Source organism: Arachis stenosperma, chromosome 8 (assembly GCF_014773155.1).
Source record: "Arachis stenosperma cultivar V10309 chromosome 8, arast.V10309.gnm1.PFL2, whole genome shotgun sequence".
NCBI classification, from domain to species: Eukaryota; Viridiplantae; Streptophyta; class Magnoliopsida; order Fabales; family Fabaceae; genus Arachis; species Arachis stenosperma.
In genome coordinates this window covers 44,178,282-44,250,370 of record NC_080384.1, presented here as the reverse complement: position 1 = coordinate 44,250,370, position 72,089 = coordinate 44,178,282, and the positions used below count along the sequence as shown (strand labels likewise).

The 72,089-nt window shown below is 32.4% G+C and overlaps 3 protein-coding genes across 10 annotated transcripts; 2 read left to right on the top strand and 1 right to left on the bottom strand.

Annotated features, from left to right (window-relative positions):
* Positions 1-34,093: 34,093 nt before the first annotated feature.
* LOC130944886 (lysine-specific histone demethylase 1 homolog 2) lies at positions 34,094-38,187 on the top strand. Of its 2 annotated transcripts, XM_057873467.1 has the most exons (3): positions 34,094-34,176; positions 34,406-36,097; positions 36,781-38,187. In XM_057873467.1, exons 2-3 carry the CDS (start codon positions 34,567-34,569, stop codon positions 37,488-37,490), a joined length of 2,241 nt encoding a protein of 746 aa, XP_057729450.1. In that variant the 5' UTR covers positions 34,094-34,176; positions 34,406-34,566; the 3' UTR covers positions 37,491-38,187. The 2 variants fall into 2 exon arrangements, with proteins under 2 accessions (XP_057729450.1, XP_057729449.1); XM_057873466.1 differs by having other exon boundaries at positions 34,131-36,097.
* A 5,202-nt stretch (positions 38,188-43,389) lies between these two features.
* Positions 43,390-47,943, top strand: LOC130945130 (uncharacterized). Of its 4 annotated transcripts, none has more exons than XM_057873821.1 (6): positions 43,390-43,559; positions 44,586-44,674; positions 45,268-45,444; positions 46,081-46,179; positions 46,279-46,524; positions 47,295-47,943. In XM_057873821.1, the coding sequence occupies exons 2-6, from the start codon at positions 44,612-44,614 to the stop codon at positions 47,598-47,600; spliced, it is 891 nt and encodes a 296-aa protein (XP_057729804.1). In that variant the 5' UTR covers positions 43,390-43,559; positions 44,586-44,611; the 3' UTR covers positions 47,601-47,943. The 4 variants fall into 4 exon arrangements, with proteins under 4 accessions (XP_057729804.1, XP_057729805.1, XP_057729806.1 ...); XM_057873822.1 differs by having other exon boundaries at positions 43,397-43,559; positions 44,548-44,674; XM_057873823.1 differs by lacking the exon at positions 43,390-43,559 and adding an exon at positions 43,632-43,800.
* A 3,296-nt stretch (positions 47,944-51,239) lies between these two features.
* On the bottom strand, positions 51,240-62,864 carry LOC130943477 (uncharacterized). 4 transcript variants are annotated; one of them, XR_009071827.1, is made up of 15 exons: positions 62,086-62,864; positions 60,429-60,608; positions 60,205-60,262; positions 58,638-58,795; positions 57,488-57,575; positions 56,541-56,582; positions 56,375-56,449; positions 56,221-56,289; positions 56,029-56,144; positions 55,778-55,890; positions 55,352-55,431; positions 55,119-55,239; positions 54,263-54,329; positions 53,852-54,052; positions 51,240-51,277 (listed from the first exon to the last, which is right to left on the bottom strand). XR_009071827.1 is itself a non-coding variant. In XM_057871368.1 (15 exons), the coding sequence occupies exons 1-15, from the start codon at positions 62,571-62,573 to the stop codon at positions 53,920-53,922; spliced, it is 1,764 nt and encodes a 587-aa protein (XP_057727351.1). In that variant the 5' UTR covers positions 62,574-62,862; the 3' UTR covers positions 53,311-53,919. The 4 variants fall into 4 exon arrangements, 2 of the variants coding, with proteins under 2 accessions (XP_057727350.1, XP_057727351.1); XR_009071826.1 differs by lacking the exon at positions 51,240-51,277 and adding an exon at positions 52,957-53,276; XM_057871368.1 differs by lacking the exon at positions 51,240-51,277 and adding an exon at positions 58,450-58,532 and having other exon boundaries at positions 53,311-54,052; positions 58,745-58,795; positions 62,086-62,862.
* Between the last annotated feature and the right edge of the window lie 9,225 nt (positions 62,865-72,089).

The window sequence follows — 72,089 nt, the reverse complement described above, 5'->3', positions numbered from 1 at the left end:
ACCTTTGTTTCAGGGCTTCCCTAGGTTGGCTCCTATGTAAGTGTTTTTTCCTTCCTCCTCGCCGACTTGTATCTCCTCGGTTTTTCCACCCGGCTGGGGTCGTAGCTCTTCTCTGGTTCTTGCTCCACCCAACTCTATGGTGTGGACTTCTTTGCCCTTTCCTCTCAGATTCAGGCTTTCGTTGTAGCACTTCCTTGCCAATTTTTGGTCTCCCCTCACCGTTGCTATTCCTCCTGGAGTCGGGAATTTCATGCAGAGGTGAGGGGTTGACACTACTGCTCCAAGTCGATTAAGGGTAGTTCTGCCAATTAAGGCATTGTAGGCTGACCCTTCATCGATGACTATAAAGTCTATACTCAGAGTCCTTGATTTTTCCCCTTTTCCGAAGGTGGTGTGAAGGGGTAAAAATCCCAGTGGCTTTATTGGCGTATCCCCTAACCCATATAGAGTGTCGGGGTAAGCTCTCAACTCTTTTTCATCTAACCCTAGTTTGTCGAAGGCGGGCTTGAAAAGGATGTCCGCCGAGCTTCCCTGGTCTACTAGGGTTCTGTGGAGATGGGCGTTAGCTAGGATCATGGTTATTACCACGGGATCATCATGCCCGGGGATTATTCCTTGCCCATCTTCTTTGGTGAATGAGATAGTGGGGAGGTCGGGCGTCTCATCCCCGACCTGATAGACTCTTTTGAGATGTCTTTTGCGAGAAGATTTGGTGATTCCACCTCCCGCAAAACCTCCTGAGATCATGTGAATGTGTCTCTCAGGGTCTGTGGTGGAGGATCTTTCCTGTCCATATCATCTCGCTTCCTCTTTCCATGTGTGTCCGACCTCTCCATGAGATATCTGTTAAGCCGACCTTCTCTAGCCAGCTTTTCTATCACATTTTTGAGGTCGTAACAGTCGTTGGTGGAGTGACCATATATTTTATGGTACTCGCAATACTCGCTGCGACTTCCCCCTTTTTTATTTTTAATGGGTCTTGGGGGCGGCAGTCTTTCAGTGCAGATTTCTCTGTATACGTCCACTATAGAAGTCCTTAGAGGAGTAAGAGTGATACTTTCTGGGCCTTTCGAGACCGGGTTCTTCCTTCTTCCTGACTTCCCTTTCCCTTTCCCTAGAGGAGGAAGTAGGTCGTGAACTCAGGTCTCTTAATTTGGCATTCTCTTCCATGTTGATGTACTTTTCGGCCTTTCTTGTACATCACTTAGAGAAACGGGGTGCCTTTTAGATATGGACTGTGAGAAGGGGCCTTCTCTAAGTCCGTTGACTAACCCCATTACTGCCTCTGTGGGCAGGTCTTGGATCTCTAAACATGCCTTATTGAACCTTTCCATGTAGGCTCGTAGAGACTCTCCGACCTCCTGTTTTACTCCCAGGAGGCTCGGTGCATGTTTTACTTTATCCTTCTGAATTGAGAACCTCATCAAGAATTTCCTGGAGAGGTCTTCAAAACTAGTAATGGATCTCGGGGGAGGCTATCGAACCACTTCATCGCTGCTTTCGATAAGTGGTCGGGAAAGCCTTGCATCTCGTAGCGTCGGAGGCATCAGCTAGATACATCCGGCTTTTGAAGTTGCTAAGATGATGCTTTGGATCCGTAGTTCCATCATAGAGGTCCATATCAGGGCTTTTGAAGTTCGTTGGAACTTTTGCCCTCATTATGTCCTCGCTGAAAGGATCTTCTCCGCCTGGGAGTTGATCTTCTCCTTCGTCGCGGGAGTTCTTGAGAGAGGATTCTAGCTGCAAGAGTTTTCTTTCTAAATTTCACCGTTCCATCTCTTCCTTAAGGTACCTTTCGGTTTCCTTTTGCCTCTCCCGCTCTTGTTCCAATTGCTCCAGGCGGCTATGGTAGTCCCATCAATTCAGTTACGTGGGATGGTCCACCCTTTTCTGATTCACGACCATCTGAGGAGTTTACCTTTGGATTCTTCATTCCAGAGGTACCCTCTCTGTTTGGTCGTTATCTTGATGTTGGGCTGTGTCTTCATTGTCATTGCCCATGCCTAGATTCTCTTGCTCAGAATCTGTTTCGACATGGCCTTCTTCATGGGATCTTTCTGCCATCGAGGGATGATCTCTCGGTCCCCGGCAACGCGCCAATGTTACGGTGGGTAACCGGAGATTAGTCCAATGGATGGCGTTCGGCCAAGTGAGTGATGGAGGAGGACTCCAGGTAGGTCCGCAACTCGGGAGGCTCCGTCCGACTTGTGCTCGCGTGTGAATGGGGGGTGGTACCTGCAAAGACCTCCGATGCCTAAGTTAGCAAGGGTGTAAGCAGGTCTTAGAGAGTATTGGACTTAGGAATACCTGAGGTGTGTCAGTGTACTTATAGTGGTGAGCCAATAACCACCGTTGGAGTAGTGCCGTATCTTTAGGATAATAACCGTCCCATTATCTTAGGGAGGTTAAGATATGGCTTTATGAAGTGGTTAGAGAGATTTCAGGGGCGGTTACCCATTTGAATGAGTATTTATCTGCCAGCTAATCTCACAACCGACTTCTTCGTACCTAGTCGGGGTTGACACCGACCTCTAGAATGGAGGTGGGTGCTTTGCTAGGCTTAATCTATTGGATCAGGCCTTTCGATTGGACCTGGGCCCTTAACATTGGGCCGGGGTATGAACACTAATATTACTGCATTTACTGAAAAAAATAATAATCTGTAATGACATCATTTCATATTTATATAGCCGACTTTATCTAACAAGATAAAATTTTGTTGTTATTATTGCTGTTGGAACTTGGAAGTCATATAGCTGCATATCTTTCTTCCCTTGATTTCCGCCTCCTTTCAAATGTTATTGGTCGATCCATTCGGTACATCCTTTTTCGTAGCAATTTTTTCTTTTCTGTATTAGATAGGTTTGATCTCTTTTGGAAAATATATATTTGTCTTCTAAACTTTATGTAATAGTATATTCAATACATTAATATTTTTTATAAAATATGACCCTAAATAATATTTTGTAGCCTATACATTAAGAGGAATTAAGATATATTATACGCAGTATTATAAGACTAATATAAATTGTTTTTTTAATCGGTATTTAATTGTGTATATTTTTATAAGCTCATTTTAAAAAAATATATATCCAAATAGTGTATGTTAACTGAAATTTTTTGTCAATATAAATAAAAATTATCATCTTTGATTTTTTGTTATTATTATATTTTATTAGTTGTGTTTAGATTTTATTTCTAAGACAAAAATAAATTTATTATATATTACTAATTTTACAACTATATAAAATATGTTATATATTACTCTTTTATTACAATTGAAATTAATTTTTTTTAAATTAATGAGTTATTTCTTCCTCTTTCTTCTTTTTTCTATTTTATTTCTTCATTTATTCTACTTCTCTTATATATTATTGTCAATAATTAATTATAAATTTAACAATTAAAATGTACAACATGATATTCTCTGATTACAATTAAAATTAAAATTGAAATATTGAAATTAAAGTTGAAATATAACTATATTATATTACTAATTTAACAACCAAAATATATTACATAACACTCTCTCACTAAAATTGAGATAAAATATTTTTTTCTAAAAATAATAAATTTGTTTTCTCCATCCTCTTATCTACATCTCTCCCCTTCTCTATTTTCCTCTACCATTTCCATTCTATATATAACTTATAATTTACATTTTATATTACTAATTTGACAAACCAAAATATGTCACGAGATATTCTTTCATTACAATTAAAATAAAATATCTTTCTCTCTCTTTTTTTCTTATTTATTTTCTATCTCTCTTTACATTTATGTTATACCAAAAATAAAATTAATAAAATAATATAATTTAAATAAATTCATAAAATTATAAAAAAAATACATTAAATTTATAATTAAATATAATTAAAAAATATTTCATAATATTATTCACATAAAAATATATTATTATTATATACATATTTTTAAATTTTTTATTTAATTGTATATTTTTACTACTTATCTTTTTAATTTATATTTTCTCTTCTTTCTGATATTTATTATATATAATTTAAAAAAATATTAATAATTAGATTAAGATTCAATTTTTTTTTAAAAAATAAATTTGATTTAATTTTATAACTATCAATATAAATTTTTTATACTAATATTTAATTATATATTTATATATAGAGAGAAATTTTTTTAAATAATAAACATAAAAATTAATTATTTTTATTTATGCAATAGACTTTACACTTAATCAAATATAAATATAAACATTAAATTTTTTTAAATTTTAGATAATAAATGTTAAAATTAATGTTTAGTAAAAAGTTAAACTCTTTCGTATAAAAATAATGACTAAAAAATTTATTATTTAATTTTTTATTTGCGAAAACTTTAGTTTTTTTTACTGACAAAAACTTTTGTTCTCTACGACTTTTTCATAAAAATAGTTTGATTATATAAATATTTTCTGTCATAATCTATAATATCAAGATAAAATTAATATAATTTTAAAAAATTTATATTTCTGTAATATTATTATGAATAAAAATATTAATAGATATTAAATACAAAAATTTTATTTTATTAATTATGCAATGATAAAGACACAATTTTTATGTCTAATCGATAAAAGTTTCTACTTATTTGATGATGTACTCCTTAAATGAACAAAAGGTGACTAATAAATTAGTTTCTACCAGGAAATAATTGACGACATAATTATTTGTCGGTTTCTTTTATTTTCTTTCTCCTTTTTTGTTTTTTCTGATTTTTTTTTAATTTTTTATTATTATTGATCTTGAGTTCTTGACTGTCAAGCAACAAATGATAAAGTAACTACATATAAGGAGACACAATCGAAGTCATTGATGAGCAGAACAAGACAATTAAATTAAAATAAAAAATAAAAAAATAATTGAATTTAAATATAAAGAGAATCATTTTACTTTTTATTTAATTTATCGCGCTCATCCTAACTTATTCATACCATCATTTGAGAATTGAATCGAAAATTTTTTTTATTTTTTTACTCAATTTTTGAATATAATAAGAAAGAGACTCACTCAACCTCAATTGTCCACGTATGATTTTATTACTAACTTAAAAGGAAAATTTTTACACTTTTAATATCTGAATTACGACGTAGGGGTGAGCAAGGTCCGGTCCGGCCCGAGACCCAGCCCGAACCCAATGAAATTTGGGTCATGAAGACCCGGATCTGAAGATACCCGGGATTGACCCGGGAGAAAAAAATGAAACCTTGGAACTTAGTGAAATCGGGACCGGGCCATGGCTCGGGTCACCCGGACCCGGCCCGGCGGCTCGGTAACTCATTTATGCGCTCATACAATTTGAATCAAGGGGAAAAGGGGTTAGGGCATTAACGCATTCAGATCTGAGAAATTCAACCTCACTCCCTCAACCATTCAACCTCACTTGCCCAGTCCTCAGTCCCCACTCCCCACTCCCCAGTTCGGCAGTCTCCACTCCGCCACTTTCCATCGCCGACGCCGATCCAGTGACCCCTGACCTCATCTTCTCTCCCCACGGCCCACTCTCAATCTCCCAGCAAGCAGCCATGGACAACGGACTCCCAGCAGCAGCAAGCACGCATCACGCAGTCGCCCGCTACTCCGTCCTCGTCTTCCCAGCAAGCACGCACCAGGCAGTCTCACCCCACTACCCCAGTCTTGAGTCTCTGGCAAAGCCGTTCGTTCGAGGGACGATGGTGCTGCCCTACTTCTCGTGACGTGTCGCATCTATGCTTGGCCCGGTCGTCTTCTTTTCTGCTTCTCTGCTAGTCCTTCTCCTTCTGCTCCGCTCTCTTCTCCGGTCTTCTTCTCAGATAAACAGTTAATTTTGTTATTTAATTAATATTCTGATTAGGGATTAGGGGTTTTGATAATTTGATTATAAAAATTTGCGAATTTAGGGATGTGGTTGTTATTTTGATTATTAGAATTCTGATTAAGGTTGTGGGATAAAGTTGTAAACGACAAAGGATAGAATGTCAAGGGTGTTGTAATTTTGTGATGTGCTAGTGAGAAGCAATTTTTTATTCATTTTTTGCGTTGCAGACTTGCAGTCCTTATTGATTTTTTTCCTTTTTTTTTGTGAGGTCAATAGCATTTCCTTTGAGATCAATCCCTCATGCATTCATGAAACTTGTGGGTGTTGATTCTTTATTATTGTGAACTTTAATTATTGTGAATTTAGAGATGTTAAATTATTTATGCATTTGGTGTTTATTGATTATTGTTTAGTTGATTATTGTTTACTAATTATTGATTAATGTTTTGTTCTTCATGCATTAGTTGATTATTTAGTTGATTATTGTTTTGTTCTTCATGCATTATTATAAGGTTTCTATCTTTATGATTGAGCAGAATACAAGAATGAAAATTGAAGCTCAAAATCCTGTTGCTTCTGCTAAAAATCCTGCTGCTTCTGCTTTGATGCCGCCACAACTCCTGCTGAACCACAAGTTAACGAAGAAGATAAGGATACAAAAATGTGAGACTATTGCATAATATTGTATTGTTTGTATTGACTTAAATATTTAGTACTATTAGATAATATTAGTATTGATTGTGGTTATATTTTAATTTTAGAAAAGGTAAGGTAATGTGAATGGCCCGGTTTTCACCCGGTATAATCGTGGCCCGAAAGGGTATAGGTTTCATCGGGTCAAGGATCGAGTTCGGATATCATAAATAGGCCCGGTACATATTTCGGGTCGGGTTTGGATCACGTCAAACCCGGTTTCACCCGGTCCATGCACACCCCTATTACGACTACAATAACTTATGACATATTTATAACCTCTTATTATGTTAAAATAAAAAAATCCTAAATTTATAATATAAGACCCAATTTAATAACTAAATAAACAAAATTAAAATATATCAAACTAAATTGAATATTCTCAAAAATATAAACCAATCACTTTTAAATAATAATTGATTCATATCACAAATATTTGATGTACGTATAATTCTTCTCTTTTTTTTTTAAATTTATTATTGAATCTTGTAGGTAAAAAAAAGTACATAAAAAGAATAAATACAAAAAAGATTATTATTTTTTTGTTATATATATATATATATATATATATTTTGCAGGTTATGCTTTTTTATTTTATTTTTTTTTATAAATAATGAGATAAAAAAAACGATAAAATAATAATGAGACACAACACAAAAAATAAGGACGATAAAAGTATAAAAAAAGATGTGAGAGAAATTAGAATTCTTGTTGGATAAAATCTAAACGCTACTGGAAACAATAAAAAACAATAAGAAATAATAACAATAAGAAAAATGCGAACGAAGGTGAGATCGACACAAACAAAAAAGAAAAAAAAAAGATTAAACAACAAATTAACCACAATGAGTGCAAGAGACAAAGCAGAACACACAGCAACAGAGACCGAACCAAGATTTTTTTTTTTATGAAATAAGAAAAATAAATATAGATTAATAAAAATTAATCTCACATCTAAACTCTAATACCAAACAATAAAAAATAAAAGGAAAAAGAAAAAAAAATTGAAATAAAAAAATTAAAATTAAAAAAATAAAAAATAAAAAAATAAGTTGAAATTAAATACAAAAATAATTATTTTATTTTTTATCTAACTTTTTAATACAATAAGAAAGAGACTCTTCAATTTAATTGGTCAACATCATAGTCTAAAAAATTGAATGAAAGGAACTTCTCAACTTTCTACCTAATTTTCCATGCAACAAAAAAAAGACTCACTCAACTTCATTTGTTTGCACTATAGTTTTATCACGAAACTAAAAAAGTACTTTGATACTCTTCTAATAACTAAATATGACGACTATAATAGTTTATGAGATATTTATAACCTCTTATTAGGTTAAAACTAAAAAAAATCCTAAGCCCACAAATATGAAACCCAATTTAGTAACTAAATAAATAAAATCAAAATATATCAAATTAAATTGAACATTTTAAAATAATAAATTAATAACTTTTAAATAATACATAAACTCTTCCTATCACAAATACTTGAATATTTGAAGCACGTACTCTCCTTCAAAAAAGATTCATCTTTGAGCTGAAAAATATGTATAAAAAGAACAAATAAAAGAAAGATAATTTCTGTTTTTTTTTTCAAATTGAATAAAAAGATACAATAAAATTTAAAAGGTAAACAAAAGGATACATTGAAATTGAATACAAAGATAATCACTCTATTTTCTACCCACTTTTTTGATGGAATAAGAAAAAGACTTCTCAACCTGACTTGTCTACATCATAGTTTGGGAATTGAATCGAAAGGACCCACCGATCAACCTTCTACCCAATTCTCCGATGCAACAAGAGATGAACTCACACAATTTCAATTGTCCACATTATGGTTTTATTACCAAATCAAAAGGGGAATTTTCATGGTATTTATAATCTCTTATTATGTTAAAAGTACTGCTACACATACAAGTCTTTTTGGCATACAAGTTATACAAGTCACTTACATAACGCGCATGCGTTCCTTCTCCTCCTCCTCCTCCTATTCCTTCTTCTTCTCCTTCTTTACATTTCTCTTACCTTTTTCTTCACGTGTTTCATTTTCATCGTCATTTTCTTTATTACTGTTGTTGTTGCTGCATTTTTTCTCCTTTTTTTTCTATTGAATTTACAACATTATGTATTTTTTTCTTCCTTGTTTGATTTTTTTCTCCCAAGAAAAATATTGAGAATATTAAATAAGAAAATGAAGAAGAAGAAGTAGCAGAAGATGAGGAGGAAAAAGATGAAGAATTTTGAATTATGCAAAACTTATCAGCACACATACACCGAAAATTCTTAAACAATACACTTGAATATCTTCGTGTTACACCCAAATATCTTTGTATTACCCAAATTTGCTGCAAATACAAAAAAATATTTTCTCTAATGCTGCATTTTTTTCTTCTCCTTTTTTTTTATTTTTTTTTTAGTTGAATGAATGTAAGTTCATCATCTTTCACGTAATTTTGTAGCATTATGTGTTGTTTCTTCTTCTTTGATTGATTTTGTTATTTTTATTCTTGTTAAAAGAGTAAAACAAAAAGAAACTTGAGAAAATAAAAAAAAAAAAAAAGATGAATAAGAAAAGAAGAAGAAGATTGTGATGATCGATGATGAAAAAAAAGAAGAAGCAGCTAAAGATAAAAAAGAGGAAGAGGAAGAGTTTTAAATTATGCAAAACTTATCAGCACACATAAACAAAAAATTCTTAAATAATACACTCGAATATCTTCGTGTTACACCGAAACATCTTCGTGTTACACCCAAATTTGCTGCAAATACAGAAAAATATTTCCTCTAATGCTGCATTATTTTTTTCTTCTTCTTTTCTTCCTTATTTCTTTCTTTTTTTTAGTTAAATGAATGTAAGTTCATCATCTTCTAAATAATTTTGTAGCATTATGTACTTCTTCTTTGTTTGATTTTTTTATTTTTATTCTTGTTAAAAGAGTAAAAACAAGAAGAAACTTGAGAAGATAAAACAAGAAAAAAAAGGATGAATAAGAAAAAAAGAAGAAGAAGAAGAAGATGATGATGATGATGAAAAAGAAGAAGAAGAAGCAGTAGAAGATGAGGAAGAGGGAGAAGAAGAGTTTTAAATTATGCAGAATTTATCAGCACACATATATCGAAAATTCTTAAACAATACACTCAAATATCTTTGTGTTATACTCAAATTTGCTGCAAACATAGAAAAATATTTTTTTAATATAGAAGTTTTACATTATATTCAATTCAAACTATCAACGATGAAATATTATTCACCTACAGAATCATAAACTACTAACGAAAAAATTAACTAGAATTGAACCACATCTCAGCCACTTGATTGAATTCAAAACAATAATAATTTTTGTTCTAGTTTAATTGATAATCTGAACTTGAATTATTCATTATTTTCAACAACGAGATAACTGATAATAGATGAGAAGGAGGAAAAGGAAGGAGGAGAAGAGATTCCAATAAAAAAAGAAAGAGGAAGAATAGGAGGAAGACGTGGTGTTGGTGACGATGATAATAAAAGAAAGAAGAAAAACGTGCAGCAATGACACGAAAAAGAACATACATACGTAAATATAAATAATCTGTAAAAACTTGTATAAAAAAATGACTTATATATAGAGAATAACTTTTATTTGAACCTCAATTTTTCCAATACCTTTCTGTCAATTAATTTGGTCTAGAGTAGGAAGTTATTTTATCATGTATTATACTTAGTGAATGGCATCTATGATAAAAAATGGCTTGACTAAATTTCTCATCTTCCAACCTTTCGAACTCTCTAAATCGTTCTCTACTTTCACTCCTTTGCAGGGTGAAATGGTTGCAAGGATCAAGTCATGGTATGTACCAGTATTTTGTAAAAGTTGGTATTATTTCAGCATATTTTCATGATATTGATAATGATAAATTTTACTTATGTTTTATCTTTTATTTAATTACTTATTATCTTTTTACATTTATATAATGTTGTGGATTATGTTCCTGATCATTTCTTGTTAGCTGTATTATCTAAATGCAACTATTGTTTTTGTAGCCACTAGCAACAACTAACTAATCTCATTTCTATCATAAGTTCATTACAAGAAGTTAATGATAAAACCTTTTCCTACATCAAATGATTTTATTGTGTGATCTATCATAATTCATAAAATCATTTTTATAAGCAAGTTGTTAGATTTAAGTCTTTTTTGTTTTTATCAATTTCATTTTTTTGTCTCTGTTTACCTCTAAATTATTGTATTATGTTCTATTTAATCTATTTTTTTTAGTGAGACATTTGCTAGTCTTCTTGGGACATGATCAAACCAAATAAACTGTTGACGCACTTGATACTTGTTTGATAATTGATGTGTGCATACTGCAGGTGGTCTCTACTATATAGAGAGACATTAGAGACTATGTTACCTATTCTAATAAGGTATTATCAAATATGAGAAATTTACCATATTTACGTTGTTTCTTAGATAATGCCTAAATTGCACAAAAAATAAAGCTATCATCAATTGATGAAGGCTTAATTTGAGAGGAAGTGTGAAATGAAGTTTATGTTAGTTATTACAAGAAGGTTAGAACGTTAAGTAGTTTTATTATTATTCTACTATTACCGCTACTGCTGTCATCTTCAATCTTTTCGGATGAGGACTATGATAACGATGGAGATGAAGATGACATTAAGGACTATAGCTGATAAATTTAGTATAGTTGAAAAATACACTGAGGATTATAGTTGATGTATCAATACATTTTATTTATGTTTTGAATTATATTGACTTGCTTGTTATAGTATTTTCCTTTTAGTTTGATAATACCATGAACTTGTTTAAATTTATATTTATTTTGTATGAAAATAGGTTTATTTTGCAATAAAAAATCTTAAAAAAATACTGTTTTACCTTACTGATAGATTTATAGACAAATTTTCTGTTTGTATTTAAAGTTAAAAATAGCTAGCTTTCCCAGGCTCCATCTAATGCTAGTTACTGACGAAAAATCTGTCAAAAATTGGACGCTTTAAGCAAAATTAAAGTGACGATTACCGAGAAAAAATTTGTCGGTAACGGAAAAATCTGTCGGTAAATTACCGACAGAAAATTTGTCGAAAAATCTAACGATTTTTTAGCGAAAGGGAGGGAGAACCATTACCGAGGAAAATTCTGCCGGTAACGAGGAAAAACTGTCAGTAAGTAATTTTCGACGAGGCTTTTACAGAGAGATAAAATTCATTTGTAATTTCATCAGTAACAAAAAATTCATCTGTAATAAAGACTAAATTTGTTTTTAAATCTATCTGTAATAAGCAAGGTTGCAAAAACCGGACCGGTCAATAAACCGGTGAGATTACTGGTTCACTAATTTGACCGGGGTTCAACTGATTTAATTAAATATTAAATAAAATTATCAAAAATTTAATATATAATTTTAAATATTTAAATTTCAATAAAATTTAACCTAACAAAAAAAAATTAAAAATTAAAATTTTAATTTATAACCTAAAAATCAAAACTAACAAACAACTCAGTAATAACCACTAACACCATTGAATTTGCAAACATAATCATAATTTAAATTTGGAACAAACATAATCATAATCTGAAACAAACAAACTATGAAATCAACTTACAGTAACCAATTAAAAATAAAACAAAAACATAATTTAAAATTTACAAAAATAGAATCACAAAAACCTGATTAATTCATTTAATTAACAAAAAAAAGGCTAAAAAGCAGAAGACAGCAATCAACAGAAATTAGCTGCAGAAGACAACAATAAAAATATAACAATTAACCCAGACAAACAAGCAACAATCAACATAATCAAATCCCAAAAAATAGCAATTAATTCCCAAAAATAAAAACTGAAGCAGGGTAGGGATCTGCTTACAAACTCAGACATTCATAAACTCAAGCTAAGCAAAAATTAGCAAACTCAGAATAAGAAATCAGAAACCAAATAAAAGTACAAATACAAGCAAAATTAAATTGAAGACTGGCAGCGGCGAAGGAGGAATCCAAGTGACGGTGATGGAAGAGGGGAAGTGAGCTCGGGCTCAGAGGGGATTGAAGACAGGCTTGACATGTGAGAGAGAACCTGGAGAAAGTGACCTCATCAAGAAACTTAGCAGAAAAAGAGAGAACCTGGAGAAATAAGGGAAGAAGCTCGACTGCTCGAGCGTTCCACAGAGTTGGAAAGAAAGGTCCCGGTGAGAGGAGGTGAGGGCTGAGCAGTGGAACAGAGGTGACGATGGAGAGACGTTCGCGGTGAGAGTGAGACGAGACGCGACGGCGGGGAGAAGAGCTCCGCAACGGCCGAGCAATGGAACAGAGGTGACGACGGAGAGACGTTCGTGGTGAGAGTGAGACGAGACGCAACGGCGAGGAGAAGAGCTCTGCGACGGCGAGGAGAAGAGCTCTGCTGGCGATAACGCTGCCGCTGGTTGTTGCTGCTGAAGTGTTGAAGATTGAATTTGGGGCTGGGCTTCATTGCTTCTGATTTAGGGTTAAATGGGTTAAATAGGGTTGAGATTGAGAGAGAGGGAATTTGTTTCCTTTATATTAAAAAAAAAAACTAAATGGGTAAAACGGCGTCGTTTGGGAGGAGTAGTAAGATAAGAAAAACCGCAAAAAAACCGACCAGTCCAAACGGTTCATCGGTAATCGTCAGTTCAACCGATTTTTTGTCAGCCAGTTTTTGAGCTTAACCGGACCGGCCTAGTGACCGGTTCTCGGTTAATCCGATTGAACCGGCCAATCCGATTCGATTTTTAGAACAATGGTAATAAGCAATTTTCTAGTTATGTTAAAGGATATATTAGGAAAAAGTAATTTAAATATTAATTTTTTTAAAAAAATACAATTTAATCAATAGAAAAATATTTTGTTAAAGAATATTTTAGTAAACAAACACAAAAAAAATTTTGTTAAAGGATATTTTTGTCAAAAACAATTTATTTTTTCTTAAAAAGTGGATAAAGTTCATGTTAATTAACACAAAAATTTGTTAATGAATTAAAGATAATATTTTTTAAAATTTATAAGAAAAAAATTTATATTTTATAAATAAAAAAGAGTAAAGTGTTATTTTAACATCTCTAAAAAAAAAGTGAAATATTTTCTTAAAAAAAAATTGTGATTGATAGCCTCATAAATCATAGTTGTCAGAACCGAACCGGTAATCAAATCGGTTAAGTTACTGGGTCACTGGGTCATTGGTTCAACCGGTGGGTCACTGGTTGAACCGGTTGACTCGGTACTATACAAATAAAAAATAAAAATAGTCAAAAATCTAAAATTAAATTTTGAAAAATACATATTTTTACTAACATTTTAAGAACAATTAAGTCGAATTCTATAAATAACTAATATAAAAATAGACATATAATTAGTTCATACTACTATATAGTATCTTAATTAGACACAATAAAAATAACAATTTATGAATTATATCTAAAGAATAATTTCAAGGTCTAAATATTTTTATATAATTAAATAATTATATAAATTAATTTTTTTTTCAGAATAAATAATTTTTATTTTATTTTTATATTCATTATTATTTTTTATTTTAAAATTAATTAATTTGTATTTCAATTAAAAAATAATTAATTTAAAAAATATTGAGTTAAGTATTTTCATGTATATATATTAGTTATAAAAAATTGAAATATATATTAAAAAAAGTACTAGCAATACTAAAGCAATGGATTAGTGCAGTGGCTATAAACTTAGTCTTCAATTAAGAAGACCCAAGTTCGATTCCCCGCTGCATTGTATTTTACCAGATTTTCCAACCCGCATGCTGACGTCAGCGTGGCGTCATCGGCACGGGTTGACCGTTGACTGGACCGGTTCGGTTCTGATCCGTGTCGATTTTGACCAGTTTGATCGGTTCATATCGGTTTTGACCGGTTCATTTCCTTAAACGGTCAATATACCAAACCGGACCGGTACAAGGTCCGGTTCATCGGTTTTTCGGTCGAACCGGCCGGTCCGGTTCGGTTTTTACAACTATGTCATAAATACTCTTTTGAAGTGAAAATGCACGGCGTCATAATTCTTGACAAATTGAACTAAATAATTTATCACTCGTATAAAATTTTTATTAGTTATTTTTTATCTTTGCCTTTTTATTTTTCCTATTTATTTTATAAATGTTAGCTTTTTCATTTTTTATATCTATTTTCATTTTAATATATCAAATCAAGCACATAAATTATATATTTGTGATATATTTTACTATTTATTTATAATGCACATTTTAACATATAATAATTAATTTTAACAAAATACTTGAATAAAAGTTGTGCCATTATTTTTTCATTTGAATTAAATTTCACATCTGAATTGTTAAATTAATTTAATCAACTTTAATGGTGAATAAAAAAATTAAGATAAACTTCATATTGATCTTTTTTATATTTACTAAATAATTTTACTTATAATACTACGCAACCCATAGGAGTTAATTAGTCTAGTTCTTAGACTATAAAACCATAAGCATGTAGTGTAATGTAACATAGGTATGTAAAAGAACAAGTGAAGACATGCCCCAAAATTTACTACCTTTAATAAAACCTCTCATACTTTCAACCCCAAACAATATTGAAGCAGAACAAAATCCACAAGCTCTCACAAAAAAAAAAAAAAAGCTTAGAAAGGATCAATGAAGTGCTAGACCGCGGATCAGAAGTCAGAACTATAAAAATTCATTTGTTTGTCAGAAATAATACTACTTTTAAAAAGATCTAACGTCACCATATTATAAAAGATTTTTATATTTGCAAAGTATAAAATATGATACAAGCTACAATTTAGTTATTTATATATAGGATAAACAAATTAAAATATTAAATACATAATTGGATTATTCTCTACATACAAGTGCTTTTTCATACAAGTCATACAAGTTATTTATATCACGCCGTTTTCACGTTTTTTTGTGCCCTCTTCTTCTTCTTTTTCGTAATTTTTTCTCTCTCGTTATCGTCGTCATCAACACCACCTCTTCCTCCTTTTTTTTATTGAAATTTATTCTCCTCTTTTCATTTTCTCTTTCTCCTTCATCAAAATCACCAGAAAAAACGAAAAAACATTATTCAAGGTACTATTTTACTGTTTTTCTAGATTTTTTTTTAAATTGTCTCTACCATGTGCCTCATCCTTAACCAGCAAAATATTAAAAGATTTCAAGAAGAAATATATTGTCTCCCCCTATATTTGGTGTATTTCTTAAATCCTTTGAGTGTATTTCTGTAATCCTTTGGGTGTATTTTTGTAATCGTTTGGTTTATTTCTGTAATTGTTTGGGTGTATTTTTATAATCCTTTAGATGTATTTCTGTAATCGTTTGGGTGTATTTTTGTAATCGTTCAGGTGTATTTCTGAAGTTTCATCATCTTCAAAACAATTTCAAAGCTTGATTTCAGAAACCATGAAAATCGAAAAAAACAGAAGGAGATCGAAGGCAAAGAGAGAACGCATGAAGGAGATCGAACAAATTTGACAAAAAATTCGAAAAAGAAAACAAAGATAAAACGCGCGAAGATGGTTCAGTGACGCGCGTGTTAGATTTGGCCCAACTTGTAAGACTTGTAAGCCAAAATAACTTATATGTGTAGCAATTCTCTTACATAATATTCTATTCTTAATAAGAATATCAAACTAATTAAAATAAAAATATTTTAATACATTCTAACAGAAATAATTTCTAGTATCATATGAAAAATACGGTGGTCATCACGTTGTGAGTAAAACTACTAAATGGAAGTATTAGAAAATAAAGAAAAGAATGTACCTAAAAATATTGGATATAAAAAATAAGAAATATGATCACTCATTTCTTAATTTTTTTTACATTAAATAAATATTTTTGTATTTGTTGGATCTGTATAGTTCAATTTCAATGTTAACGGATTACAATAAAGATTTAATTATCCTATTAATTCTTATAGTTTCGTAAAATTTTTAATTAAGTTCTTATATTTTTTTTTTTAATTGGGTCTTTATACCAATTTTTTTTAATTAGATCCCTCTTAATAGTAATTAGCTTAATTGTATAGGGACTTAACTAAAAAAAAAAAATTGGTGCAAAGACTCAAATAAAAGAAAAAAAGTGTAGAGACTCAATTAAAAAAAATTTTGTGCAAAAACTCAATTAAAAGAAAAAAAAGTATAGAGATCTAATTAAAAATTTTATGAAACTATAGAAATCAACAGAATAATTAAACCTATAATAAAATTCAAAACTAAGATAAATATATAAGTATACTTTTGAAATATTTAATTTCTTATACTGTTAGTGACTACTTTAAGTACCACAACTTATTTTAAGTTTCTCATAAATAGTGTAATAATCTATGCCGTATGTGAATAACTTAAATACTATTTTTAATTATTTATTGATCTCTCAACACTCATAAATGAGTGAAGAAATTATCATATCACATCATATTCATGTAAAATAATATAAACTCAAGGAGTTCCTTCAAAAAGATTTACAACAACTTATGTATATGTTTGGCATTGCTTTACCTGACGTAATTAGCATAAAGGTGTTCAACGCATTGTTTAAGCTTAATCAGATCTTTCCAATGGATTCTCCTGCATTCATCAAAAACACATGTTTTAATGCACCCGTTCCTCTCATTTATATCATATGCATTCTTCTTGCAAAATCCAACACAGTCTTCTACTTTAAATGCAATATAATAAGATGTAGTAATAACCCAAAGATCTTTATAAATAGTTTTATGAAATTCAGCAATTGAAGAATAAATAATTATTGCTCCAATTATAAAAAATGCAACCAAATGTGGTGCACCATTTTTAGCCATGATGAGCCTCTTTTCTTTTCTATCTCTTGCAATCACATGTTAACATAGGCTTAATTAATATGGCTTACCATCTCTAGCGGAATTGTATGATTAAAGAATTAAAATATTTCATGCCTAGTTTGTGTCCCCTCTTTGTACCAAGAGTTGCAAATTACCTATAAAAAACAAAACAAAAACTTCTCATTGTAATGAATTGTTTTCTTTTTTTAAATATTTTTTATACTTTGGCTAAACTGTATTTTTTTAAAAAATAATTTGACAAACTTTGTAAAATGGTCATTATTATATAATAGCGCTATTTGATTTCATATGCTTATTTATGATAAGTTAAAAAGATGATGTCTATGAAATATCTTAAAAATATAATTAGAATGTGGAGTTCATGCATAATTGATGAGAAAGCTAAGAAAGAAAGGATGCTGTAATTACTCTTTAAAATTACTCGAGAGACAACAAATTGCAACATACTTTTTTTTTATAGAAGTTAAATATTTCAAAAATATGACCACTTTTCTTCTATGGTATATATTATATTTTTTTTTATCTCATTAACAATTTTACCTCAAATATTAATTTGGTTATAGGGAAATAGTTTAATTTTACATTTATTGTATGTATATTTATATACAATTAGAATCCACTAACACTAGTATAATTTCATGCCAGTGTATGTTATAGATTATTATGTCTATAAAATTTTATGCAGATCAAATTTCTTCTCCAACTTCATAAATAGAAACACCCGGATCCTCCATTACCACAACGACTTAAAAGCAATGGTGTCCAGATTATCAGAATCTGATATCATGGATGTTAGCCTCTATGAAATCATAATTCACCCCCAAAATGATATCTTGTGTATTTGCTCATGAGATCTAGACCCAGATTATTCAGGATTATTTTGCCAAATCTACAAATTTCAGATTAAACAATTCAAGAATCAACTAAAAATAATAAAAAAACACGGTCTCACAGCTTCTGACTACATCAACAAGATTCGACACATCACAGATTCCATTGCTGCACTTGGAAGCCATTAACAACAGAGGAGCATATCGATATTCTTTTGGAAGGCTTAAATGATGATTTTCAAACAATGGTAAGCATCGTTAATGTCAAAGTAAAGCATTATTCCTTGCTTGAAGTTGAGAATCTCATCATGACCCATGAGGATATGATGGAAAAATACCGAAAATCTCAGCAATTGATGCCTCAAGCTCAATTTACACAAGCCTCCTTTCCTTCAATCCCTAATGGAAAAGGAATTGGAGGGAGAAGAAGCTCAGGCGGTGGCCGATTTTAAAGAGGCGGTCGATCCTTCTATCAATTACTAAAGAGTGAAGTATACGTGATAGTACGTGTCAAACTTAAATTCATTTCTAAATTTATTTCAAGAGTATATGTTTTAGATACATTAACTCGTGATGATATTTAGGTGTGTTAGAAGCGTATTTAAAAAAAAATATTTTTTATTAAGTTTGACACATACTATCACAGTATATTTCAATTTTTTAAATTTAAACTTTTCATTTCTTAAAATAGTATGTTTGTTTAACTTAATTAATTAAAATTACTTATAATATTTATTCTGCAACTTTAATTTCCAATACTTTTAAAATTAAATAAAATATAAAATTTAAAATTATTTATTCTCAAATATTTAATAATTTCAAATTCTAAAATTTAAAATAAAAAAATTGAAATTTAAAATGATCTATTTTGTATTTTCAGATCTTTCATGATTTCAAATTCTAAATTATTTTGCTATGTTTGTTTATTTGATTTTTATAATTTTCTACTAATAATACTCAATAAATAACCCTTAAATTTTAGGAGTATATTTTTTTAATTAAAATTACTTATTTTAAAATTTACTCTACAACATTAATTATTAATACTTTTAAATTTAAAAAATTACAAATTTTAAATTTTTTTATTTTTAAATAGAAAACTAACTTTAACTAACAATAGAGTTATATTAAAGTAACATTTATAACATTTTATCAATTTCTTATGCTAATTTTAATTCACTAAATAAATATTAATTTTTATTATAAACTTGATTGATTCAAATAACTATTTAAATTCATATTTTTAATATTTTTTATCTAAAAATAATTTTAAATAATATAATCTAAATGACTTCTTAGTTTATTATAATCTTTTTTAATATAAAAATTTGACAAACATAAACTATGCTAATCTTAGCTCATTTTTAATCAAAATTAATTTTTTGCAACTTTTCATTTATAAACTTTAATCTAAACACATATTTAGTAGTAATATTTTTTTTACAATTTTAGTTTTCTTTTGTCATAACAATTCCAATAACTAAATTAACAATTACCATTTTCCTGAATAAAAAAATAACTGCATACTATGTCAAATTAACCAAAAATAATTTAGCCCAATAAAAAACTTTAAAAAATATGTTTAAAAAAAATTCTTTATAACTCCATCCCCAATACAACCCATCCTATATTTTAATCAAATCATCTTTGTTCAATAATACAACCAAAACACCCAAACTTTAGTGTAAGCCCAGTTATTTACTAAATTGTTGTCGGACCATAAGAAAAAAATCCAATCATAATCATCTTCATTAACGCATGAGTTGAGATTATCTAATTAATTATCTCATATAATACTCTCTGGCACAATGCAGAATTGTCTAGAACTTTACCAACAACATAAACACGTGTTATTCTTTTTCTTATGACACATATTTTCAACACCAAGTGAAAAATTTTCCTTTCAGCATCATAATATTACCCTTCATGATATGTTTGCATAAAAATTATGCATGTATCTATTGATGTTTATGATAGTTATGTCTATCTTTATCTAAGATGCTATGGATGAATCTATTTCAAGCCTCGAAGTGTAAAATATCAGCGAAGAGAACTTTCAACGGTTTGAAGTGTGGCTCCCAATCTATAAATGAAAGTGACGAAGATGGCCAGTTATCAACTAACAAATTTAGTAGGAAGAGATGGAAGCGACAAAAAGTTTAGATGGGGGCGTGAAGAACATTGATTGTTTGAGAGTATTTGCTGGAAGCATTTTATACTTTGGTTATTTTAAATGACTAATTTGATTGGTAGAGAGCTTTGAACTTATGGTATGTATTTAGATTTCATTAGTTAGCTACTAAGGCTAGAAAGCTTTGCATATTGTCTATGTTTTGGATCTGTTTTGGTATTAAACGTGTTGCTTTCGAATATTATCGCTACTGATTATTATACGAACAACTAATTATACGATTGTGATATTTTGATAATGAACTTGTGTTATTCACGAACATAGAAGAGGTAAAATAATTTTGAAAGGAATAAATTCAATTTGCATTGGATTAAAATATATTTTATACACTTCTTTCAATGTTATGGACTCAGGGTGATATACAATTGTATAGGATCAGCTAAGGATTAAAATCAATGTGCATTTATATAAAAGAAAAAAAAAAGTTTAAATATGAGTGGAAGAAAGTATGTCTTGAGTCGTTTTGGAGCTCTAACTTCTTTTAAGCCAGTCCTAACAATTCCGATGATATGCATTGACAAATTATATTGGATATGTTAAAAAGTTAAAAAAAATTAAATATTATCCTAAAAAAATCTTATGAGACCTCAAGAAAAATAATCAAACATTGACACATCAGATACTCATATCATGCAATTCAAAGCAACAAAAATAAATGTAATTAAAAAACTATAAAACAAAGAAAAGATGGCCATACCATATCTATGATTATGAAGGATGCTTTTAATCGGTATTAATAATAAATAGTGTAGCATAAAGTAAGCATCGTGGGTCTTATAACCATAAATTTTTTTTTTTCTAGATGGACACAATGTAATATATTCGAAGCACTATCATCAGGTAGCTTTATTGTCTTCAAAACACCACAAAAAATTGACTTCTCTGTAGCAGTCATAGAAAAACATGCCTTTGCCAATTTTTTTCTTTTGCCATTATTCACCTTCTTTGGTTGAAGATTTTTCTAGATTCCCAAATCTTTTAAGTCATATCGAGCATTCAAATGATCATTTGTCTTGTCTGATGTAACACCCTACCACACTAAGCTTTACGCTTAAGTCGTAAAACGAAGGTGGTGAGGTATTACGACCTCTAAAATAAAAATGAGTACATATAATAGCAGAAGAATTATAGTATGCTAGGAGCCTTGAAGAAAAAGGGGAAATAAAAATCGCACAATAAAGGCGCTACGCTCAAGGAACGAGTTAGCTTACGTGCTAAGAAAACCATAACTATTTAACACAAGATAACAGAAGTGGGAGTAGAGTGTCAAAGATACATAATATCAAGCTCCTAACTCAGCCCGCGAAGTCAAGGCTGGCCGGAGAATATTTACACATATATACATATATATCCAAAACCCAAAAGTACATATATACAATCCTGCCTCTCCATAAACCTCTCTAAGAGGATCAAAAAGAATAAGTCATGCGGAGAGAAAGCTAAGTACATATATATACATCATATCATAACAAAATATCCCAGTAACCACTCCGCCTCAAGAGTCCAGACTCCTAACGAGATGCCTCTCGACCTGCATCTAAAAAACAACAACATAGTATGGAATGAGAACCGGAGGTTCTCAGTATGGTAAAGGTGCCCGCATAGTTAATATAAAAGGTCTCGGGAAAGCCAGAGACATTCCTAAAACTTCGACACTCAGAATCATTCTTAAGGAAAATAAACTAAACCAAAAGTTAGGTAAGCTATCTAAGGTATTCTAATTCTGAATCTAACTTTAACCTAATAATTCACGTTCTGTCTCCTCTAATCCTCCAAATCATTGGTGGAACAATCCTCTCTCCTCACACCTTCGTCAGGAGGAATTTCCCAAAAACATACACATACAATTCAAGCAAAGAAAACACAGATAGAGAAGCATTTATAGCAAGTAGAACAAGTAGCAGATAAGTAGAATTTAACAGTTAAACAAACTAAAGCAATGCACACTCAGACAAAGCAAACAAATGCATATGATGTATGCCTGTCCTATGGCTGATGAGTCTCATCTGTCGGTTATACAGCCAACCCGACAAGTCCTGGTAGTTAACCATTGGACAGTCCCTCTGTGCGCGCATCCCCAAGCTCAATAATATTCCATGGAGTCAAACTCCAAGCTCAATAATATAGTATTCCATGGAGTCGAACTCCAAGCTTAACAATATAGTATTCCATGGAGTTAAACTCCAAGCTCAATAATATTCAATATTCATATTTATATGCATGCCCATGGGGGAATCCGGGGAGTTAAAGTGCCCGGTCACATCTTGCGACAGAGGGTCAACAAATAGTCTCAAATATACAAGCCACATAATAATCTCTTTCCCTTTTAAAATATCACCTCAAATCATTTCCAGTAACAAATTATTTCATAATTAAACAAATACCAATATTAAATCTTTTTCCAAACCGACCAACTTCAACAGCAAATTATTGACAACAGCTAAACCTTACATTTTATACCATATACACAAACCATCAATTATTCATTCATTTCATTCCTATCTTATGGTCTTCTAGCCTAAGTTTTCACGTGACATTAAACATTAACTACGAGAAACCAAAACCATACCTTCGTACGGAATCAAAATATTCAAAGTTTCGGAGAAGCTTTCTGACTGAGCTATCGAAGAAGAAAATGTCCAGAATCGTCTATACCTCCTAAAATTTCCGTTGGCCAAACCCAAAGAAAAGATGAGCTATGTCACTGTCAATTTCCACTAATCAAAAATGGTGCCAACGTGTAGAAGAAGAGGTTACGAATACTCTTACCGGATTAGATTTTTGATTGGAGTTACGGATTGTAAGAAATCGAAACCGAACGTTTAACGGGACTTACGTTCTTTCGCTCCTCTCCTCTTGGTTACTCTTCTCTCTCGCCTCTCATTCTTATATATGCATACATATATATATGGCGGCTCAGTATAATAATAATGAAGTAAATATTATTTAATTTCTTCAGTTGATACTATTATATATAGCTAATGATATAATAAAACTATAATAATACTCATACCTAGATATTATATATATGTGTATCCATATGAAATGGCTTTCCATTGAGTAAATGGTTGCCGCCTTACATATATATATGCGTCCATGCATAATAGTAATAATAATTAGAATAATATACATATATATACAATCGTAATGCATAATCAACACCGCCTTTTATTTTTTGTGCTTTATGATTAATAATAATAATAATAACAATAATAATAATAATAATAATAATACAGGAACGAACTTTAGTGAATAATAATAAGGTATATTATATATATATATATATATATATATATATATATATATATAAACGAACGCATAGGTAATCAAATATTAATAATAATAATAATAATAATAGTAATAATAATAATAATAATAATAACAATAATAATAATAATATGAATTTGATTAAATTAAAATTATTAGTTCGATTTTTGATAATTGAATAATTTTTTTTTTAAAATAAGGAGATTTTAATTTTATAAAATAAATTATAACTTATTTATATTTATATTTTTAAAACTGAGGGTTGCTACATCTGAGATATCCAAAAGAGTTCTGATTACATTGTCAGGTATGTTCTTCTCTATATGCATGACATCTAAATTGTGACGTAGTGAGTTCTTATGCCAGTAAGGCAATTCAAAGAAAATTAATCTTTTCTTTCAATTCTATGAGAAACTATTTGATGTACTTTGATTTTTCGCAAAAATATTTTCAATATTTTGTAACATCTCAAAAATTTTCATTCCTTCTCTAACATGTGGAAGTGCTTTAATTTCATGTTCCCATTGAAAGACCTTGTATTAGTTCTCCATAGATGATCCATGGATAAAAAAATACGATGATCCATATAAACCATCTTACGACTATGTTTTAGTTGTAGAAAAGAAATATTCTTGTTATAACAAAGGCAAGCCAATTTTTTTTTTTTTTGTACTCTACCCCGACAACATAGCATATGCAAAAAAATCATTGATTGTCCACAAAAGAGATGAAAGGTCTCATTCTTCAACGCATAATAAGTTTTGCATTCCTATATCTCATAACAACTTCAAGTCTTCTATCAATGGTTGTAGATAGACATCAATATCTTTACCAGGTGATTGTAGGCCAAGAATAAACAAAGAAAGCATACAATATTCGGATTTTATGCACATCCACGAAGACAAGTTGTATACCATTAACATCACAGGTCACATGCTCTATCAGAGGGTTGAACTATCAATTGACAAGTCTAGTCTAATATTGCGTGATTCTCTTATAAAGTCTTCATCAATTTTATCAAAATTTTCAGGTCATCAGCAGGAAGCTTTAACGTCCCATCTTTAACAAGCTCCTCATCATGCCATCAAACTAGCTGCCATCTTTAAGCATATAAATAATCTTGGAATTATAAAAAAAGTATTTGAGAATCTTTGCAAGAATAGAAAAAACTTTCTTAGGAGGTTGGATCTCGCTATTATCACTAGAATTTTCAATATATCAAGAAGTTCGACATACACGACATTGTTTTTCATCCTTTAGTTCTTTCTTATACAGGAGGCAGTCATTAGAACAAGCATCAATTTTTTTATAACCAAGATCTAAATCTCTTATCATAGCCTTCATCTTATTGAAGATGAAGGTATGTTAATGTCAAGCATTGCCTCTTTAAATAGCTCAAGAAGGGAAGTGAATGAGGCATTACTCCACCCGTACAAACACTTTAATAAGTACAGATGGATGATAAATAATGTAAAAAAAAATTTGTAACCTGGGTGTAACTCTTGACTTGTCCCATCTATTAATTGTAAAATTTTTTAGCCTCTTCATTTTGACCTATAATAATACCCTTAACATGAGGCACATCTCCAAATGCATCATTAAGCAACCCTTCGATGTTATCATGTGCACCTTCTTCATCATTTGTCTCATCATCAATAGGGATAGCAATTTTTTTCGGCGGTCGATATCCATGGGAGTTTATCCGTTGGAGAGCAGGTTTGGGGAGTATTTTTTTTCCGTGGGTGTGGTACGGGTACCCGTGTAATAAATGGGATGGGGGCGGGGAGATAGGTACCCTCCCCGTGGGTACCCGTAAGTTTAAAATTACAAAAAAATTCTTATATATATATATTGAAACCCTACCCCAACCCTAAATCACAGTCTCTGCGCCGCTTTTCTCACTTTCCTTTCTATCCGCCTCTCCCTCACTCAATATTCTCCAGCACCTTGCCACCTCCTCCTTTATCCTTCTTCCAATCTTCCTTCTCACTTCGTCGTCGGCCTCCTTCCTCTGAGCCCCTCACGTCATCGTCCCTAACCTTCCTCCACCGCAGCCGCTGCTCACTTTCTTCTTCTCATTGCGTCGTTCACTGCTTGTTGCTCATAGCTTTGTGCCGCCTATTCCTCCGCTTCGTGACGCCTCTGCATTTGCTTCGCGACGAAGCCTCAGATCTGCGTCGTCGTCGACGACAACTCTACTTCAGCAATGCCTCTGCTCCACGAGTAGGGGTGGAAACAGGTCAGGCCAAGCCAGGCTTTGCTCTTAACAGGCCTGGCCTGTCATACAGTTGATTGGCTTGAGCCTGGCCTGCAGCCTGTTATAGGCTCTTTATAAAGTACTAGGCCTGGCCTGTTATTCAGCCTAACCTGACCTGAAGCCTGTTAAAAGGCCTGATTATTTTTTTTTTACAAAAATAAAAATATTATTTAAAAAAATTATTTTTTAATAAAAATAGTTATATGTAATATGTCATGTATTTAATATTTATAAAAAATTTTAAACTTTTAACATATTTAAAATATACAAAAATATTTATAATAAAATATAATAAATTTAAAATATCTCATAATTTTATTAATAATAAATAATTATTTATATATTTAATTATATTTTAACAGGCCCAGGCAGGCCTGACAGGCCTATAAGGCTAATTAGTAAGCCTAGGCCTGGCCTATTAACGTATTAAGGCTTTTAAAAGAGACTGAGCCTGTACCTATTTTATAACAGGCCAGGCCAGGCCAGGCCAAACACAGGTCAGGCTGCAGGCCCCTGGCAGGCCGCCTGACCTTTTTCCACCCCTATCCACGAGGACTCTACATCGCCTCTACTTAGCAAAGCCGATGACGACTCTGCTCCATAGCCAGCCACCTTGCAATAAGTTAGATATTTATGACTTTCTATTAATTGAGATTTGAGAATATATATGTTTTTATTTTTATTTGATGAAATTGCTATGAAATTGAGATTAAGTTTTGAATTCTGTTGATGTGAAATTGCGTTTAGGTTTAGGATTTGGATTCTCTTAATGTGAAATTGGATTTAGATTTAGGGTTTATGTTAATTGATAAATTTGGATGCAGGGTTAGATTTTGTTGCTGTGAAACCAAATTTAGGGTTTGGATTCTTACTGTAAAATTGGAACATTAGATTATAATACTGAGTTTATTGGGATGTCATTGTTCACTGGATTTTTGTTCCTTTTTTTTCTTTTCCTCCAAACCCATGGGTATTCGTGAATATCTGAATATCCGGCGGGTACGGGGTCCCCGTCACCCGTCACATGGATAGGGCGGCAACAGGGCAACAGGGACGGGGAGGATTTTTGGAGGCGGGGGTGGGGCATGTCCCCGCCCCCATAGAGATCCGTTGTCATCCCTAATTATCAACCACCATTGGAATTATCCATTTTCCGTGATTAATTCATATTCTATATCCTTTAACAAATTCATTGGCTATTAAATGGTCAAAGACAAACACCTCTTCTATACCAATTAATGTTACAACACCTCTTACAAGGACATTGAATTTGTTGTCCTTCCGGTTCTCCTTTAGAGTATACAAAATTTAAAAAACTGTTAACACTATTGATATACTCTTCGCTATATTTCGGTAGATCCATCCAATCCTTCGGCATATCACAAAACCTAATCGATAATTGTTACATTTTTTTAGAAGAATAATCTATCAGGGTCGCCAAGTGAAAATCACGAGAATAGAAGAGGAATGGTGTTATGGAATAGAGAGAAATGAGTATTGAAAAAGACTTTTATAACCTCATAGTTAGGCTCAGAAATGGAGAAACTCTTAGAAGTAATTCTCTAAACATTTTACAAAAAACTCATTGAAGTGAAACAAATAAAGGCAAACAAAGAATTTATAGTACTTATATAAAAAGTTAAATTACAATTTAAAAAATAACGAAACAATCAAAGTGGAGCTACACATAAATTAATAGCATAATCACAAAGTAAAAAGAATGAAAAGTATACTTTGTACCTTGTCATGACATAATTAATTGTTGACAAAATCTAATCTATTTGGAAGCTTCAACCAAAAACTTCAATCTATTTATTACCAAAAAAAATTTTAAGAAATTAGACCAAATGCACCAATATTCTATCTATCTATAATGATAATTGTAGTTAAGATGGTATATCTTACTCTTGTGATATATAAGATTATGGATAGCTAATCTTTATTATATTTCTTTCAATATTTGAATGTTTTTGTTTAATTTTATATTTTACAATATCAAATCTAGGTAGCCTAAGAATGAAGAAAAATTTTAACTAATGTGCAAGAATCAAATATAATAAGATCCAATTATGTTTTCTGAACCATAATAAAAGAGAAGATCATCTAATAATTAAAAAAAAAATGTGGTTGAATAGGTTATTTTTTTGTAGTGTTTTCTTTTTTTAGGTCTATCTTGTATATTTTTTTTTTGTAACAAATTCAATCTTGTTATTATTGATGAAGAATGAGATGATGGTGGGGCTGCATAGTAAGGGTAGATAATCTTTGAGAGGTGGCAATGATTGGGGTAAGGAGAGGTTGGTAGTAGTGATAGTTGCGGGTGGTGGAGAAGTTGGCATTAGGATTTGTAGCTAAGCTGCTAAGGATAAATTGAAGTTTGGTTTCAGTAAAGGTTTTTGAAGAGGTGTTTGTACTATCTAAAAGCTCAAATTTTTTATTTTGTATTTGGTAAATTAAAAATTATGTGTTTGTTCTTGTAGCTTTTAAAAGATCAGGGTACTTTTGAAAATACCTAAAATAGAGCTTTTTAAAGTTGAATTATGCTTTTTAAAATTTAAAAATCTAATATAACTTCATATGTTAACTAATTTTTAAATTTAATGCTTGTATTTATGTCTATTATAGTATTTTTAAATTTTAAAAGTTATTTTACTAAATACAATTATTGTTGCTTATGTTTATTGAAAACTATTTTTAATTTGATTTACCAAACATAAATGGTACAACTTTTAAAAAGTCATCTTTTAAAAGTTAGCTTTTATAAACTACTTTTAAAAACAAAAAATTTTACCAAACTAAGCCTAACAATGTCACTAAATATGTTAGCCAATTTAACGTTTTTCATCAATGACAAATTTAAAATGAAGTCAAATGATGAATGGCTACTTTTTTTTCAAATTTAACTATTTTTTAAGAAGTTTATTTATTGTTTGTAATTTTTAGGATTAATTTTGTCAATGACAAAAATTTTTGGGTATCATTATTTCAATGATTTACTTTTTAGGAATAATAAGAATCGAATTATAAATTTTTCGGTCATAAAAATATTGATACTATATTATAAAATTACTTCTTTAAAAAATTTAAATTGATAAAAAAATATATAAATAGTTTTATTTCTAATAAAATATAAATGCAAGCAATTACAAAATTAAAAAAATTCAAGAAGATAATCAACCAATGCTTACCATATATTATGACGCTTGGTATACTTTTGAAAAAGTTTGTGAATGCATTCTTTCTTCTTTTTCGGATCATCTTGATGATGACGATCTTGGCATTCAAGGACAACACAATTCATAATGCAATCTCTCATCTTTGTTGGATCATCCGCGTACTCCTCCTTGCAATACCTAACACACTTTTCCATCTCAGATGATGCAATACCAAAAGATATTGTAGTCCAAGAAGACTCTAGTAATAGTTTTATGCAATTCAACAATGGCAAAACAAATAATCATTCCAATAATCAACAATCTGATTGCATGCGTCACACTGTTCCTAGCCATAAGTATTTTCTGTCTTGCAATCACATTTTTATGGTAGACTAGGCTTTTTATAAGCTTAAAACCATCGTTAGTATTATTATATGCAATATAATTATTATAGAATTAAGATATCCCCACATAGTTTATCTGTCCCTTCATTATACCAAAAGCTGCAAATTACCAATATAAACAAGATCAAAATTTGTTATCATGATAATGTGGTGTTTTAAAATAATTTATTAATATAGCTAAACTTGATTATGTAGCATCGTTTTTAATATAATTTTACGCTGAGACGATCCATTAATAATAATGAAAGTGTCGCTTCCTTTAACTATTCTTACTACTTATATATAGTAATTATCCAAATCATTTTTTAAAAATTTTAAAAGCAAATATTTTAGTTTTTAAAAAAAATTAATACATAAAATCATCTTTAAAGTTTTACTTTAGTAGATAAATTAGTCTCTAGTTTATTTTTTGACAAAATAATTATTTACATCAGTTCTAAAAAATTTTAAAAGTAAATATTTAGTCTATAAAAAAAATTAATACACAGATCAATCGCCAACGTATAAGTCTATGAGTTAACTCGCGAGTCGAGTCTAGGTTAGTTCTATGAGTTTACTTAGACTCGCTAGAGTAATGGGTCAACGCCTGCTGCGACAAACTTGCCAAACCTGGGTGCATCAGGAGTAGGGATAACTGTATCGTTAACTAGCTTTTTGACTTCTGTTGGGAGCGAGTGATTCGTTGAGTATGGTGATAGAACAACCTACCAAAGCTCTTGGTATTGGTCAAAATTAATTAGTGTGCCATATTCCTTTTTTTCTAAGTTAATTTTGATGAATATTCTAACATAGAATTACAGAGGAGTTGGAAGCAAGGATTTTTTCAATTTGGTGAGAAACTGTGTTGTAGATACCATGCTAACCTCGTTTGCTTGTTTGAAATACATGTCTCTCGTGCAAAAGCAAATAATATTGCGAGAAAGTTTGGGTTTTTAAACTAACATAAAAATGGGCCATTGAATGAAAATATTTCAAAGTTTATGGAGGCAACCAAGCATTGGAACAGAGATGTATTTAGTAACTTATTCAAAAGAAAAGCTCGACTATTTGCTAGATTGGATGGCATTGTTATGGCTCTTCAATTTGAGATAAACTCTTTCTTAGATAATTTAAAATTCTCTCTGTGAAAGGAGCTAGAGATAGTGCTTACTCAGGAAAAAATCTGTTGAAAACAGTTTTCAAGATGTAAATGGATTAAGTATAGAGACAAAAATATCTCTTACTTCAATAGTATTGTGATTTCTAGAAGGAAAAGGAATAAAGTGACCATGTTGAAGAATAATGAAAGGATATGGATAGATAATTTTCAACAATTAAAAGATCTTAGAGCACAACACTTTTGCAATTTATACGTAGAGGATATGCCTTAGGAGAAGTTGGAGGCTCCTGACTTATTTTCTTTGATAACTGATGAGGAGAGAAGTAAACTAGACAGTGTGGTTACTAATGAAAAAATTTCTTTGTCTCTCTTTGCTATGAGTGCTTTGAAAAGCTCTAGGACTTGATGGCCTATCTCTGATATTCTACCAGAGCAACTGAGACTCGGTTAAATGGTCATTGATAGAGTGGGTAAATAAAGTTTTTACTGCTCATGAGAAAATTACGGCAGTTAATAGCACCTTCATCTCTCTTATTCCAAAAAGGGATAATCCATAATCTTTCAGTCAGTTCAGGCCGATTGGATTATGCAATATCACGTATAAGCTGATCACCAAAATTATTTTTCACAAGCTCAAAGCAATTACGTTGAAGCTTATTGGTCCATCTCAGTAGAATTTTGTTTCAGGGAGGCAGAGTGTTGATAATATTCTAATTGCTCAAGAAATGATTCACATGATGAAGACAAAAAAAGGCCATGTTGGATCGGCAATTAACATTGACCTAGAGAAAGCATATGACATATTAAATTGGTAAATTATCTAAGATACTCTCATCAAAGCTGGTTTGTTAGAGAGGTTGATTAATTTGATTGTGCAATGCTACACTTTAGCGAAAATGAAAGTCCTTTGGAATAGTATCTCGTCTAGTTCCTTCCTTTTGACCAGGGGTAATAGACAGGGAAATGCTATGTCCCCGTACTTATATGTATTATGTGTAGAGAGATTATCTCAAATCATCTCGGTGGCAGTAAACTATAAACTTTGAAAACCAATTATTCTAAATAGAGGTAGTTTAGAACTATCCCACCTTTTCTTCACAAATGATATACTATTGTTTGAGAAAGCGTCTCTGAATCAAGTTGAGATAGTGAAGAGTATTTTGGACTTATTTTGCTGGAGTTCAGGTTAGAAGTTAAGTTATGAGAAATCAAGTGTCTTCTTATCTGACAATGTATGTTTAGCAAAGAAGCTAGAATTGAGTAGAACTTTGGAGATGAGGTTGACGTCCAATTTAGACAAATACTTGGGAGTCCCTTTGTTGCATGATCCTACAAGAAAAGAAGATTTTTAGTTCATCATTGATAGAATAACATCTCGACTTAGTACTTGGAAAGCGCAAAATCTTGCTCTTGCAGGTAGGATCATTTTGGCCCAAACAACTTTAACAACTATCCCTATGTCATGCAAACAATGAAACTGCCATTGAGTGTGTGTGTGACATGATTGATCAAGTCTGCAGAAATTTCGTGTTGGACAGTAGTAGAGCTGGTAATAAGGTCCATTTGATTAGTTGGGAGAAACTATGTTTGCCAAAAAAATTCGACGGCTTGGGTTTCAGATCGGTCAAAATAATAAACAATGCTAATCTTATGAAATTAGCAAAGAACTTGGTGCAAAACAAGAATGCTCTTTGGGTCAAGGTAATTAGAAGAAAATATAAATGCAGGGAGAATACCATGCCCATCATCAAGAAGTTCTAATCCTGTTCGAATGCTTAGAAGGGTATCACTCAAGTATGGTCCAAATTTAAAAGGGATCTAGTATGGCAGATCAGTGATGGTGATAACACTCGATTTTGGAAAGATCATTGGATCTTGGAAGTGAATAAACTTGAAGACTTTGTTCAACAAGATATATCAGAGGATATGCTAAACGACATGGTCAATGAATATGCAACAAATGACAATTGGGATTTAAGCAATATTGAGAAAGTTTTAGGAGAAGATTGGATCCTATTTTCTCATCCTTGAAGACTTCAGAAGCAAACTTGGGGGATGATCAGGTAGCGTGGCTTCTTAATTCCAATGATAAATTTAGCATTAAGTCAGTGTGTTCTCTTTACTTAAATGCCCTTAAAGACTCTAGGACTGATTTATTTTTGAGAATTTAAAAAGTTAAATCTCCCAAAGACTGCACACCTTTCTTGGACTAGTTGCTAATAAAACCCTTTTGACAAATGAGGTTCGAGCTTGCAGATACATGACCCAAGAAGATATTTGCTCGTTGTGGTTCTTCTTCAAAGTATTTGCTCTACGTCCTTCGCGACTGTAGAGTCACAAAAAATACGTGAAAGAGCATGGATGCATCATTGAGTTTCGATACATTCTTTAATGAACCCGTCTTTCCCTATTTGTTAAAGAACTTATCATTTCAATCCTATTACCAAGACGTTCCTTGGTCCTTGGTGTTTTCTTGCACCCTGTGCTCTCTTTGGTATTGTCGTAACAAACATATTTTTGAGAGGGTCTATGTAGTAGATGAAGATAAGATCCACGATTTGGTGGTACACTTAGTTAAAGAGTATAACTCAACACATAAGAAGATAGCTCATATAACGAAAAGAGTTGGATGCTTTGTTGAAAAAACAAATATGTTAGATCCCTCAACCCCTTCTTTCATTAAGCTGGATTTCGATAGTTCTGTTAGAAAGGACAGTCAAGCGGCTTGCAATGGTATATTAAGAGACCATGAAAGTAAGTTTTTGGTTTATTACGATGTGAATCTAGGTAGCTGTACGATGACTCTAATAAAATTATGAGGTATTCTATTGGGTTTGAATTTGACCCTAAATCATAGATACATGAATATTTGCATAAAAGTTGACTCTAAAGTAGTAATAACTCTCTACCTTTAAAAAATCATTGAATTGCATTCCACAAAAATATTAGTTTTAGCTATTAAAAAATGTTAAAATAGACTAAATAATTGAAATATTCATCATGAATTTCGAAAAGCAAATGTTTGTGAAAATAAATTTATTTGGCAAGAACATGAACTTTTGCTAGAATGTTATTTTTTTCTATTTTTTCGTGTATTTTTTTAAAATTTTCATGTAGATTTTATTAAGACTGCTTTTCTAAACTAATTTTTATTTTTTTTGAACTTTATTTTTCATTGTCTATCAAAAGTTCAAAATACGATTTGAAATACATAAAAGATAATAATATACCATTTTCTCCTTTTGTCGTCAAAATTTTAAGGAAAAAATTCAAAAGATTCTATTCACACTCATCTTCGCTTGGATTAATTCATGAGAAAATACAAAAAAATAATTTTTAATTAATTAATATTAATTAAGTTTTTAGTTTAATTCTAAAAATTTTATTTTTTAAAAATTTAAAATTTAAAATTAAAATTAAAATTAAACGTTTACAATTTAAAATTTAAAATAAAATAATTTTAAAAAAATTAACTAATTTTTAAAAAAAATTCAATAAGATTACTCTTAATTCATATTTCGAAGTTATCCTTGGGATATATCAAACAATATTTGTCGCATTTCGCATGCATTGTGTGTGTGTCTCCCTTCTCTCTAGTGAGAAGAAACCTCCGCATCCAATCGCTGTAAGCCCTCTCTCTTTCTCAACAATTTCCTCTTGTTCTCACTTCTCCCTCTCTCATTTCTTGCGTTCTTTGTTTAATTAATCAGTGGCTAAATGAGTAAATAGCGTCCATTGAGCATTTCTTTGCCCTTTCTTGCATTAACAAAATACCTTTAATTTTTCCGATATGCCGCCGATCTTCCCTTCTCTCGCCGGATCTGTGTTCTGCTCTTTCTGTGCTGTCTGCTCAGCTGTTCCGCCGCCGTGCTCTGATTCCGTCCGTTGAGGTTTCATAGGAAATTAGGAATGTATTATGGGGTTTTTTGAAATAGTTTAAGTTGAGGCATGTTTCTTTGTTGACCTAGGGTTAGGATTTTTGTTGGCTTCATTATTTGAACCCTAGATAGCAACAATGCAAACTCCATGTTTGGATGGATCCGTTGCGAAGCGTTCGCTGAGAAAGAAGGCGAATTTGCGGAGCTATGACGAGAATTTGATGGATGAGATTTTTGAGAAGGAGTTAGGGAGTGGATTGAAGAAGAAAAGTAAGACCAAGGAGGCTTTGGAGAAAGAGACTGAAACCGAGGCTATGATTGCGTTTTCTCTAGGTTTCCCCATTGATGCTTTGCTTGAGGATGAGATTAGAGCCGGCGTTGTGAGACAGTTGGGTGGGAAAGAGCAAAATGATTATATTGTCATAAGGAATCATATACTAACTCTGTGGAGAAGTAATGTGAGGGTTTGGTTGACGAAAGGGCATATTCGAGAGACCGTGAGCAGTGAGTGTGAACATTTGATTAATTCTGCTTATGACTTTCTTCTGTACAATGGTTACATTAATTTTGGGGTTTCGCCTGCGTTTTCTGCTCAAATTCCGGAGGCAAATGAAGGGACCGTGATTGTCATTGGTGCTGGTCTTGCTGGATTGGCAGCTGCCCGGCAGCTATTGTCGTTTGGTTATAAGGTTGTGGTTTTGGAAGGCAGGAACCGTCCTGGTGGCAGGGTTTATACTCAAAAAATGGGGGCCGATGGGAAATTCGCTGCGATAGATCTTGGTGGGAGTGTTATTACTGGCATTCATGCTAACCCTTTGGGGGTTCTGGCTCGACAGCTTTCTATACCGCTTCATAAAGTTAGAGATAATTGCCCCTTGTACAAGCCAAACGGGGAACCGGTTGATAAGAAAATGGATGCAAGTGTTGAGTTCATATTCAATAGGTTACTTGACAAAGTTATGGAGCTGCGGAAAATTATGGGTGGGTTTGCGAGTGATACATCTCTTGGTTCAGTCTTGGAGACACTCAGGCTTTTGTATGCTGTGGCTCGAAGTCCTGATGAGAAGCAGTTGCTTGATTGGCACCTTGCGAATTTAGAATACGCAAATGCTGGATGTCTTTCGAATCTTTCAGCTGCGTATTGGGATCAGGACGATCCATATGAAATGGGTGGTGATCATTGCTTTCTTGCAGGAGGCAATTGGAGATTGATAAAAGCCTTATGTGAAGGAGTTCCTATTTTTTATGAAAAGATTGTCAGCACCATCAGATATGGAAATGACGGTATTGAGGTTATTGCAGGGGACCAAGTCTTCCAAGGAGATATCGTTTTGTGCACTTTGCCTCTTGGGGTTCTGAAAAAGAAGACTGTGAGCTTTGAACCCGAATTACCTCCCAGAAAGCTCGAAGCAATTGAGAGGTTGGGATTTGGGCTGCTGAACAAAGTAGCAATGGTTTTTCCTCATGTGTTCTGGGGTGAAGAACTGGACACATTCGGATGTCTCAATGAATGTAGCCATCAACGTGGTGAATTCTTCTTGTTTTACAGTTACCATACTGTTTCAGGAGGCCCAGCACTTCTTGCACTGGTGGCTGGTGAAGCTGCACAAAGCTTTGAATCCACAGATCCATCTGATTTGCTCAATCGGGTTTTGAACGTCTTAAGAGGTATTGATTTAGTTCATTGATTGTTTGTGAAAAATCAAATGCTAGTATATCATGTTATTTAATATACCAAATTTTGATATTTAATTTAATTTTATTTTGCTTTGCCTTTTTTGTTTCATTTACTAAATCATGGTATGGAATATTGTAATTCAAAAAAGGATCACATTTATTTATGTTGCCACGGTTTAGTCGGATTTTGTAGTCTTAGTCACAGCCTCTATTACATAATTATATATGAAATTTTCTTTACTGAACATGTTCGCTCCTTCCACATTCCCCTGTTTATAAATAGAAAAGAGTAATAAAATACTAATAAACAATAGTATAACTATGACTTGATAAATGAGTGCAATACTGGAATAGTCATGGAAACTTAACTGTTTAATTCAAGAAATCGGGTATGGAACTCCTGAAAACACAAGAAAAGAATCCAGTATTAATTCAATTATAAAATTTGTATATATCTGTTGAATGTGTTCTTAGCTTTATGTTTTGAATATATATGATGATGATGACGATGATTATAAAAGTAGGGATCACCTTATACTGGGTGTAAATTCTTGTTATACTTGTACTATCAAGTAACCTTTACAAATTATGAGTTTTATCAATCCAACTATTTATTTAATATCATGTTATATTCCTTTGCCTATTTTGCTTCATGTGGGGCATCTATTATGCAGGTATATATCAATCTAAAGGTATCACTGTGCCCAATCCGATACAGTCGATTTGCACACGATGGGGCAGCGATCCACTATCATGCGGTGCATATTCTCATGTTAGTGTGCAATCATCTGGTAGTGATTATGATATACTCGCTGAAAATGTGGGTAACCGACTGTTCTTTGCTGGTGAGGCCACAAGTAGGCAGTACCCAGCCACAATGCACGGTGCTTTCCTGAGTGGGTTGAGAGAAGCTTCACGCATTTACCAATCATGCCGTGTTCGGCAAAACTATCCTAGAAAGTACACAGTAAAGAACATCGGGCCGAACAATGATGTACTGTTAGATATATTCAAGAGGCCTGATTTGGAGTATGGTAAATTCGCTTTCATATTTGATCCTTCATCGGCAAGTCCGCAATCAATGGGGCTTATGCAAGTCACTTTCGGTGCTTCTGAGGAACATTACAAGGATCTGTTAAACAGCTATCCCTATCCCTTGAAGTTGCCGTTGCAGCTCTACGCAATCATGTCTCGTGAACAGGCACTCCAATTGCAACAAATTTCGGGAGGGGATGAAAGTAGACTGTCATATTTGACAAAAAGCCTCGGGTTGAAACTTATGGGATCAAATGCTTTATACAACGCAGGACACCCTCTTATAGCTAGCATAGCTAGCTCGCGAAAAGGCAGGTGGAGGAACCGTGCAACTTCGATTTTCGTGTAAGTAGATGTGGATAATGCTATAGATACCCTTCACAAAAGCATGGATTTTCTGCTTCTAGGGTTCACATTGTGTATGTAGGCAAATTAGATCACTAATTTTTCTGCTAGATAGATCTTGAAGATTTGACCCCCAGAGAAGATTTCAATCTCATTTGTTAGCTAGCTATCTGATCATAGGAAACTTAAAACCATAGGAACATTGAGTCATTTGAAATTTGAAGACAATAGACACTAGTAATCCATGGGATGGTTGAAGAATCAGCATGCAGAGAAAGGTACAACCGTACGAGACATCTTGTGTTCATATTAAACTTCACAGCGTCCCAAAGGATATGATTGTATTTTTAAGGTAGACCTGTTTGGTTTACCTATATTGTTTTTGTATCATAATTCTTTGTTTAGTTCTACGGGTATTCACCCATTCAATGGTAGTTAACACATTATCTATACAAGCTTGCTGCTAGGTGAAGTGGCGGCTTCTAAATCATCCCTGTATGAGGTATGGACCCGACATCGAGGTGCCAAACCTCTCCCATGGGTGTGTGTCTCCAATGAATTTGAGTACATATTAGAAGAAATTCGTACCAAATGTAGGAATGGTTTGTATATTTCTAACAAAAAAAAACCCAAGAAAGTGTGAATTATACTGGGTTTTTAGGTCACGAGTTTTAAACTTAGACTGAAAATCCATGACCTAAAATCTAAAATGTAGCATGTTAACTTGAGAACTTTAGACATTTTCTTATCTTTCTCAAGTAAGACCCAGATTGAATTTGAAAAATCTAAGAATTTTATATATTCTCTTAAATTTGATAAAACTTAGGTTAGATACTTTTACCATATAAAAAGCTTAGATATTCTTTCTATAAGCATTTTTAATACTGCATATCACTATTAGATCAATTTATAAAAAAAAAAAATTGAAGTACAAAGAATCATAATTTGTACCCAAGTTGAGAAGTTCAAAAACATGACAACTTAGTTTGGAAACCCTAATTGGTTATTAGATGTAGTTCTAAAATATCTCGAATGACAATGAATTATTCTTAAAATTACACGGATATGATTTAAATATGAATATACAATAATTTTTTAAATTGTAAATTATATTTCTTTCTGTCCATAAACAAGAACTTAAGGGATGAAGAGAACAATGAAGAAATTTTAGAGTTGATACATCTTTTTCTTTGTATATTTTCTTCAACTCTTCATCACTTCGTGACTTCATGAAGGTTCCAAAATCTTATTTAAATAGCGTTAGTAGCATTTAAGAATCGTTGGAAACTCTTTCCAGTTTACTGTCACATTTTTTCTTAAAAAAAGTACAAAGGATAAGTGTAATTTTTTTTTATTTATATCTGTTTTTTTCCTTTTTGGTAGATACGTACTGTAATTGCACTTTTTATTTTTATTATTGTAATTATGGTGGTGTTTTTAAATAATGTGGAGAGTTGGTGTTTTTTTTTTGTATGGATGATCACAAACCCTAAACCCTCAGATTTGTGGTTTTAATTTTTTTTTTTGTAAAATTTACAAATCTGACCCTCAGATTTGTGTTTTAACATTAAAAATTTTTTGAAACATGTAAATCGGACCCTCCGATTTTGGGTATTTTAATTTTTTTTTGTTTTTTTACTCAAAACTTACCCTCGGTTTTCTATCTCTATCCAAAACTGAGGCTCAGTTTTCTACCCCTACCCAAATCTGAGCCTCCGATTTGTAGTTTTTAATTTAAAAAAAATAATTATCTCCATATCCATAAAAAATACATCAACTCTCTATAACCATGCATAACACACCTCTCCAATCCATTACCAAAAAAATTAGCCCTGTAATTGTAGTAGATGATTGAAAAGCTATTTTTAAAAAGGTTTGAATTGTTGAGAACCTTTATTTGAATGGTAAAATGCTTAAATAAATCAAAGCCAATCTTAAATTACACAAATTACTCAAACAAAAAAATATTATATGAACTTTTTAATTGATGTTTATGTGTAAATCGAATGAGCCTTATTCAATTTACATACGTTGGTAGTAAATTAAATGAATATGAGTCGATTTATTAGGATTTCATGCAAATCGAATTGGGCTTATTCGATTTATGCATGCATGTTGTCAACCCTCGTAAATCAAATAAGTATAATTCGACTTATCCAAAGTTTCTGGTAGCTAGTAATTCGAATTAGGGTAGTTTCATTGTCTATAGTAAATCGAAACAGTCCAATTTGATTTAATATGTATTGAGTTATATGTATAAATTAAATTTAAGGAATTCGATTTAGTGTAAGGCCAACCTAAGATTGCACATTTATCTGTGCCTGTGATTGCACCTGAGGCAATGTTGATTGCCTCCCCGTCCTTTGTAACTGATTTAAACCGCAGTTGTGATGGAGAAATATGTGATACTACGATTGCTGGTATTATTGATATGGCACCGGTTTTTATTACAGGATGGAGCACTGGATGGTGTGGACGATGTACTGCGGGATGATGATGACGATGATGATGTGGAGCCCGACACAATTGTTGATGATAGTGGTGATGACATAGCAAGGAGTAATCCAGCTATGGGTGGGGGAGTATCTAGTTCAGGAACTCAGTAGTATCTCCCGCACTTTTCAATTTTGGATTTGGATGCCATGAGACAGTAGGGGTACCGGGCGTACCTATTGAATTTGGGGCCAGAGATACACAGAATACTAGAGGACTAGCGAAGTTTCAGGTTGGTCAGCATTTTTAGGATAAAGAAGAGACCGTATTAAGCGTGAAGACCTATAACATCTGACGTGAGGTTCAGTACAAAGTGGTAGAGTCTGATTATTGCAAGCACTATGGGAAGTGTAAGGAATTTGGCAACGGGTGCATATGGTTGATTCGGATCAGTCTCCGTCAGCGTAGAAGTATTTGGGAGGTAAAACGGTATAATGGACCTCATACTTGTTTGACCACGTCAATATCAAGTAATCACAGGAAGCTTGATTATCATGTGATCTCGACATTCATACTGTCTACGATTAGAGCTGATGTTGCCGTGTGTATTAAGGTACTGCTGAATGTGACAGGAGCACATTTTAATTTTAGACAGACTTACAAGAGGGTTTGGTTGGCTAAGCAGCAGACCATGACACAAATTTACAGAGATTGGAATGAGTCATACAATGAGTTGTCCCGATGGGTATTAGGTTTGCAGACGACGATGTCGGATAGTGTTGCAGTGTTGAGGACGATCCTCGCAAAATGGTATAAACCGGCCATCTACAAGTATAGAACGATCCTCTTGTCCAAGCGTAAATCCTGTTGCCGTCTCATGCTCGTGATACATTGGTGGGGCTGTATAAACAAGATAACAAATTGTCTATTAAGACCACATCAAAATATATTTCTATAACAATATCAACTAATGCATCTGTTAATCCAAAGAATACTATAAACGCAACCAAATAATCTTACAGGTTCAAACACAAAATAAAATCATATATTCATCAAACTGGGCCTAATAAAATAAGTTTAATGTTAATAAAAAATTGATTTAATGTACAAGATCGCACAATCTGGATCACTAACAGTTTATCATTGGCAATGTTGACGTCACATGAATTCTAAGTTAAACAGCACATATCATTACCCATACTTTTTTTAATAACAACCCAAATCACAATATAGACTCAATCACTACTCTTACTCTAACTAAGTTTCAATACCCATTATCTTCACTACTCATACTCTTCTAGTTATTTGTAATCACTATTCAAATTAAAACTTGTCCCGTCAAATCTCTAGAAACTAATAAATCATTACTCTAACCACTCTATCTACTTTAAAAATTGTAAATTATGACTAACGTTAAAAGAGACAAAAAAAAGTAAAACATCTAATTTTATTTTCAAAAAAAAAATATGCACTAACTTCTTCATTGATGACACCAGCAATATGGACAATTCCGTTCAAGCGATAAAGACGATCTGGGTTATCCGCCATCAGCAGAATATCTAAATGTTAAAGTCTTTGGGTTGAGGTTTTTCTGGGGTTTGGCGGGATAGAATTTCTGAATTATAGTTCGAATGAACTCAATTCGAATTCTATTTATAGGGAAATTCTTAATAAATCGACTCAGCCAAAGTCGAATTACCATGGACGCACACTGTATGTAATTTGAATAAGCCAATTCGAATTAGTATGGAAACAAAATCAAGGGTAGATCGAAATAGCTTGTTTCGATTTATTGTGGGAATCACGTGCATGGATAAATTGAATTGAAATGATTTGTTTTACTACCTCGACAACATGCATATATAAATCGAATCAACGTGCATCGATTTGCATCTTACCTTAATGATTCGAGTTAGCCTGATTCGATTTAGTAAAAAAATTGCTAAATCGTATCTAACTCATTCGATTTATATAGAAACGTCCATAAAAGAGATTTATGTAACGATTTTTGGTTTAAATAATTTGTGTAATTTAAAATTGGTTTTGGTTTATTTAAGTATTTTATTCTAATTTTAAAATATTATTTGTAATTTAATATCTTTAGTGATAACTGATTTATGAGACTATGATTAAAGTAGAGAAAATAAAAAATTTTATAAAATAAAAATAAATAAAATACATAAAATATAAATTATAATAAAATTTAAATTGTAAAATCATCAAATTTAAAATAATTTTTTTAAAATTATAATATAAAAAAATTGTAAAAATTAAATCAAAATTCCAGCTCCTACAGCTATGACAGTGTGAATGGAACATAACGCGGTAGCAAGAGAGAGCCCGGTAGCAAGAGAGAGAGTGCCCCAGATGAGATCTGGGAGTTGGTATCATTTTGACCAAAACAAAATGACATAAATAAAATAAAATTGAAAAACAAGTCTGGTTTCTAGAACTTCATATGTTTATTTCAACAACTTTTATCTTGTAGACAGAGAATTTTGTGTGTACAAATAATCAAATACATTTAGAATTTAATTTTAATTTATCATAAAATAATTTTATATGTACAATTAATTATATAATATTATATTAATAAAAATAATTATTATTTATATTAATTATATAAATAATTATTTTAAAAAATAAATATAATCAAATGACTGTTTAATTTTTTTTATTATTAATATATTAAAATTAAACTCAATAAAATCGTTCGGAAAAAAAAAAAAAAGCAAGGATCATCTCCTCAAGTGCAAGAGCTTGTGCAAGGTTCGCTAAGGGGTAGAGCAGGAACTGACATAGGGTCTATCTCGGGTGAGAGAGGTTAAAAATGTTAAATATCTCAGATTGAATTTGATTATTAATAAATTTAAATATAATTTAACAATTTGGTAATGCGTATGTTTTATGAAATACGGACACTTTGTTGAGTTGTCGTGTCCACGTGTCGGACACATTTTAGACACGACACTCACTGACATTTGTCCGACACACGTGTTTACTGTGTCCAACTGTGTCTTAATAAAAAATAAAAAAATTTTCTCCAGACACGCTTGGACACACCTAAATACTATCACGTATCAGCGTGTCCAATCTTATTCTTAACATATATTCTTGAAATAAATTTAGATATAATATATATTATTATTTATTAAAATAAAAAATATTTTAAATACTTGATATAATTAAAATAAGACATTAAAAATAATTTAAAAAATTAATTTATATTTTAATATCAATAAAATATTAAAATATAATTATGATTTATAAAAAAATACTTTATATTTATATGTATGAGTATCTCAAGAATTTAAAATTCGCGTGTCGGCGTGTCCCATGTCCTGTGTCCGTGTCCATGCATCATAGGTTATGTTAAATCAAAATAGAAAATAATTTACATTTTAATTAAAATCTTAAATTTAAATCTTATAAATAGGAAAGAATATTTTTTTATGAATATTAAGATTACACACCAAACACAAGGAAGTGTTGCTAAAGTGAAAGAAAGAAAACGCACACACACAAGACGCATGTTCAGTGCTCACTCTATATGCTTTGTGCACTGTCTTCTTATAAAGCTGGTAGCAGAGGAAACACACATTCTCTTTCACACCCTCTCTCTCACTCTTTCTCTAGACAGGTTTGTTATTCTGTTCATTCAATCAATTTTAGTGATGTTACGCTACTCACCAAACAAAAACACTAACACCGCACCCTAATTAGTGATTAATTACTGTCCTCTTACGCATGCATCGCTATTTTGTTTCATTTTTCTTTTGCTTTGTTTGTTTCTCCTTCATCTTCCTTCTCGCACTTCTAGATCTGCTACCACTAATAGAATTTTCCTGTTCTGGAATATCGAGAATCTATCCTCAGATTCGGTTAATTTCTGAGATTAGCACTTTCAGTTTCCGGATTTTTATTTTCATGTTTGAAATACTGATTGTGTAGATTTTGTTGTTCAATTAATTCATTCGTTTGTCAGTTACTGAGATGATTATATGGCTTTAAGTCAACGCTACCAAGTGTGATTTATTACCATCAAGTGGAAAATCTTTAGCTTTTGTTGATTTTGTAAAAGAAAAAGTTTCAATTCGGGTACTGTGAATTGCCTCTACTTTGTTCTTGTTCTGATGTCTTAGTTTGTTGATCAAAATTCCATTCGGTTTGTGGAAAAACAAAACAAAACATAGAAGGTTGAAATTGTTGACCAAGTCTCGAAAAACAAAGTCAGAATGGGGTTTGGTTTCAGTTTTTGTCTTCTGTTACCAAACATCAGTTTACTTTTATGTTGTGAACTTGTTGGTTAGACTGTTGAGACAGCTTCATAGATCAAAACTTTAGGTGTTTCTCTCTGTTCTGATTTATTGATTTTTCAAATTAGAGGCTATTACATCTGATGTAGTGCAGTACATGACTTCAGTTAGAATTGCAGATTTTGATACTGTTCATCTTTTGGGAGAATGGAAGCCTGATGATGCTTTTTAACCTCTCTCATTTTGTTTTTTTATTTTATTTTAGATTTATTTTGCTTCTGAATTCGCCATATTTTCATACCATGTTTCCAAATTGCATTTTTTTTCAGTCTGTTTTTTTGAGGAAATACAAATCATTGATTGTTCTTGAAGGTGCAAAAAGGAATCTAATTTGAAGATATTTGCTTTAGGTTGAGAACTAGACTTGGCAGTCAACATGTACCTTCTTAGAAGACAAACCCAGAATCAGCCGGATGATTCCTTATTTCGAGAAGCAAAGGTGAATATTTTAATTCTCTTGTCACACATTTTAATTCTCTTTTTGATAGGATATATATAAGATATTCAAATCAAACCAATTGGGTGTCTGACTCAGGCCTATATGACTTGATCGATTAATAAAAGTACTCTAACACTCCACGTTTGTCATATGTTCCATACGTAACACTAGCTAGATGCATATTCATGGAATATGATTCACTTTCAAGATGCCTTGCTGTATACTCATCAACTCCATTTAAAAATAACCTGAAAGCCTTACTTTTAGTACATTACATCTTCTCATGGTATCCTATGAGGATAATCAGAAACGGCTATGCTTGCTTGTATATGTTAAAACTTAAAAGAGTAGTGATAAGATGGCTCATTTTTCGTGCGTTGGAAGGTGCATCACTTCATTACCATATGATGAAGTATGATCCCACTCAAAGTGGAACGCACGCTCAATTTTGTAGTAATCAAATGATGAGTCCCAAACGAGTACATTCGTAATGAATTATAGAAACATTTCATGTTACAGAAAAAAAAAGAAGAAGTAAACTTCATATAATGTTCCTTTTATAGAATTGCTAACTGTACAACGATTACAAACAGGTCACTGAACTCAGGGCTGCTCTTGGGCCCTTGTCCGGGCGTCGTTTGAAATATTGCACAGATGGATGTCTGAGGAGATATTTAGAAGCACGAAACTGGAATGTTGATAAAGCCAAGAAAATGCTGGAGGAAACATTGAAGTGGAGGTCAACTTATAAGCCTGAGGAAATCCGTTGGGTATGTATAGTCGGTTCCAACACCCCCAATTTGATGATACCTAAATTTATATTGATGAATATGTCATGATTGTAAAATTGATCCTTGCATCACATGATTCAACCAGTTCATGGTCCTGAATAGTGAATATGACCATGTTAGCACAAAATCTTGTCTAAATTGTTTGTGCTGGCTTGTGCTTTGTATTTTGTTTGTTTTGCTCTTTCTCATGTCAACACAATTCATTTCATTCTAATGTCTTCTACTAAATAGTTCTTTTACTTTCATAATCTGGTGCAGTAGATTTCAAACTTGTAGCATGTACCATGAACATATCTTTCTCTTCTATTAGATCAAATTAACTTTTGGATTATAAATTAATAACTCTTACTCACCTATACATAAATGTCAACAATAAATTCATGGTCATAAATTAGCATCGGAATGCATTTAGTTGAGAATTAAGATGATATCTGATGGCTTCTGCATGTCAGCATGTGTAATCTAGCTAGGACAAGTTAGTTTGAAAGAAGTGTGTATCTGCATAGTTCAAGGTGGGAACAAATCCACTTTAAGTAGCAGCCTGCGTAAGCATATTTTTTTTTCATTCATAAATTATGAAGCAACCTTAATAATTGAATAATTTCCTACATCCAGGATGAAGTAGCACACGAGGGTGAGACAGGCAAGGTCTCCAGAGCAAACTTTCATGATCGACTTGGGAGGCCGGTGCTTATATTGAGGCCAGGGATGCAGGTTTGATTACGGATTTTGGTTACATGCTTTTGGGAACACATGCTTCTATAACTGTCTAAACTTATGTTATTTCCATTTTGGATTGAACTTTCTTTTCAGAACACAACGTCTGCGGAAGATAATATTAAGCATTTCGTGTACCTATTGGAAAATGGCATCCTTAATCTTTCCGAAGGTCAGGAGCAAATGTCTTGGTTGATAGATTTCACAGGATTTGCAATGAGCACAAATCTCTCCATCAAAACAGCCCGCGATATTATTCACATTTTACAAAATCACTATCCAGAGAGGCTTGCTATCGCTTTTTTGTATAATCCTCCAAGGATATTCCAAGCTTTCTGGAAGGTTTGTTGTCTTGCTTTCCAACTTCCAAGTGATTTTTGCTGCTCTTCATTGCATGGTTTTGTTTGATTTTGATTTTGAATTTTATTTTCTCATAATCCGTGTGACACGGTCTATTTTGGATTTATTTGGATTTTTTGTGATATAAATTATGGCGTAGTTTGATCTATGTAGCCAATACATTAAGTGAGATTAGATTGCTTGTTATTGTTCTTTTAGGTGTAAGGTTATATTACGTGGTAATGGTTATGGTTTTATACTTTTTACTTTGTATATTTGTTTTAAAGACAAGTTACTACTTGCGTATCCTTTTGACAAATGAAAGAAAGCATTCATGGCCCCCAAAGATTACTAAAGTTTGACAAACTTGACCAAACATGGCTCCCCAAAGATCGAAACATTTGTGATCTTTCGATGCCTTGAGTGTCTTTCTTTCATATAGGAACTATTTTGTCAAAATCATAATCTTTTAGGTGTCAAGCGCTTTACCCAATTATCTAATCATATCATCTCAATCACTGTTCACACGCATACCTAGGGAAATTTGGTTGGACTAGCTTTCAGCATGACAAATTCAATTCAAAATTTCAAGTATATGCAAGCATTTTTGAAATGCAGTAGTAGACTAGTATGTAGTCTTCAATATTCAATCTGTTTTTTTATTCTCAGTTTCTTTTATGCCCTACTAATTGCACCATGTCTCTTAAATTGGATTATTTATTATCTTTTGAAAATAATCTCTAACAAATTTGGAATTGCTCAATTCTTCACAGGCTGTCAAATACTTCCTGGACCCAAAAACAGCTCAAAAGGTGAAGTTTGTTTATCCAAATAACAAGGAAAGTTTGGAACTGATGAAATCGCTCTTCGATGTTGATAACCTTCCAAGTGAATTTGGGGGGAAAGCTACTCTAAAATATGACCATGAAGAATTCTCCCGAATGATGGTTGATGATGACCTAAAAACGGCTAAGTACTGGGGCATTGGCAACGAGAAACCGTCATTCCACCCCAAGGGTGGGCTGTCCGGGGCAGAGGTGGCACCAGAGCCCGTACCCGTTGAGCCACTTGCTATTTGAGTCAGCTGTTTTGATTTTTTTTATTTCCTTTTAGTATAAGTAAAATAATGTATTTTTGGTTATAAATAACTTAAAGACTACACATCCAAGTCAGAAAAGAGGCAACAATCTGGTTGCTAATTTAACGTGACAGATATACTATGATGGAAGCCATTAGAATTGGTCTAGTGGTGTGAGGGATTGGGATAGTAGTATTTTGAGGGTCTAGTTGCTAATTTCATCTCCATCGTGTAACCAAAAGGAAAGATATACGACGACTGGAAAAAAAAAATGGATGAACAAACTATTTTTATTTATAGATGGACAAACTATTTAACATCAAATTAACATTCTTGTTTCTTTATGGGCATAAATAAATGAAGCTTGTTGAGAAAATGATCTCTAACTTAACTGGGTGTTTTGTTTGTTTACCTTATTAGTGTTCTAATTACTACGGCTTCGTCGGTATACAGTAAAATGAGATTATCTAGGTGGTTATGAAATTTGTTGTTCACAAATATATAAAGAAAACAAGGGTTGCGGCCTGAACTGATTCTGATACAAACAGAGAAGTAAAAAGAAAATTGGACTAGAATTCAGGTTTAGTGATTGAATTGAAAAGGATGCTCAGCTTTTCATTTCATAAAGGTGAGGAGTATACACTCTGCGCCAATTGACTGAGTCAATACAAAAATGAATGCAACAGTGCTATCCACGATTACACTTAACTACTCAGAAGACCTAACGGTTGGTTGAAGGTTTTTCCTAATGGCATATGTTGTGTCTTAGTAAAGACCACACTCGGGTTCAAGTCTAAGTGGAGATATTAGATAAACCCTTTTTCTGTGGTTTACACATTAGATAAACCCTTTGTGCACTAGATAAATCCATAAATAGAGTATCTTAGAGTGTGTGTGAGTAGGATGACCAAAAAACAAAAAAACCTAACTGCTATAACAGATTCTTATACCAGACTTTCCTAATTCTGTAGAGCTGCTACGACTAACTCTCTAACTAGCCATTATCCTTGATACGGCCTGCGAGGTGATCCGAGTGGCATAGTTGATAAGGGTTTTTATTGTTGGTCTAGGTAGCTCCAAACCAATTAATAATTCTCAAATCAAATTTAAAAGATTGGTTGTCACAAGTACAAACTCCAATGAAAATTAACCGAAGTATTTAAACATTGGGTCGTCTCACAAGAAATTGCAATGAAATGCACAATTATTGGCTATGAAGGAATAAAGGGGTTTGATTTATAATTGGCAAGAAAAATAAATGACAAAAAAGTAAAATAATAAGAACTAATAAAATAAAAAAAAAACTCTTGGCTAAGACATGGGAATTGAGATCACCATCATTGTCTACAAATCATATATTGACAATTATGAGGGACTAACCCATTAAGTCTACTCCTATGCTTGAAGCAAGTATAATGTCTACTTCAAGGCATTAAGTACGTCAACTAAGCTTGATCAACATCAATCCATAAGTCCTAACCTAGCTACCAATTGACTTAGTAGTAGGCTAATGTCAATGGTTATCAAATTGACCACTAAGGGTTCTCAAATCGCCAATTCAATGAGATCCAATGACTCAAGGTCACTCAATTCCCTTAGCCTAGCCCAAGAGTAAAGAAAACTACTCAAAAATTAGAGAAAACATTTCATCAAACACCTAGAGTGCAATAAAAGTAAACATCATAAAATGCAAGAATTAACAAAACGCATGACTAACATAAGCAATAATTCAACAATAGCAATGAAGATAAACATAAAAGAAGACATGGAAATATAAAATTTCATTACAAGAAATCAAGATCCAACAATGGTTCATCAACATAAAAGAGAGCAAAATAAGAAATGACAAGTAAAACTAGAAGAGCAAAGATGTAATAACAAGAAATTATAAGGGAAAACTAAATCAAAACAAGAATTGAAAATTGAATATAAGGAAATTAAACCTAAACTACCCTAAATTCTAGAGAGAAGGAAGAGCTTCTCTCTCTAGCATTCTAACCTACAACATGATGAAAACTAAACTATGACTACTTGGTTCATTTTTCTTCAATTATTGGGTTCAATAGCATCAGAGATGAGTTGGATTGGGTCCAAAATGTTTCAGAAATCGCTGGCCACGAGTTGCCTTTAGTGAGTCACGCTGATCTTGCGACGCGTGTGCGTGGAACGACACGTACGCGTCCCTAAACGCCAAGAAACTATGACAAATTTTATATCATTTTGAAGCCCGGATTTTAGCTTTTCAACGCAACTAGAACCGCCTAATTTGGACCTCTGTAGCTTAAGTTATGATCGATTTAGTACGAAGAGGTCAGAATTGACAGCTTAGCAATTCCTTCATTTCTTCATGACTTCTCCATTTTTTACATGCTTTTTCTTCATTCCTTCAATCCAATCTTTGTCTTCTAAACCTGAAATTACTTAACAAGCATATCAAGGCATCAAATAGAATTAAAGTGAATTAAATTTATCAATTTTTGGGCCTAACAAAATATGTTTTTACTCTTAAGCACAAATTAGGGAGAGTTTACAAAACTATGCTATTTTAGTGAATAAATGTGAGATAAGTTGATAAAATTCCCTAAATTCAACACAAGATAAACCACAAAATTAGGATTTATCAATAGTCAAGCCCATGGTTTAGAACAAATCTTCTCATTTTGTTTAGGGCATGCGATTTTACATGCCGTAACATTTACTCGTTTGAGCCCAACAAGTTACGATAATTCTCTCCCTTGCAATTAATTTTTGGCAAACAGCAAAATATTTTTCATTTGAGAATATTTGAGTGTGCGATATATATTCCAATTGCCTCACCTTATCACACTAAAATGAGACTTCAAAGAAAATTAAAAATTTATGCTGAATATAATTCTCCCTCTATAGTGAAGTATCTTGAGATACAAATAGGAAATGTATTTAAAATTTGATTTGTAGATTGTTATTTTGATGAATCAATATTTACAACGTTGGGGAGAGATAATAAACCCCCTGAGAAAGAACTTAATTAGAATGCATCATCATTGATGCATCTAGATCCTCGATCAAGACAATGTGAACTAGAAGTTCAAAAGATTATACATTTGTAAAGAATAGCAAATGAATCGCCTGATGCATTTTAATACAAAAAAGATAATCAAATCTTATATATTACTTGAAAATGTCCCAATTCGAATTGACATTCCAATTGGATAAATAGCTACTGAAACAAATACACACCAAAAATGTGGAAGACCAATTGATTCCAAAAATAAAAATCCTAAAAAAAAGAAGCATTTGATATTACAGAGGCAAATACTAATCTTGTTAAAAAGGTTAAAGACATAGTAAAGACATCAGTAGTTTTTTAAAATTCTGATATAGTTTTAATACCAAAAGACGTTCAGTGGTTCAGGTACCTGAAAACTCAGAATTGTGAAAATTATGAGATCTAAATAAATTATATCTTTGCAATAGAAAAATAGAACTGAAATAAGATAATTGTCAATAAAATATTTGTATATAATATGGCATTACACACCATGCATGAAAATAAAGACTCTGAGCCAAGAACAATCGAGGAATGTCGACAAAGAAATGATTGGCCGAAATGGGAAGAAGTTATGAAGGTTGAGTTAGACTCACTTGCAAAACATGATGTCTTTGAATCTGTAGTCTGTACACCAAAAGATGTAAAACCTGTTGGATACAAATGGGTATTTATGAGAAAACGAAATGAGAAAAATGAAATTGTACGCTATAATGTTCAACTTGTAGCATAAAATTTTTCACAACGACCTGGTATAGATTATGAAGAAACATATCTCTATGTAGTGAATGCAATTATATTGCTGTTATTTAATTAGTTTATCTGCATATTATAAGTTAGATATGCATCTAATAGATGTGGTGACATCTTATTTATATAGATCATTAAATCATGATATCTATAAGAAAATTCTTAAATGACTAAAGATATCTAAATTGTCTAATGAATTATGAATATTCTAAAGGTTTATACTTTGTCAAATTGCAAATATCTTTATATGGTTTAAAGCAATCTGGACGAATATGATATAATCGTCTCACTGAGTATCTGACGAAAAAGGGAATTCAAGAATGATGATATCTATCAATGTGTTTACATAAAGAAATTTGCATCTAAATTCATTTTAATTGTTATGTACGTTGATGATTATATCATTGAAACTCATGAAAAGATTCCAACAATTAGAAAAGCTCTAAAAGAAAAGTTTGAAATAAAAAATTTTGGAAAGATTAAATTTTGTCTTGGCCTACAAATTAAATATATAAACAATAGAATTTTTATTCATCAAACAATTTATATAGAAAATATCTTGAAGGGATTATATACGGATAAGTCGCATCCATTAAGTACTTCGATAATCGTAAGATTTTTAAATGTGAAAAATTATCAATTTCGTCCTAAAGAAAAAAATGAAAAAATCATTTCTCCTAAAATACCATATCTTAGTGTCATTGGAGCAATAACATATATTGCTAATAATACTCGACCTAACATATCATTCGCTTTAAAAGTATAAGTAAGGTATAGTTCTTTTCCAACCAAAAGATATTAGAATAAAGTCAAACAAACTTTTCAATACTTTCACGAAATAGTTAATATGATACTTTATTCATATGAATCGAAGTCACAGATAGTTGGCTATGCAGATGTAGGATATTTGTCTGATCCACACAAAAAATATCTCAAATAGAATATCTATTTGTATATGGCGATACAACTATATTATAGAGGTCCACCATATAGATCATAACAGCAGCATCTTCTAATCATGCTGAAATACTTGTGATACATGAAACAAGTCGCGAGTATTTTTGACTCAGATATTTGATTCAATATATTATATCATGTGGATTGACTTATTGGAAAATAACTCCAACTATTTTGTTGAAAGATAATACAACATGTATTGCTCAACTTAAAAGTGAATACATCAAAAGTGACAGAACAAAACATATTTTTTTCAAATTTTTCTTTACTCATGGTTTTCAAAATCAAAGAATAATTGATATTCAACAGATTCACTCAAAAAATAATATGACAAATTTATTCACAAAGTTACTTCAAAGATTCTCTTTTGAATAATTAGTACATTAAATAGAGATGTACCGATTTCAAAATCTTAAATAATACTGCCAAAAAAAGAGACTGTACTCTTTTTTTCTTGATTAGACTTTTATTCTTATTGAAATTTTTGACAATTTTTTATGAGATAGTCCTCATCACAAAAAAATATTGTATTCTTTTTTTTCACTAAAATTTTTTTTATTAATTTTTTTAATAAAATTTTAATGAAGGATAATCTCAATAGACCTCCAAAAGAGTGTTGTAACATAAATATCCATCACTTGATAATCCATGACTTCTTCAACCATTCAAAACAATTTGGGCGGCTCAAATTTCTAAAGATGGGCGGCTCAAGATTTTCATGATGGACTCAACATTAATAAGGTTAGAAAAAAGATGGCTTTTCACATATATAAATAAAGCCATATAAACCAAGTTGGGTTGGTCTAGTGGTTAGCTCACTAGTCCGCTTAAGTAAGTGTCGGGGGTTAGAATCCCGCCTTGTGCATGCAGCAACCCATTGGTCTGCGGCAAACCCTTAAATGGAACTCAGTACCGCGACGGATTAGTCCTTGGTCTGCCGGACTGAAGGATACCATGAAAAAAAAAAATAATAAAGCCATATAATCTTAGACAAAAACAAACAAACAGTGAAAACGTATACTTTTACTCTTATAAATAATATATGTACACGAAATAGTGATTATTGAGAAGCAGATAAAATCTCTATTATTGAGATACTTATATTAAAAAATATTAATACTAGAGTTTTTTATTCCTACTTCTCTATTTCATATCTATTCTATCTGCTCTATGTATTTATTTTACAACATATTTTACTTGTCCATTTAAAAAAAATATTTCTACGTTTTTTAAACACATTTAATGCGTAATCCAAAATCATTCAAAAAGCACTCTTCGAATATTTTTATATAAATTTCAAGCATTATAAATTAAGAAAAAAAAAAAGAATATTTGCAAATAATTTTAGAACACATCAAATACGGTGTAAAAGGATGCAAACATTTCTCAATAATAAGCTCAGATTTACGAGTTAACGCAAAGGTTTAACAACTATGATTCTATCCAACACATTGGAAGAATACTTGGTGGAAGCTGCTTCATTTATTTGAAGTTTCTTCTATCAAAAACATACATACCAGCTCAAAGGCACCAATTAGGACAAATGAACCTGATTCGCTGCCATGTAATCACTACCACCTCAACCTTACGTAGTTTTCTTAAGATCTTGAAGTACTAATCGAGCGGCGTTACGTCCTGGTGCCCCCATTACGCCACCGCCAGGATGTGCCCCGCTTCCACATAAGTATAACCCCTGAAGTGGAGTCTTATAATTCGACCTAAGTGCCAAAGCAAAGAAAACACTCACGTAATTATGTATAGGGGAAGCATGCTACAGTTGTAATCAGGATGTGTTTGGAATAAAAGAAAGGTTGAGATAAAACACTTAAAAGACAAAATTTGTGTCCATAGACACTAACCAAATGCAATCTGAATGTCGAAGGAAAAAAGAAACAATTAATATCACAAAGCAGTAAAGTTTATTTTACCATCCTTTAACAGGTCGCATGAGGAACAGAGAATCCAATCCCATGGCACCATGAAATATGTTCCCTCCTGCCGAAAATAAAATAAGAGGGGTGAAAATAAAGTTATCAGCCACAACGGTTCACGTACCAGTGCTTTCATGTAGAGCAATTTATACAGGGAGGCATTGCGAAACACTGAACAATTGATGTTTCCTTTGTTCTCTCCTGATTGTTATATAACGGTGGAAATTCAGATGTAGATAACTTCATGTGAAGTTGATAGCTGAGAGTCGTTAGCTGATAATTTAGCCAAATCTGTTAAATAATTTAACGACTCTCAACTATCAACTTCACATGAAATTAACTGCACCTGAGTTTCTATCATATATCACTCTTAAGTCTTTGTAATCATCTTTTCTTTCGCCATTATCTACACTATACGACTATACCTACCTAGAAACAATTATATTGTCTATATTATCGACCAATTCCCACTATATATACTGTGCATTAATATTCTTTGGTGTTCAATTTCATTTCCAAAACTACCCCCTTAAAATAAAATATATAAGTTACGTAGTGGAAGTTAAAATTATGTTTAACTCAAAATAAAAAGTACATATAATATGAAATAAGTTTCTATGAGTTACAAAATGTAGGGAAATTAAGAATATTATGAAATTAAATGTTTTTTAAGATATTAAAAACATCAAAATGTGTCGTGATGTCCCAGCAAGAAGTTAATAATAATAGCTTTCTTGTGCCAATTATTTGTTTCAAGTTTTTGTGGCCTAGAAAGTGCAGTTTTGCTAACATTTACTAGAACAAATATGAATTGCCTGTTAGGTATTTATTTTGGTGACTATAACTTAATTACCTGTCAAACCAATTTCCCTTTCAAGGTCTGGTGGAGTCAACATGTCATAACCAATGACAGATGTACTAAACCCGGGGGCATATTCATCAATCAATTTGAAGCATTTTTGCGCAAATGATTCCTAGGAATAATATAGACACACCATTAACATCAATTCAACTATTAGTTTTAGTAGACGCACATAGCATACAAATGCAGAGTTAATGAAATTCAAACATCTTAAGCAAACTAACTCTGTATTCATGATCTTGCCAGTCACCATCCAGTGGTTTGTAGGGAGTATACTGCACAAATAGGTTGATCACATGCATACCTATGGATAAAACAGATTCATAAACCAGATGATACTTATAAAAAAAAATTAAAAATAAAAAAAGAATTCACAAACGAGATGATGTCAACATAATTCACATATTATGAAAGGCACAAAACAGATAAATAAACTAGAGTATTGACAGAGAAGCCAAGTTTCTAGTTTTGATTTGAGTAATAAGAATTCATGGAATTCTGAAGATAAAACAAGTCATAAATAATGCAAAAAATTTAAGGAAATGAAACCATTTGCTACAAACAAGCTGCCATCACGAGAGCAAAATGACTATAATTTTTCTTACAAACGGAACATATAAATACACTAATAAATGCAGAGTTTCAACTACCAGGTGGAGATATGGTTTTGTCCAGCGTGGAGGGAATTGTCATTTCAATAACTGGTCTTCGTGATGGCACTCCATTTACAGCATCTTGAGATGCAGAGTGAATTTCTTCCATGCTAAACAGAAACTAAAAAGGGTAAAGAAAGACTGACATGTTCTGAAAATAAATAATCTGCAATTTTCCATATAGATAATGACTACAGCAAATTTACATACTGATCAAACTTTTAAATGACTATTCAATTTAAACATACCTCTCTGAACCAATATGAATTGTGCCAACGTGCTGTGGGCCAGCATGAGGATGATTTAACTTGCAACACTCAAATTGAGGCAACTTGTCAACTGCTACATTTATTTTTGTAGTAGCCTGTCTTGATGAATACCAAATAATTGAGATAAGGGTATTAAAAATATAAACTGAGATATAGAGTAAAAAAACTTACAGAACTATAGTCAGAATGCTTAATCGCACGAACAAAATCATCTGGAAGGGCATCATTAGGCACTAATTCCTAATTCAAGTAATCAAATATTGTAAATTAATAACAAATATGGGTGTGGAAGAAGCCAATGTCTGAAGACAGATTGAGAATTCACCATGAAAGTTCTATATGGAGTTGCATTAGAAAGAACAATTGAAGAATGCACTTTGGTACCATCAGCCAAAATCACCTGTATATATGTAAGCCATCTCCAGAAAATTCATTTTTTATTATGTCTTTAAAATTCCCTTTGATTGAGGAAACTCTCAAACAATACTAACCCCACAGACAGTGCTAGAGTCTTCAATCAACAACTGAGATACCTAAAAAAATACCAGATATGATCGAGTGGTTAGAGAATTGGGGACAAAAAGAGAGAGCGGGGAAGAGGGGGGGTGGAAGGGATATGGCTGATAAGAAACATTTATCCTCCTCTCAGTCCAATTTATTTTTTCCTAATACTGATAAAAGAGAAAAAAGAACTGAAAGTTTGTAGCATGATTTTGGTGTTGATATTGTGATTTGAATAATAAGAAATAAAATTAGTGAACAAGGTCTTTCCTTTACATCTCCTGGGATACATAGATATAACACTTGAAACTTCAATTTTTCACATGACACTTCAATCCCCTAAAAGGCTAAAACAATGTTAACTTCTATTAACATTAATTTACTAAATTCATAATTTATCCTTAATTCATTATTAATTAGAAAGCCCCAATACCCTCAACCTTATTTTCCAGTTTATCCATTGAAACCACCCGCACCCTCACCTTTTTCTTTTGTCCACCATAGCTCTTTACTCAACTGGAGAACCAGTGACCACGATTAAATGATTATGTGATATTACTTGCCTAGAACTTACAAAAGGCTATCATGACTATTTCCCCTGTAATGTGGCACTTCTAAAATACCTGTCAATCTCCACAGGTGTTTTACTTTCATAGCTTCAACTCATTTGGGCCACAACAATTTTTTCTTTTAAAAATAAATAAATTGTTTATGGTTGCAGTTAGGACCCAATGGAATATTGGAATCAGGGCACAACTATAAATATCAGAATTGACGAATGAAACTTCCTAACAAGAGAGCACATTTGAAAGCCTTGTAACGAGAGAGAGAGAGAGAGAGAGAGAGAGAGAGAGAGAGAGAGAGAGAGAGAGAGAGAGAGAGAGAGAGAGAGAGAAGCAAGGGTGGAATAAGCTAATAGATATTCTCCAAGACACACCTCAGAATTGGTTACAATATGTGCTCCAGCTTCCATAGCAGCATTACTAATAGCCTTGGATATTGAGCCCATTCCACCTTCAACATATCTACGTAGACCCAAAAAAAAGGTAGCCAATTAATAATTTGCAGCCTATACTAGGAACACATATTTCAAAAAAGTTAGTTCAGAAAAAGGAATTAGCAACAAGTTTATTGATTTTTCCAGGATTTTGCATCAACATGGGTGTTGGTGTGCATATGTAATGTCAGTTTTGATGTATATGGTACAATGAAAAAAAAAATCAAATATAGAGCATATAATGTAGCTCAAAGGAAATTCTGATTAACTTGATGACAGGGACAAAGAGAAGCATACTTCTCATGTGTAACACTTGAAATATGATCAGAATAAACAAATCTAGCATATCATTGATGTGAACAAAGTTAAAGCTTGAAATGGAAAAACCAACTCTTTGTAGGACCTTTTGCTTCATACATGTTAAAGGAATGAGTTGCGCATTTTGCTTTTTTAAGGGTGGTGGATGCGGAATGGGGGGTGGGGGTGTTGTAAAGAAAAATGAGGCTTTAGCTTATTCTCTTTCACAGCCTGCCCAAGCTGCTTAAACCTGATGCGCTTAAGCAAATAAGTTAACAATTCTTATATAAGGCAACATGAACCCTTATTCTGAGATAGAATCAGTGCCTTTCTAGAATAACCTTGTCAGCTACGTGAACTTTCATACACTGCAAACCATGTAATGACACATTGACAGTTTGCCACTTATCTATGTGTTTTCTTGTCATTTGTGAATTTCTGTTAGTTATGATTCCCTTCTCAGAATAACTACGCATACCATTCACAAAATGTTATATGTAAACTTTAATTTGGATTGATCTATATCTATCATTAAAATTTGAAAATAACATTTTTCCATTCTTAAGATTCACAGTATAAAGATATCAACATAGCAAGATACATACGACCAGACTCCACGATCCCCACCAGTTTCTCCCATAACATGATGTAGTAGAACATAACCACTTCCTGGGGTATGGACACTGGCCTGCACAACAGTTTTAGAAGCACCATACACACATGTATATTCCATGAAACATGACAAAGTAACAGTGCTGCATTAAATAAGAGGAAGTTGAGTAGCAATAATTACTCTAATTGTTTCACTCTCAAAGAACAATGGAGAAATTTGTATATCCTTTCATTGTTAAAATGTTTTTCATTGGAAAGACTTTTAACACTAAAGGTAACTGCTCTTACTGTGCTTCCAATCACAGCATCTGTTGCAAGTGTAGCCTTCAGAACATCTGTCTGCACAAACAGTATCAGGCAAATATTACGCCACCAAAACAAGGGTTAACAAAGAAACTACAAATTAAAGAAATCATTTAATAGCACCAAATCACATGGGAACAGTGATCAACAGATTGCACGGAAATAAATGTCAATACTCAATATGTTGGGTATGAAGTGTTAATGTGGTCTTTGTATAAATAAGAAACAAGTATGATGGTATGCAACAGTGTTCACAACAGATAAGTGCATCCAGTTTTAGTTGAAACTTTAAAGTGTCTGAGACAAGTTACAAACTAAACTCTCATGTGTTCATGATTTGAGTATATAAAAATGAGGTAACTCAAACAACAGCAACAAGAACAAAGTCTTATCCCATTAGATGGGAGTGCAACTGAAGTCATTGCACCCGATTATGATTTGAGTATATAAAAATGAGGTAACTCATAAACATATATGTATAATCTGATATTTTGGGTCAAACTCTGATATCGCTAATTCTCAATCCTACTTGCCAGTTTACAGGTCTAGACTTACACTTGATTTGTTTCCAAAATGTACAATTGTGGACAATTTTATTAGATACTTGAGTCAACTTGCCTATGTTATGCAGTACAAAACAACCTACAAACAACCTGATAGAAACAGGTTTGGCTTCGTTTATAGGAGGAAAGGTAAGGAGTTGATGGGCTGATTTTTCACTGCTTTCACTGCTTAATTCCTAATTTTGCTGGATGGCTGTTTGTTGGTCCTTTTAAGCTAGTTTAGCAGGTTTAGGAGCAATAGTGCTAGGCCTAGCTGCTGCCTATAAGTACTAGGGGTTAGTTAGTTTTTAGTTAGTTAGAAGATTCTGTTCAGTTTGTTAGTTCAAGAGAGGGAAAATTCTCTCCACAGTTGGTAGTTCCAACAGTGTACTCCAATAAGGGATTGTGATTTGCAATCCCTAGTTCATCAATAAAATCCCCTAATTCTGCTAGATCCCTGATCCTATCACAACCTATGTTATGCCTAGCTTTATCAAGCTGAATTTATACATTATATTTACGCTTATGTTTTGTCAAACTACAAACAACCTACATGCAAAGTTAAGAAGATTACAACAATTGGGTGATGCTAAGTAATGTTTTTATTATATTTATTTACCTATATGTGTTAGAAAGTTAACATCTGCAATATCAATCAGGAATATTTTGTTTATTAAATAATATTTTTTATGTATGCCAACTCCTACAAGCCCATGACTTTTGAGTGGAGTTTGCAGCTCAAGTTTGTGGATATCTTACAAAAGACACACTCATAAAAGACACTCAATGAGCAAAAAGTCTGAAACGTAAAGAATCTAGAAGATCTATGCTCAGTTGTAATCTACAAAGTCCAAGAGCTTGGCGATGAAGGAAAATGAAAAGAGATGAAGACTACAAGGTTACCTCAAACCAGTTGTTCAAAACTTTGGAAGCCGGAGCCAATAAAAGGTCCATGAATTCCCTGCCATGTAAATTAGTAAATATTATAAATATTGATGTTTTAGCCTTGAGTTCATAGTTTCACATTACTAGCTATTAATATCATGAACCTTACTAGTCTGCTATTCCTAACAATGCCAGTTTGTCATGGATACAAACAACTTCCTGTTGGAGAAACAAATACTTACACCATCTCCTTTTGCCCCAAGGAGGATGCTTGTCGTAGACAACTTGCCCAAAATACTGAATTCTGTAATTTATTCTTCAGTTGTTCATTAAGTGATGATTTATGCTGCAAGGATTCAGGAGGAGACGAATCCAGCACCAGATCCATAAATTTACAGAAATTCTCAAGCTGATTCTCATATCTAAATGCCAAAAAAAAGGGGGAAAAGGGGTGAAAGACAGACAGATTCTTGTTAAATGGGAAACACACAGTTTATCCAGCTTAGATGTTTAATCAGGAAATGAAAAAAGAATGCCAACATATTTCCAACTCAGTCAAATGAAGTTCAAGTAAACCTTCTCTTCTTAACTGATCAAACAAACAATATTTTGATTTTTATGTTTGTACAAAGAAGATGAGCATTAAAGCAACATTGAAGTTGTTGCCTTGTAATTTGAAGGGATAAAAACTATGTGCATCTACTCTCTTTAAACGGCACTAGATAGGAGGCTAGGAGCTTTGTGCACTGAGCTCCCTTTTATAATTAAAATATGCATATGTATCCCCTACTAACTGTAGTCTTCAAGTAAGAAGATTTTCAGCAACAGTCAAACGAACAAAATTTTCAAAAAATAATAATTAAAAATAATGAAACAAAATACAAATTTGGGGTTTAGGCTGAGCTTGTAATATTTTCTTTGTCAACTGCTCGTATGATTATAAGCTTTTTCCAAAAAACATTATCAAAGTGTTTTTTTTTTCTGACTTCTGCTATCATTTCTTTTCCATTGAATTCCAAAGTACAAAAGGTGTGTCCTCACAAGTTTATCACGGTTTGCCATAAGACTGCAAAGTCTCTCCATAACAATTGCGAATTACCTTAATGAACCTTTTTTGTGGATTCCTATAATTGTTGAATGAAAATAAAAATTTCTCCAAATTCTCACTATAATTCAGTAAAACATTTTAAAATTTTTGTTTTTGTAAAAGAATTTGTATTACTATCCCAAAATAGATATATATTTAGTAGCTTTTATGAAAGTTACATTCAAATGAAAAAAATTCATAGAATAAACTATCAATTTAACTCCAAAAAGATTATGATGTTGGCAATTTAGTAAAGACATACTCGAATGACCCTGCAAAAATAACAACTTTTAAGAAAATATACAAAAATCTAAGTAGATATAGCAGTACTTTTGGGCATTTACCCAAAAAATTTTCAGTCAAGCCTATTGTTTCTTTCAAAAACTAAATTGCCAATTTCAAAAGAGTAATGCTAGGGAGGCAAATTTTTTCAACTAATATCAGTCAATTTTTTCAAAATTATTTTGTTTATCTTAAATTTTATATCCTTAATCATAAACCCTTACTTCTAGAGTCTATACCCTAAATTATAAACCCAAAAAAATAAGTTGACTAATCTTCACTAACTAAAAATTGGTTCATGTACTTTCTCATTTCATAATCTTGCTGGTTTACTCAATTTTACAGAGACAAGTGCCTTTTTTTTCTTCTCTCTTACTCCAATCAATACTCGTCCTTAAGTATCAAACCACCATAAGAATTTCTTAGCAAAGATTCTACTCTTACTTTTTGAATATGTAGCACTCATTGTTGGAATTGATCTGAAAATAAAAAAACAAAAACAAAAACAAAAACGAAAAAAGGAAGAGCACCTTGGATAAGCATCTGCATCGTTAAGCGAGAACTTGGAAATCTCGGAATGATTGAGACCTTTATCGGGGCCCAAGAGTAGGTACCGTCCGTCGAGGCAAGGCGTAAAAGACGACGGATTCCTCTTCAGAAGCTTCAAGCCGTGTTTTGGAAGCTCAAGTTCTTCGATGACTGAGGGACGCAAGAGGCTCTGCAGGTAACTGCACCGGGAGAACTTGAACCCTGGGACCAGCTCCTCGGTCACAGCGGCGCCTCCGATCACATGGCGGCGCTCTAAGACTGCCACGGAGAGACCGCCACGAGCAAGGTAGGCGGCTGCCGTGAGGCCGTTGTGGCCGCCGCCGATTATCAGCGCGTCCCATTTCCTGCCCTTGAGTGTTGCATTGGCAGCGCTGCTAAGGCTTCTTCGTCGCATTAGGTTGTTACTTTGGTTGATGTGTTTGTAAAGAAGGAAAGGATTTTGTATTTCCAGAAGTCGGAAGATGCACATGCGGCGCTAAATGGCGAGACGTTGGTCGGCTTTTTCGTTCAGTAAGGGCGGAAATATCAATCGAATTGAGTTGAGTGTTTGTGATTACTGATTACTGACTATACTGAGAGTAAAACTAGTGAGCGTGATAGACACATGGAAAATGTCATTTTTTAGGATCTAAATTTATTATTCGTATTGTACCACTATTGTGAATTCTTCGGTGTAGAAATGCAGTTTATGCCATAACTATGCGACAAGTGTTTTACTAAAGCGACAGAGTTTGTGTTGGCTCAATCTATTTACAGGGATGCTATAGAATTTTTTTTGGTGACTGCAGGGATGCTATAGTATAGTTCCCTTGATGAGGTTGATAAACAAATATATTATTAGCAGTAATTATATTAGCATAATTGTGGATTTATAAGTTGGTTTTTTTTCAGGACAAAGGAGTGGGTTTTACAATAAAGATTGTTAATGTTTTTTGGACAGTTTACTTTTTTTATATTTATTTATGACATTTTAGTTTCTCTAAAATATTTAGGAGTGTTGATGGATTGGATTTAATTCGTACACTAATAAGATTAAATTGTAAATTTTGTGTAAGTATTTACGTATCTGCAAAAATAAAAAAATAAAAAAAATATTTTTTATGTTTTATTTCAAACATTCTCATATAATGTATTTTTAAAAAATATTTTGTTGCTGGTTTTATCCTTTTGATAAAGTAAAAAATTTAAAGTTATATATTTCTAGAGTAATTAACTAATTATTAAAAGCCGTAATTAATCCTCAAATTTAAATATATATATATATAATTTTTAAAAATATAAAAATTTAAAAAATTTATTTATAAATTGAAAAATAATTAAAAAAATAAGTTAAAACTCTTAATTTTTTATTTAAAAACATTTCGTAAGTATCTAACCTACTATTGCAGAATATTTTAATTATCAAAAATTAAAATAGATTATTTTTAAATTTTATTAGATTAAAACTTAATTCGTTAGCGCCAACTATTAGATGGACCCCATTTCGTGGACGTCACACTTGAAAGGGAGTGGATCCTCTCCAATGAATAAAAAACTGGATAGTGTGCAGTGTTTAATCTAACCATTTATCACTCTCTCTCTCTTATTTATTTTTGGTCCCACTATTAAAATCAAAGGTGAGAGATTGCACTGTATCTTATCAAGTGTTGAAAAAACTGGAGAAGATCCATTTTCCACCTGAAATGGTTCCTGCTGTTGTTTTGTGGTCGTTGAAGCTAAAATGGAGTATAAATTTACCTCCCGGACGTCACCTTTAAAATGACCATGCGTATTCTTAAAATTATTTTGTTTGGTACGCATTTTTATAAATAAAGATTTTTTTATATTTATTTATATAAAAAAATCCTATTATTTATACTACAATTTTTATAGTTGTCACTGAGAAGAAAAAAACATTTCATGTAATTTCATATTAGAATGGAAAAGTATCACGAAAATGAAATAGGATTTCTTTTTTTTTTCTACTTTTTGAGGAATTTATTTTCTTTTTGTTTGAAAAGATAGATAAAGAATCTATTATATATACCAGAATTAAAATTACTTTGCTGTAATAATTTTGTTCCTAAAATATTTTTTGTTATATATATCTATCACAAATTACAATTTATTAAATTTAAAGAATTTATCATCTTAAATAATTATTTTTATTATTTATATAATATTTAAATAAATAAAAAATAAATATATATGTTAATTAATAGACTAAATTAGCCATGGAGAGATTTTGTTTTTCAGATTTTATGGTTCTATGCATATTATAAAGAGAATTAAGGGAAAAAAAGGGAGAAAGTAATAAATAATAAGGGTCGTAACATAGCATGCTTAGGGTTTTATTGTGCGTACGTGTATCTTTATTATAAATTCACCATTTTGTCCAAAAAATAAGAAGGGCTCAACTTACAAGCTCATAATTACGTTAACATAATTATTAGTAATATATTATACATACAGTAATCTATTAGTCAATAATATAAAATAACAAAAAAATAATAAAAATTAAATATAACATGGTATATAACAATTTGTATAAAAAAATTAATATTAAATATAATAAAAATAAAAGAATAAAAAAATAAAAAAATACTCATGAATATAATTAAATCTAACAAAAAAAAATAAAAAAATAAATTAAAAAAAACAATGTTCTTTAAAATAACAAAAAAACATGAATGTTAGCTAATGTATATATATTCTATCAAAATTTATTTGATTTTATTTTATTTTATTTTATATTTTTGTGTGGATTAAAAAATAATGTTACTAATATACGAATAATGTTAAAACATATTAAAATGATTTTGTAAAAGTGAAAAAATTTAGTTGCTATAAAAGACAAGTGTATAAATAAGCATTAACGTATTTATTAATCCAATTTTTTAAAATATGTATAATAATAAGTGAAAAATTAATCAGTATGATAATTATTTTATATTTAATCAAAAGCTTTTAGAATTAAGTCTTAGAAACAAAAAAATACCTTTTTATAAGTTATATATAATTAAGGTTATTTTAGGAAAAAGAAACTTATCATTTTGAAATAATAAAAATATTGGAGACAAATTATATACAAATTTAAAGTATAAACAATATTTTTTTTACTGAATGTTGAATTTTTTCAACAAACATTTAAAATTCGTCTAAAACACTGATGCACTGGTACAGGAAAGCTAATAGATTAAAAAAAGTGTAGTGTGGTATTAATATTAAGTAGGTGTATCAGTAAGTAATTCACAATATAGAAATATGAGTATAAAAGAATTGAAGAATATGACTAGCAGAAAGAAGAAGGGGTTTAAGAAGGGATAAATAGGAAAAAAGAGAATAGCTATAGGGGAAGGAGAATTCATACCACAATTCACTAATGATCCTAATCCTCCAACCACTTGCTATTTGTTTTCTCCTTGGTGCTCTTCTTGCTGCCCGAAATAGGTGGACCAGCTGCCACCTGTCCATGGTTTGTTACAATCCTTCCTTCCAACAGTACCTGACTTTTGTTTATGTACTCCTTGCTTTTATTTATAAACTCCTCATTTGCTATATTCGTATCATTACCCTCCCCATCAGCAACAACCTTGTCCTCAAGGTTGAATTCCGGAAACAACTTGTGAAAGTGATGGACATCTTCCCATGTTGTCTCTGTCAAGTTGTCCCGTCCCTATTGCACCTGACATTGTGGCACTAGTCTATCAGCCCTTATAATAGAATGTGTAGAAAGTATCTTGGAAGGCTCTAACACTGGCCCAACATTAGTAGTGGTCAATAGGAGAGCGAAGTACTGCGAAGTACCCTCTCCCCTAAATCGTTTGAGAGCTGAAACATGGAAGACATTATGGATACGCGCTTCCGGAGGTAACTCCACTCTATAGGCCACGTCACTGAGTTTCTTACTGATCAGAAAAGGACCAAAATAATGCAACCCCAGCTTCTGATGTTTATGCAATGCCACGAAATGCTGGCGATACGGCTGTAACTTCACAAGCACCAAATCACCCTCCTGAAATTCAATTTGTCGGCGATGTTTATTAGTAACATGTTTCATATACTGCTAGGAGCGTTCCAAATTAAACTTCAACTGATCGAGTAAGTGATCACGGTCTTGAAGCCACTCTTGCAAGGAAGAATTATCAGTACTAAAGAGTTCATAACGAGCCAAAGTAGGAGGGTCCCTACCATAAAGAGCTTTGAAGGGATTGATACTGCTGTGCCACGAGGAGTTATACCAAAACTCAGCCCACGACAAAAACTCCAGCTAGCGCTTAGGATTCTCGAAACAAACAACATAAATACATCTCCAGGGTTCGATTACAAACTTTACTCTGGCCATCAGTTTAGGGATGATAAGCTGAGCTCAATTCTAATTTAGTACTTTGGATACGAAAGAGGTGCTGCCAAAATTTGCTGATAAATACCCGATCCCTATCCAATACAATAGATTTTGGGAAACCATGCAACTTAACCACATTGTTGATAAAAGTTTCTGCAACTGTCCTGCTATTAAAATCTTGTTTCAAGGAAAGGAAATAGGCGTACTTATTCAAATGGTCGACAACCACCATGTTAACTGAATAGCCGGATGAACTGGAAAAGTCACAATGAAATCCATTGCAATATCTTCCCATACCTGTGAAGGGATAGGTAATGGCTTGAGCAAACCGGCTGGTGCCTTGTTTTCTACCTTTGCTTGTTGACAAATGCAACAAGATAAGACATGCTGCCTGATATCCTTTTGCATATGAGGCCAATAGAAAATAAAACAAATGTGTTACACAGTCTTAGCAATTCTCGCATGTCCACCAATCACACTATCGTGGTATTCATGGAGAATTTGCCTAATTAAAGTGCTTTTAGAAGGTACTACTAATCAGTTATTCCACAACAAGAGGCCATTTTGACAAGAGTAATTCAAATCCTCAACCGAATTGGAGTTGCACTTTGCCAATAATACTCGGAGATCCTCATCTGCCACCAATTCTGCACGAAGTTGGTCTAGCTACTCTACTCTTGGCGCCGACCAAGCCCCAAAGAAGTTGCGAGAGAGTGCATCCGCTGCAATATTTTCAGTCCCAGCCTTGTAATGGATTTCAAAATCAAACACGAGCAATTTATGAAGCCATTTATGTTGCTCTGGTGTATAAAGATATTGTTCTAAGAGTGCTTTCAAGCTTTGGTGATCAGTGTGCAAAATAAATCTTTTACCTAGCAAGTAATGGCGAAACTTATCTAAGGCCTCAGTGATGGCGTAAAACTCTCTGATGTAAGCGGATTGCTTCTGTAAAGTAGGAGGTAGTTTCTTGGAAAAATAAGCAATGAGATGTTTTTGTTGAATCAGAACAGCCCCAACACCAGTACCTGAAGCGTCTGTCTCCACTTCAAAAGGAATATTAAAATTGGGCAATGCCAAGACTGGTTTGGTGCATATAGCATGTTGCAGCTGTCGAAAGGCTTGAGTAGCTTGCTCCGACCAATTAAATGAGTCTTTCTTAAGTAAATCAGTGAGAGGAGCTGCTAATGAGGCATACCCTTTAATAAATTGTCAATAATAACCAGTAAGGCCTAAAAACCCCCGAAGCTACTTTACGCTTGCAGGTTGAGGCCATTCCAGAATTGCCTGAACCTTAGCCGTTTCCATGTAAACCCCACCGCCCTTGATTGTATGTCCCAAATAATCGACTTCTGGAAAGTTTAGCAAATAAAGACTCTTGCTGAATGGGTCTATTACTCGAAATTGCAGTTGCAGGAGTCGGCTGAGGACGGGGAGAGGCCGGACCATAAGTGCTTCTTGGTACTGAAGAAAACTTGTCCTCGTAAAGTCTAGCTAATGTGACCGCACGCATCAAGGAGGGAGGGCACTGTGCCTTCACCTCTTGTCTAATATCAGATTTTAACCCACTAATAAAACAATCCTTTAATGCATCAGGTGGATCAATCTGTATGCAATTAGCTAAAGCAACAAATTCGTTATAATAGTCACTCATCGTACCCAATTGTTGCAATTTGAATAATAATTTCCATGGCGATTTATACAGAGAATGTCCAAATTCGAGCTCAATGGCGCACTTCAACTGATTCCATGAACGAAATCGAGCAGCGCATTATGACATTTGGAACTAAGGAATCGCGGCACCGGTCATGTGAATAGCCGCGATGCTGATTTGCTCTTTCTCAGACATACGGAAGTAGTCAAAATACTGATCCAAAGAAAAGATCCAACCTAACGCATCAGAACCATCAAATTTAGACAGATCGAAACCCACTCGACGCGGTTGCATAAAAGGACGCTGGGGAAATTCTGATCCTGAGTTCCAACCATGGGAGAGCTCATGTAACTCAGATCTGTGATGAGGCTGGGCATGGAGAAGCTGAGTAATAGATTGTTGCAGCGTGTCAATTTTCAGATTCGTCGCTTCTGACGATCGTGCGTGCTCAGCGCGAGTCTCCTCCGAAATGGATTCGATCATCTGAAAGAGTTTCTTAATGTCAGCTTTCATGCCTTTCATGCGTGTATTGTCAACTACATCCATGGGATGAAAGCATCAAATGATACAAGGAAGCCAATAGATTGAAGAAAGTGTAGTGTGGTATTAATATTAAGTAGGCGTATCAATAAGCAATTCACAATATAGAAGTATGAGTATAAAGGAATTGAAGAATATGACTAGCAGAAAGAAGAATGGGTTTAAGAAGGAGCAAAAATCCCTAGCCTTAGGAAGCAGCTAGCAACCAGTAACCTGAGACAAAAACAAAGGGTGTACTGAGAAATTGAGAAGAATTAGAAAAGAAATAGAATAGGGAAAAAGAGAATAGTTACAGGAGAAGGAGAATTCATACCACAATTCACTAATGATCATAATCCTTCAACCACTTGCTATTTCTTTTCTCCCTGGTGCTCTTCCTACTGCCCAAAATAGGTGGACCAGCTGCCACCTGTCAATGGTTTGTTACAACCCTTCCTTCCAACCGTGCCTGACTTTTGTTTATGTACTCCTTTCTTTTATTTATGTACTCCTCATTTGCTATATTCTTATCATGCACCTTCATCTAGAATTTACAAATGATGTTATTTTCGTCCTAAATTTGTGAAAAATTTTTTACTATTTCGAAGGGTTAGCTCTAATAAAAGAATTTAAGACTAATTATAGACAAATTTGGGATAGAATTAACATTTTTCAAAATGCATCCCAAATCCGTCTGAAGTTATTGCTCACATTCAGATAGAATACGGACAAATTATAGTTTTTGTTCAAAATATGTTGCTAATCTGTATGAAAATTTTGGTGCCATCTAAAAAAAATTGGCACCAAAATTTGGGACAAAATTTAGATAAATTTAGGACAAAATATATTCTTCCAAAACTTTCACTAAAAGTCGTTCAAAATTTGTCTCAAATTTATCCAAAATTAAAAAGTCATTCAGACATAATAAATTTCGTATGAATTTTTTGTCTGAAAAAGGCCTATTTTTAGCAGTGATTGGAAAATTAATGCTTATTTTAATTTGATAATTTTTTTTTATCAAGGTCTCTTACTTAGGGAAAAAGTCTACTGAATTTTCTTTAAAATACTTGTTTGGTTTGTAAAATAAATGAAATTTAAATTTGGAAGAGGCTTTTAATTGTAGATGAAACTCTGCCAAAATTTTTAAAAAAAATCTAAATATAATTGGAATATGTCTAAAATCAACCCAACTATTATGTGTGCGTTAGATGCACTATCTTTTATGAACTAATTTAGATTTAAAAAATTTTTCATGTCGGCAAACATTAGTATTTTATCTTGAGGTATTTTTATAGTAGGATATGAGTTGTACGTTGTGATTTGGGTTGGAGCCACTGATTTTTGAAGTGTCTTTGAATTTTTTTTTTTGTTATGTTCCTGCAGTTTTGCTCAATTGCTGTATTATTTGGGGCTAATCCTAAAAGGCTTTTTGCATGCAGATTTTTTTGTGTTTATGTTAACTGTTATACTCTTTACAGACATGACGACAGCAGAAGTGTCATGAATTGTCCTTGTGGTCGGGGTAGAGGGGGAGTGTTCACTGGTACCCTTGGGACTTTTCAATTATTGTCCTCTACTCTGACTATCCCTGGGACGTTCTAGGAAATGGGTGCACAAATTAGTTGTTCATCATTTTCCCAAATCCTAATTACATGGCTCTTTTTGCTGCACTATCCCCACCACCAGGAAGTCGTCTGACTGCTTCAACAGAGTGGACTTCTCTACCACCTTCATCTGCTCAGTAGCCTACTATTTCGACTACGATGTTACCTTCCGCAACAAACACTGTAGTATCGGAATCCTCTCATGGATCCTAGCCATATGCCGCTTCACCACCACCTGTCGTACGAATGACGATTTGGCCTAATGGTTTGACGGTGTGAGAACTATTTTAATGTCTTTTAAATGCAATCTATTTTAATATTCTTATTCAATATATATATTTGCTAATCTTAATTTTTTCATTGATAGGTTTGCGCCAAATAATATGACCAATGTCAATAAGTTGATGTATGACCACCCATGGCCGAGCTACAAGAAGATCCTTGCTGAGATCAGAGAGTGATGGTTTCAAAAGTGGGTGGTAAAAACTCAACATATTCAAACCTTAGCTAGTTTATATCTTCTATTTTGTTTAATTATGTATTTAATTTTGATTAAATAGTGATAAATGTTTCTTTGTGTATGAGAAATTTATATGGAAGAAGACTCACAATGTCATGATCAGGAAGATTTTTGACATTGGATGGCTAGGTGGCTTCAGCATGAGAGGCACGACCACCTTACTATTTGGCTCCGCTTGGATATTAAGAAGGCATACGTCCATTGGGTGACTAATTTGTAGTTTAGGCATTGCCGTCACACAAATAGAACTAATAGGGCATAAGCAAGGTCGTTGAAGTATACCGATGGGTCAACGACTTTCATGAAGACAAAGGCTGATATGTAACTTGTTCATTTTGTTATTAAGTTCATTTTGTCTTTAACATTTAATGTCATTATTACTTGATTTAACATATTATTTCAATATGTGTAGTCAAGTCGTTTGATTGTGATGCAATAATGGTGGAGACCTTCAAGTATACTCACACCTTGATAGAGAATAAGGAAAAATTTGCTGATCAGCGGTCTACAGATCATTATGTGAGTAAACATCATGTGATATAAAGTTTTTAATTAACTGTCGTCCTAATCATAATATGTATTACACAAGAGTCCTACACGCCTCAGTGGAGGCCACAACTCAGCAATCTTAGCACAATGGAGAGGACGGCAACAACTCCGCTGGTTTACTCGTCGACGACCTTGATACTGTTTAGTGCGAGACTGCAGTTGAGCCGTACAAGAATCGCGTCTATGGGTTGGGATCGTTCTTCGCGAATAACCTCCGCACCTCCACATTGAGGGCTTCATCTACCGATGCCACTACCCCTTTCGAAGCCGAGGACAACGTTGATTTGAGGGAGCAGGTGCAAAATCTCACCCAGAACCTTCACCAACAGGCTTAACGGCTACAACAATCTGAGGAGAGGTATAACGAGATCCTTGCACATGTGTTACACACAAATCCCTTATGCTAGAGCTTAGGCAAGAGTTGGAGCGGATTCAGTGGATACAACAACAGATAACAGTATACCATGAGTAGATGCGCTGCTGGTGGTAGTGGCGTTGCTGGAGGAGCACCGACATCACCATCTAGTCCGCCGCTTCAGTAGGAGTAGGGAGATAACGACAACAACTATCAGAATTCGTAGTGATTAGCATTTTGTTCAAGACTATTTGATTGTATTTTATTTATTTGTCTTTTTATTTTATTCCTGGACTTGATATTTAATAAAATCATTATTTGGTTTCTATTATTTAGAATTTGAGTACTAATTGTGTAAAAAAAATAAAAAATAAAAAATAAATTTGACTATTAATTATGTTAAAACATATTTAAAAAATAAAAAATTGAATTTACCATCATATTTACCGAAGAAAAAAACTAA

What these genes read in the sequence shown, in the direction of transcription:
- LOC130943477 (XM_057871367.1), bottom strand. Translation starts at nt 62,573, where the DNA reads ATGTGCATCTTCCGACTTCTGGAAATACAAAATCCTTTCCTTCTTTAC. An exon ending in CTCCATATAGAACTTTCATG is followed by an intron (nt 56,290 to 56,374) that starts GTGAATTCTCAA and finishes TACTTGAATTAG; the next exon opens with GAATTAGTGCCTAATGATGC. An exon ending in AGCATTCTGACTATAGTTCT is followed by an intron (nt 56,145 to 56,220) that starts GTAAGTTTTTTT and finishes TCATCAAGACAG; the next exon opens with GCTACTACAAAAATAAATGT.
- LOC130945130 (XM_057873821.1), top strand. Translation starts at nt 44,612, where the DNA reads ATGTACCTTCTTAGAAGACAAACCCAGAATCAGCCGGATGATTCCTTA. An exon ending in TATTGAGGCCAGGGATGCAG is followed by an intron (nt 46,180 to 46,278) that starts GTTTGATTACGG and finishes CTTTCTTTTCAG; the next exon opens with AACACAACGTCTGCGGAAGA. An exon ending in TATTCCAAGCTTTCTGGAAG is followed by an intron (nt 46,525 to 47,294) that starts GTTTGTTGTCTT and finishes AATTCTTCACAG; the next exon opens with GCTGTCAAATACTTCCTGGA.
- LOC130944886 (XM_057873467.1), top strand. Translation starts at nt 34,567, where the DNA reads ATGCAAACTCCATGTTTGGATGGATCCGTTGCGAAGCGTTCGCTGAGA. An exon ending in GGTTTTGAACGTCTTAAGAG is followed by an intron (nt 36,098 to 36,780) that starts GTATTGATTTAG and finishes TCTATTATGCAG; the next exon opens with GTATATATCAATCTAAAGGT.